The following is a 63,121-nucleotide window of genomic DNA, read 5'->3' as shown; positions in this document are numbered from 1 at the left end:
CTGCCACCTGTTTGTGTAAATAAACTTTTACTGGGACACGGCATGGCCACTCGTTTCTGGACTGTGTATGGCTGTTTTCATGCTATAGGGCAGATGTGAGTAGCTGCAACAGAGACTGAATAGCCTGCAAAGCCTAAAATATTTATTCTCAGGTCCTTTGCATAAAAGTTTGCTGACTTCTGCTCTATTATAGAAAACTCAACAAACAGTGCTCCAGAAGAGCTGTCCCAGATGTTGGCAGGGGTGTGTTGATGTCTGTGGAGTGTGGAATAAGCTGTCCCGTCATGGAATTGTTGGGTGTTAGTTCATGGAAAGAGGGTTGACATGAGCTGAGGGGTATTGGGAGGAAACACTGGGGCCCCCTCCTCCATGGCCTCCAGCATCATACCTGCCTCCACACGGGAGGCCTGACTGAGGAGCACGAGGGCTGGCTGACGAGGGGTGAAGTGAGCTGTGGCCGGGCCACGGCAAATGGGAGTAGAGGAGGAACCCTGACAGCCAGAACGCATTGAGTGTTTATCTGAAGTGCTTGATGGGCATTACCCTTCGAGGCTCCTAACAGCCTGGGGAGAGCTATCATTAGGTCCATTTTATAGAAGAGAAAAATGAAGCCGGGACAGTTAGCAAGGTTACACGGCCTGCAAACAGCATTGCCTGGGCCTGAGCCCAGGCAGCCTGACTCCAGAGCCCAGAACTGAACTGCAGAGCAGGGCTGCCTGGCAGAGCAGGGGCTGGGAGAGCCTGCTCATCCCCGGGTCAGAGGGAGATGCGAGGGCTTCTCGAGTCCTGTTGTGGGCCTGGGACCCCTTTCTTTATCAGCGGGCCTTCCTCAGAAAATGTCATGTTGATGTGAGATAGCTACGAGTTTCTGCAAATTGAATCACCTTCCGAACTGACAGAGCTGAAAGGACTCTTGTGGGTGTTCTTCTGTGAAATGAAAGGTCACAGCCTTTTGTGTGGACCTGGGCTATTTAAGGGGGACACGCCTGCCACTAGCTGGGTTTATTTATGTATTTAATCTATTGCTGTCTCTTTGACAAGTTTTAATTTAATTAAAAATGTTTTTCAATTACAGGTGGCATTAATATTATTTTGTTAGTTTGAGGCGTGCAGCATAGTGGTTAAACAGTCATACACTTTACCAAGTGTCCCCCCCAGTATTTCTAGTACCCACGTGGCACCACATGCATACTTATTATAATATTACTATGTTCCCTATGCTGTACTTTACATCCCCATGACTGTTCTGTAACTGCTAATCTCTACGTCTCAGTCCCTTCACCTTTCTCGCCCAGTCCTGCAGCCACCCTCCCCTCTGGCAACCACCAGTCTGTTCATTGTATCTATGAGTCTGTTTTTGTTTTGCTTGTTCCTATTGCTGTCTCTTTATCTCTCCATCCCCAGGTGCTTTCTTCCATCACCTGGAGGCAGGATGAGCCACAACCCAGAATCCCTGACAGGGAGGCTGCTCAGCTCTCCTTGCCCAAGGACAGCTGTGGCTGCCAGGATGTGGTGGCCCTCTCCTGACCACTGTTGAGTGTGCCCAAGGCTGTTGATGGAGCTCTGCCTGGTCCCTCCTTCCTCACAGTACCAAGTGGGGTGTTACTAGAGTGGGTCAAGGGGTTGGCCCCTACCTGGCTACACCCACCCACAGAGACCTCTTCTCTCATTTCTCTCTCTTGGGAGAATCTTGTGGACCTGCCTGGGCCCTGATGTCTGCAAGGCTTGGGAGGTGCAGACAGGATGGAGAAGGGGCATTTGGTGTGTCATCTGCTGTGGGCATTTTACATTCCACAGCAGACAGACGTGGTGCAGACAGACACTGCTGGCTGAGACTTCTGCTTTGATCTCAGCCTGGAGAATTGGGGACATATAGGGGGGCATACAGGGCCAAGTCTAGGGGCTTCGGGGAGCAGGACTGGGTCGGGAATATGCAGAGGCCGCCCTTTCCCTTTGCAGCCTACATCCCACCCTGGCCCACTGGCCCGTGCTTTTTGTTGTTTTGTTCCACAGGCACAGCTGGTTTGAAAGTTCCCTCCTGGGACTGCACCTTTTTAGGCTCTGCCTGAAAATTCACTGGCAGAGAGGGAGCTGAGGTCACTGGCGAAGGGAGCACACAGCAGGGATCACGGCTGCACCAGGGAACACCAAGGAGCAAGGAGCTCCACTGTGGGGGCAGTTGTTAATCCTCCCAGTCTCCTAGGCATTGGGGTGGCTGTGAGTAACTGCTTAGGGGCATGTGCATGGTGGTGATGGAGGCAGGGTGGGCAAAGCTCAGTTCAGCAGTTCTGCGGGGGGACCAGGCTTGGAAGAAAGAGGCAGGACTCCTGGCTCCACGCTCCTGCTGCTGTGCTGTATGGGCCCCAAACACAGGTCCAGAGTCCCACTGGGAAGCAGCAGCTGGCACTGGCTTTGGTATGAGATGCTGGCTCAGCCCAGCCCATCACTTCCCTTCCCACCTGACCACATGACAATAGTGTCCTCAGCAGGGCCTTGTGCCCCTTGCCTGTGAGACTAGGCCAGCACAGCCCTTTGTGACAGGGGTCTGGGCTGACTCAGTGGCCTGGGGTCACTCAGTGGGCTGCAGCTGGACTCGGCAGAGCGCCTCTGATGCCCCACTGAGTTTTAATGCCACCCAAACGTGTCACCACTCCTTGAATGTCTGGGGTCTCTGGCCTCTGAGTCCCTCTTCTGTGGCTCTCCTGTCCTTCCTCCTTTCAAGTCCAACCCAAATGCTCACCTCCCACCTCCCCATTAGAGGCACTTCCTCCCTCCTTGGTGGCCTGAGTCCTTTTTGTCCTTACAACCTGCCAGGTGGGGGTAGGGTTTCATATTCCTGGAGGAGGAGACCACTGTCTCCATTTCTGAATCTCATGCTGGTCCCTGGCTTCCCTGCCTCGCCTGTCACCCTGGGCTGCCACCGTGTGTTGGATTAAGTGGGCTGGAGCTGTGTTTGCATGTGTGTGGGGTGGGAGTGGAGGACATGGCTCTGAGTCTGTCGGTGATGTGGCCCCTGCTCCCTCCCACAGCAGAGGGGGCTCCCTTACTCCTTGTTGGGTACAGTCCGTTCCCTTTTGGGAGGGAGATGGGGAGGCCTTTTGAACCAGCTCCAGCCTGGCCTTTGAAAAAATGTGCTGACACCAGTCAAAGCATCAACACTGGAATTTGGCAGCAGCCTCACCCCCAGGGCTCTCGGGCAGTGAGAAGCAAGCCAGGAGGGGTGAGGGACTCAGTCGGGAGGGGCAATTAACTGAGTAAGACAGGGAGAACTATGCTTGATCCCAGAATGGGCTTTAATGTGGAATTCCGGGCAGGGATGCAATTTTGAATTGTGTGCGTGGGAGCTTCGGGACCCCCTTGACTTAAATAGTAAGAACAACCCCATACATCAGCCACGCCTGAGGCCTGCTGGCCCCGAAGCCAGGTTTTCTGCTCCTTCCTGGGCACAGGGCCTGCTGTCCCACTGTCAGAAGCTTGACCCTCCTGCTGCCTCTCCCCAGGCCTGGCAGGTTGTGGTGATGAGGAATGAAGAGGCATGTCCCATGGCAGTCAAGGAAGTCCCTGCTGCATCAGTCACTGGCGCTGTCCCTGTCTGCAGAGACTTCCTGCTCCATCCCAGTTCCATCAGGCCTACAGGAGCAGGTGTGTAATTCCCGGGTGACATGGAGACAGGCAGGGCCACACCAGCCTGGCCCTGCCCCTTCACAGCTGTGGCCTGAGTGTAGGGAGGGCAGAGTCTTCCCTGATGCAAGTGCCCAGGGCAGTTGCTGGGAGAATGAATCAGCATGATGAAAACAATAATAGCTAATAGCTGTCTCTATTTATTGAGTACTTTCTGTTCTCTGGGCCTCGTTCTCTGTGTTCTCCCATTTAATCCCCATAGCAACTCGGTAACTTGGAAAAGGGGTTTATGAGGCCCATTTCACAGATGAGGAAACTGAGGTTGGGGAGAATGACTTGGCCAGAGTCATACAGTCAGAAATGGGCGAGGCTATCTGACACCAAGGTCTGTGGCGCATCATTTCTAGTGGGAACATTGACTGGGGACTTCTGTCTCTGAGGGGACCTGATCCCAGGCTCTGAAGGACTGCTATCAAGTCTTGGGGCTGGCCCCTCTGAGGTCACCCAGTTGAGCCTCAGTGGTGGCTTTGCCTCCCAGGGGCCAGAACAGAGCATTTGACTATTCATTAAGCCCTCCCACCAGCAGAACCTCTGACTTCACAGCATCCTTGGGAAGTAGGCATTGATTCCCATTTCTCAGTTGGGAAACTGAGGCTCATGATGTGAATCATCCAATAAAAGAGAGGGAAGATTTGAGACCAGAGCATTGGCCTTGACACCTGCTGCCTCCTCACCTTCTCCTGGGTCAGGGTGAGGCTGCCAGGTGGGCGTGGAGGTGATTCAGGCATGGCACGTGGGCGGGCGGGCAGTGCAGCCAGCTGGTGGGTGTGGCCTGCCTGGTGCCCAGGGCAGGTGGCCCAGCCAGTTCTGCCTCTGAATCCTCATTCCAGCCATCTCTCTCCCTGTGATGAGAGCCTCCTGCTGCCTCAGCCACAGTCCCACCGGCGGGCCTTGGGCCCGGGACATTCGGTGATCTCAGAGCAAGGGCAGCCACTGCCACCTGGACCTCACCAGGTGAGTTGCCACACAGGCAGCCAGTGCCCTTCAAAGCCCCAAGGAAGTCCAGAGAGAGCTCCTTAGGGTTGGGAAGGAGTATGAGGCTCAGCAGGGGAAACAAAGCTGGACATGAGTCCTTGGCCATGGGGAGGGTTCGAGAGCACAGGTTCTGGTGGGCCCAGGAACCCTTCCCTGAGGTTTGGGAGTCTGGCAGAGGGAGAACTCTCACAGCTGCCCAGGCCAGAGGTAAGGCTCCTGTCTTCCTAGCAGGCCCAGGGATGTGCCTCTCTAGAGCACGGGTGTGATGGGACTTCAGGATGGGGTCAGGTGGCTCCAGAGCTTGAGCGGGACTGTGTCCAGGCATTCCGCAGGTGCTGGGCCAGCCGGTGTGGGGGCTCCCTTGTGGCTGTGGGCCTTGTCCATCTCCAAGGAAAGGCTGTTCCAGTCAGTGTTACTGCTTGGGAGGCACGACCTCCTACTTCCCAGGTGGAAGCCTGCTCTGGAGACAGGGATGCCAAGACAGTGAGAGAGTCCAGCTGGTGAGAACACCGAGTTTTCAGGGTGACTCAGGGAGCTAATTACAGCTGCCGCACTCCTAGTCCAGGGTTCTCCTGAACCTCTGTCCCTCACTGCCCACTACTCGCCCACACTCATGGGCCCAGGGAAAAGAGGGTGGAGCAGCCAGCTGGCATGCATAGAGACACAGGGTCCTCGGGGACCATTTAGCCCATTTCTCAGAATAGAAGCCAGAGGCCCAGGGAGGTGTGGGAGATATGCCTTTCATCCTTCTTTACTCTTGGCCTGCATGTCTGTGCATCTGGCTGTTTCAATCCTCTCTCAATGGGCTGCTCTGCCCTTTGGCCTTGAAGCCCCTCCTCAGAGCTCCCTGCCTCCAGGTGCCTGAACTCAGGGCCAAAGGCCTCTGCTGAATGACCCCTCCCCTCCTGAGTCGCTCACTTTTAGCATGTGTAGGGGGGTTGTGACATTTCTAAACCTTACTCTAGTCTGATGACAACCTGCTCCAGATACCTCCTCCAGGAAGCCATCACTGGTGGCCCCAGTTCTACTCCCCCAACTGGTCTCTTCTTACAGAAATCTGTCCCTCACCTCCCTCCCACCCCTGTGACTTGGAGGGAGTTCTCTGAGGGCTGCTCAGGCTGAGAATTGTCCCCATCAACCTCAGAGTCACCCTCTGTCCACACAACCCTTGCCCCTTCACCATCTCTCTCTATATGGTCAGCCCACCCTTCCTCACAGCAGCCTCCCTCTGGAACCCTGGTCTCTGGTGTCCCCACGCCACACACAGCCTGTTCTCTCTAAGGTGGCTGTGTCCTGTGTGCCCCGCTGCCTTGGGATCTGCCACAGCTCCTGCCTGGTGTTCCAGGCCCTTCCAACCTGGCCCATCCTGCTCCCAAGCCTTTAGCTGCCAGGGCTCCCCATGAAGAGCCCAGGCTCTCTGGCCACACCAGCTCCTTGCCACTCACTCAACCTTTTGACTGCTGGTCTTGGCTCAGGCCATCCATTTGCTTGGATTGCTCTTCCTCCCTCCACTGTCTCCTCAGAAGATGTATCAGCCCCTCATTCCAGCATTTCCCTCCCAGCCCAGCACAGGATCCAAATGTACTGAACACCAGTAAAGCAGGTCTGGATGGAGGGGCTGCCCCTCTGTCCCTGGGGAAGGGGGCTCCTTTGCTCTGAGGATCAGTGTGTTAGCTGCACCAAGGTGTGGAGAAATCCAAAAAGCAGAGGGGTTGAAGCTGTGTTAGTAGGAGCATAGTGTCCAGAGCAAAGGAGGTGGTGAGTCCTGTTCTCTTGAGGACAGCTCCGAGCACAAAACCAGAGGCGAGCACTGGGACAGCAGAGTGTCTTCTCAGGAGGCCACCTGAAGGGGGTGAGGCTGGAGATGACGGCCTGAGAGAGGCTCAGGGCATGGTGGTCTGTACTTGGAGGCTCTGCAGGACTCTCCTAGGACCCACAGGTGCAGGGTGCCAGAGCAGGGAACAGGGAAAGCTTCAGGCACGGTCTTCCTGAGAAGAGTTGGTGGCCTGGGAAGGGAGAGAGTGAGTTCCCCTCCTAGGTGGTGTAAGCAGGGGGCACAGGGGGCCTGAAGCCCCCTGAAGCTCCTTCCTGCCCCTTAACCTGAGCATCTGTGCTGTGACTGTGTACTAGACATGGAGGCCCACCCCAAGGAGCTGGTGTCCCTGATGGGAAGAAAAGCCACTGTCGCCGGTGGGAATGCTGTCATCCTGCAGGAGAAGAGGCCAGCAGAGATCACCCCCACTAAGAAGAAGTAAGACTGGCAGGCCTGGGCCTGGGCGCTGTGCTGCGAGGGCTCAGGAGGGTGGGCACCGTGACTGCTGTGCCCACCCTCCTGAGCCCTTGTCTGGGGTGAACCTGAGAGTCTCAGTCTCATCTGCAGTGGTCTGGTGCCCAACCGGGTACATATAACTTGGGCGAGGTGGGGAAACCACACTGCAAACTCAGGAGGCTGAGCTGGGGAGGTCAGTATGGCTGGAATAATCAGGGAGGCCTTCCTGAAGGGGTCATGGTGCACTGAGACAGGAATATTCAGGAAGGCTCCTGGGGGAGGTAAGGGATGGCCGGAGCCATCCTGGAGACAAGGAGCAAAAGGTGGGTGGAGGTTCCAGGTGGTGTGACCCCCCCCACTGGGCACATCCCCTGCATGCCCAACCAGGTTATTCACCCTCTGTAACTCTACCTGTGCAACAGGGACACCAGCAATGGAACCGACTTATAGGATGACAGTTGGTTGGGATTTTGCCATCAAAGTGTTCAGCACTGTGCCTGGCCTGCAGATGGTGCCCAGCATATGTTGGCATTAATACTCTTTTTGTTGCCTTCATCTTCATCTTCATCTTCATCATCATCATTGTCTTCCTCACTCCACAGGGCCCCGGGAACCTAGCCAGGGCTGGGATGGCTATTATTAATTCTTAGTTGGGAACATGGAAGAAGGAAAGTACTTCTCCAGGGTCACACCTGTCTCCTGAGCTGACTCCGCTGTAGTCCCTCCACCTCCTCAGCCTATTTGTTGCCCCTCAATCCTGAATGCCCCTGCCCCCGACCAGTTGTGCTTCCCCTGGCTCTGGGGTGGGCCCCCCTGCTCTAAGCTGGCCCATTTTTCTGCTTCCTCTGCCCCTGTCCCAGGCATACTCTTGGGCCAGAGGTGAGCTTGGTACTTTTCCTTACGTTGGTTTGATTAATAATCCCCAAGGTCTTCTGTGCATCTGGTCTAGGCTTGGGCCCAGGCTGGGGAGTCCAGGACATGGAAATAAGAATGCCTGCCCCTGCTCACTGTCTGGTTGGTGAGAGGGGGCACCAAGGAGAACTGGAAGTGCCCCAGAGAGAGGGTGAACTAGGCAGGCATGACGGTGGGGGGGGGCAAGTAATGCTGATCCTGTGGGGAGTCTCGGGATACTTCCTGGAGGAGGTGATACTAGAGTGGATGATGGCAGGTGGAGAGGAGGAGGAAGGGCATCTTGGGCAGGGGCTGGGGCAGAGACCAGTGAAAAGTCCCATGTGGTTGAAGTGCTGGGTGGGTGGGGGAGTTCGAGGAGATGAGTTCCATTGGGAATGGGTTTGGTGGTCAATTAAGGAGATTGGACAAAACAGAGGGCAGTGGGGAGCCACAGAGGGCTTCATATGAAAGGAAGAGCATGGTGAGATTTGCATTTTGGAAAGGATATTCTGGGTGATCTGGGTGGATGATGGATTGGAGGAGAAGCTGTTGGGAAACCCAGATGGTGAGGTCTGAGCTTGGACAGTTAGGGGTGGAGAAAAGGGGGCCAATCAGAGAGATATTAGGATGATGGGGTCCACAGGGTTAACTATGGGAGGGGAGGGAGAATGGAGAACAAAACATCCTCTTCTTCTGGTTGGGGGATGGAGCTGGAGGGACAATGGTGCCCTCTTCAACACAGACACGTCAGAGGAGAAGGAACAAGGTCAGAAGGAATAAGCCAAGTTCAGGTGTGAAATGTTTGCTAAGAGGTATGTAAGGGACATCCAAAGGGAAGCTCCATCCTGGAGCACAGGAGAGAAAGTTCATAGACCAGACAGGCCCATGGGGCAGTCTGGGTCTGGGTGAGCTTGTCTGAATAAGAGCAGAAAGATTTTTGAGGTAAGCCACCAAACACTACTACACTCTTGCCTCTCTTCCCCTCACCGCCCCCCTCTCATGTTCCCAGGGGAGATTGGAAACTAAGGGAAGGATTGAAGTCAGAGTTTCAGGAAAATCCCAGGTTCTTCCAGCAGTCAGGCTGTGTTTTTTGAGCCCATTCCTGTTCATGAGCTTAGCTCCCAGCTCTGCTCTGCCTATGGCCTTAACCAGTCAAGCGTCTGGGTGTGAGACCCTTTTCTTGGGAAGTGGAGGCCCCTTCTTCTTCCCAAGGGCTCTTTGAGGGGCTTGTGTGCCTACTTCTCCCAAGGTCCTAAAAGTTTGGGCATTTCCCTCAGGACTAGGTATAAGACTCCTCAGGTCTAGAAAGAAAAGGAAAAAAGAAAAGAAAAATTATATGTAAACAAAGAAGGTAATTCTGACCATTAGGGAAATATGCACTCACAGTGGAATTGAAGGCACCAAGAAGTCTAGATTGGGGAGAGGTTTTTAGAGAGATTTTTCCTGAACCATCATAGGCACTCCCGCTAATCCCCATGAGTAGCCATCACTGTGACCATCTTACTGGGCCCTGGGCAAGGTGATACCTAGGGACAGAAACACAGGCTGATAAAGGCTGTGTAAGAGTTAGCCTCAGAGTATGTGGGCATTTCTTGGGACAAAGAAGGTGAGACAGGCTCCTGAGTGAGCTTGTCTGAGTAAGAGCAGAGCTACCCTTGAGCTAGGCCACCACACACCACCCTCCTGCCTTTCTTCTTTGCCTCCAGAGAGACAGAAATGCAGGAGAAATAGTGCAGAGCTGTCTGTTCACCTGAGTTAACAACACCCAAGTGGTGTCCTGGCTGGTGTGGCTCAGTGGATTGAGCACCAGCCTGTGAATCAAGGGGTTGCCGGTTCAATTCCCAGTCAGGGCACATGCCAGGTCCCCAGTAGGGGGTATGTGAGAGTCAACCATATATTGATGTTTCTCTCCCTCTCTTTCTCTTTTCCTTCCCCTCTCTCTAAAAATAAATAAAATCTTTAAAAACAAACAAAATACCCTGACAAACACCCAGGCAGACAAACACCCAGGTGGTGCCCTTTGGTGTGGGCCAAAGGTAGGAATAAATGATGCCAAAGATCAGGAGCCAGATGTCACAAGAACTTGCCATTGGCTCATGATGGAGAGTGAGAGGTGGCAGGTGCAAGTAGGGTAGGACAAGCCCTCGTGGTCCTACAGCTTCCTGCCCCAGGAGTTAGATCCTTGCCCACTGACGGGTCCTCTCCAGCCTGGCTCTCACCACTCTCCTTCCTCCTTTCTCAGACACAGCCCTCACCTTCCTTCTAGATGCTTCTTTCATGCTGCTCTCTCTGCTTCCAGGGCTTTTCCCAAACCACAGGTTCATTTCAAATCCCACCTGACAGAGCACAGAGCCTTCCCCGTCCCTGTCCTCAACTGGGATACCCTTCTCCTCCCCCGAGCTCCTACAGTCTCTCTGAAGAGGTAGCCTAGTTATTAGGACAATGTTAGCTCTGGTTGAGATCTCTGAAGTCAGGGCCTCTGGAAAGATCATGCCTGCCCCCCCTGGCCCCCAGGTTTCCTACACGGAGCACACTCATACTTTTTTGAGTAAGTGGCTGAGTCAGTGAAGGAGCAGGCAAGATGAGAAGAGAAGGAGTGGGTGAGTTGATGAGTAAGCCACCTTGGGGCTCAGCACAACCCCTCAGCATGAGTGAGGTCACTTCACTGTGAGATGCTTCATATGCTTCTTCCCTTCCCTCGGGCCCTCCATCTCCAGGCTTGGAGTGGCTAGATGCTTTCATGATTTGGTTTTCTGGGCCATTCTTATGACCCCTGCAGACTCTGGGAGGAGGCCCTGCAAGGAGGAGTGGAAGAGAGGCAGAGGGCCCCTTCTCAGAGTCCTGTGCAAGGCTGGGGGTGAGAGGTGAGGACTTGGGCAACTGAGAGCCCAGAGGGAGGCACATGAGGGATGCAGCCTCTGAACATTACAGTGTCGGGCTGTGGCTGTCTGTGTGCTCATTGGTCCAGTTCACCAGTCTGTCCATCTATTCACCTACTTATCCACCCAACTACTAATTCCTCAGCCACTCTCCCTTCCTTCTCTTTTCTATTCCTCCCTCCTTCCCTCCCTCCCTCCTTCCTTCCTTCCTTCCTTCCTTCCTTCCTTCCTTCCTTCCTTCCTTCCCTCCTTCCTTTTTTCCCTGTATGAATCCATCCATCCATCTTTCCCTTTATCCATTCATACATCCATCATCTATCCATCTACTCATCCATCCACTCACCACTCATCTGTCTACCTATCCCATCAGCCATTCTTCTCACTCATTTACCTTTCACTCACTATCTATCCATCTCTCTGCTCATCCATTTCGTTAGGTCTTCTGAGTGTGAGGACCAGTGTTGAGTTCTGGTGAATTAGGGATGAAATAATTGTAGTTTCTTCATTGAGGAACTTATAGCTGAAGGGCAGTGTGTGGTCTAAAGTGAATAAAACAAGAGCCTTACTGTGCTATGCCCTGGTCTGATCACTGAGGCCAGTTTGGACCAATGCACCAGAACAGCAACTCTGTGAGGGGAGAGATTTTGCCCACTTGTTCACCTCTATACCACCAGCTCCTAGAACAGTACCTGGAACCTTGCAGGCTCTCAACAAATGGAGTAAAGTACTCTATTTTTTGAGTAAATGTACTACTGAGGAGCCCAGAGAGGTGGCTCTTGTGGGGGCACTGCAGGAGGCAGGGGTGTGGCCAATCAGACCGATCACCTCTGATGCCCATTTACGGTCCATAAATGGGTGACCCCACTGCTTCCCTGCTCCAAAGTCCAAGCCTTGGGGGTCATTTGGCCCAATCATTCTCTGTCTGGGTGAGGATGCTTGGCCCAGAGATGGCAAGAGACCACCTAGGGTCACACAGGAGGCAGAGGCAGAGCCAGACTAGAACCCAAGCCTCAGGCTCCAAGTCAGGGGTTTTTCTCCTCCCTTGTCTTCTATTTTGGAAGAAGGATCTGACTTTAGGTCAGGTCAGAAGGTTCCTCTTGATGCGTAGGAAACAGGAAGAGGGCTGACGTGTCAGCAAATGTTGCCCCCCACCACCCTTCACCCATTTCTGGATTCGTTGAGCCTTCCAGGCTTGTCTGTGCCCAGAGTAGAGGAGAGGGATTCCTCGGGCACCGCCTGGGTCTTCCTCCTGTCCACCCCACCCCAGGAGGTGGCTGCGTTAGGTGGCCTGCCTCTGCAGCTAATTGTTGGAGTTGACTGGTTGAAAGCAGATTCAGAGGGCTGAGGGGAGAACAGAGCAGCATGGATGATGGTATAAGCCAAGAGCCTGGATATTAGGAGTCAGTACTCTGACTAATTTGGCTTTTACCCTCAGGGGTGACTATGGATGGACTGCTTCTTCATACTGGGCCTTAGTTTCCCCATTTGTAGAATGGGGTCACCATTCCTCCCCTGAAGCCCTCCCTTCTGAACTTGATATGGCTGGGACTATACTTTGGGAGCTCTTCTGTGGTCTTGTGCATTGATCCTTCTGGGCCTGTGAAGGAGGCAGGTGGCAGGAGGCCACAGTCCAGGCCAGGTGACAGAGCCAGGTCACAGAACCAACACTTACTCTGCAGCAGCTGTGAGGTGGGGGTGTTGCTGTAACAGAGGTCATCCTCAGCCTGATCCTCACCAGCCTGATCATCTCGAGAAGGTGTGTCTCTGCGTGTGTGGTTGTGGGTTCGGAGAGCATGCATGTTTGCATTTGTGGGTGTGTCCAAAGACAGGCCGAGGCTATGTCTGTCTGGAAAGTTGCCTCTTGGGTGTGTATCTTGCCTCTTATGGGACAGTGAATCTCTCTCCTTCTTCCGGGCTCTAAACTCTCCTCTCTCTTCTCCCAGCCCCAGGTAAGAGCAGCCCTTCATGTGCCCTTCCACTGCTCCTCACCTCTCCGGTCCAAAGCGCTTCCCTGAGTTTTTCTTCCTGACAGGATCCCCAGCATGAGTGATGATAGAAGGCAGTTGAGTGTGGGGGTGGGGACTATATCTGAGCAGCCAATGTAACCCCAGCCTTTCAACTCTCCCTCAAGAGCCAGGAAAGGCTCCTGCGTGTCTCATGGTCTTGGGTTCTGTCTCAGACCTGAGGCAGGAGAGGCCATGGGGGTGGGGATGGAGGGATGAGCTCCCATTGCCATGTGCTCCATCCCTGCAGAGTCCCTGGCCCCTGGGAGCAGCTGCAGACAGGAACCCCCTCAGGTGGTAGGCCACCCCAATAGAGACCCCTGGATTCATCTAGCCAGCATTTCTAGTGAGAAGTCACCCAGCTTTGAATCCAGGCCCCAAAACCTTCCTACTGTGTGACCTTAGGCAAGTTGCTTGACCTCAGAGCCTCCACATGCCTGCCTATGAGATGGGGGTGATAAGGTCAATAGCCCCCCATCCCACCGCTAGGGCTGTTGTGGGGTGAGGCAAGACCACACGGGCACGGAGTCCAGTGTGGAGCTGGCAGAGTGCGTTGGCACCCTTGGCAGCAGGGTCACAGTGCACACAAGCGCACAGGCTCTGCCCCAGTTCTAATGGCCTTGCTTGGTTGTCCCTCCAGTGCACACTTCTTCCTGGAGATAGAAGGGTTTGAGCCCAACCCCACTGTTGCCAAGACCTCCCCGCCCATCTTCTCCAAGCCTATGGATTCCAACATCCGACAGTGGTGAGTACAACCGGCTGCCCCAGCTGGCCTTCTGCTCGAGAGGATGGTGGTGACTGGCCCTGGGCCACTTGGCCAAGCCTGGCTGTGGCATGCTAGCATTGTTCATTTTTAAACTTTTTTCCTCTCTTCTCCCTCTCCTGCAGCCTCTCTGGCAACTGTGATGACATGGACTCACCACAATCTCCTCAGGACGATGTGACAGAGACACCATCCAATCCCAACAGCCCCAGGTGAGCCTGGCCCTTCCCCTCCTCCCACAGCGCCGGACAGGCTGGTTCCAGAAGGACAGGCACTGGGCCCCTGAGTAACAAAGAAAGAAGCCGCCACTCTTGGGGGGTTGGAGCAAATGTCTGGGCCTGTGGCTGTGATGTGTAGAAAATTTACTGGAGGAGGGGAATATTACATTTTATAAACTATAAAAGTAATACTTATCCATTATAGTATGTAGCAAAATGAGATCTTAATGCAATACCATATATGTAAATTTAAAATACATGCATATAAACAATCACACATCAATGTGCATTCTGCAAGAGCACATATAGACAAAGGATACATGTCAACACATTAGCATAGTTGCTATTTGGAGTGGGGGGGAATAGATGAAAAAATTCAAATAACACAAAATATGAAAACGAAATTTCCCTTTCCCTAGTCCCATACTTTCAAGGTAATCACTATTAAGTTAGGCATATATCCTTCTTATTCATGACTCTGTGCATCTGAATATACATTTGATATGATGTGATTGCATTTGGAATAGAAGGGGAGACTGTGTAGGGCACCATGGATCCCAGGGGCCTGGAGCATGAACGGAGGGGGTTTCAGGCATCGCCACAGGCATGCAGAGATGTTGGGGGTGAAGTGTCCTGTAGGCACAGCAACTCTGGTGGGGGGAGAGGAAGAGGGGTGGTGGGGTGGTGCATGTGTGGTGAGATGAAAAATTTTCTAGCCTCAGTGCACACCTGGCCAAAGAAGAGCGGAGGCGACAAAAGAAGCGGCTGAAGAAGCGCATCTTTGCAGCTGTGTCTGAGGGCTTTGTGGAGGAGCTGCTGGGGCTGCTGGTGGAGCTGCAGGAGCTTTGCAAGAGGCGCCGCAGCCTGGATGTGCCTGGTCAGTGCTTGGCTCTGGCAGAAGGTGCAGAGCTGGGGACTTCTGTGGGGCTCCTACTGCTCACCTTCTTTCTCACCAACCTGTGGGGCTGGCGTGTGAGGAGCCCTGAATGCTGGGTTAGGGACTTTGAACCTGACTTTGAGGGCAATGGGGAGCCATGGAGGGGCTCAGACAGGTAAAGGTCACGGTCTGGCTACTGCCTGGAGAATGGGGGTGAAACTGGAGAAGGCCTCTGTCCAGGCAGAGTTGGAGCCCCAGCAGCAGGTCTGAGGGAGGGGGCACAGTGCTCAGGCAGTGGCATTGGCAGGATTCAAGGACATGGGCAGTGAGGGGGAGGGAGGAGTCAGGCGGTACCATCAGTGACTTGATGGGTGGTAGCGTCCCCAAGCTGTCTTGGGACAAGGGGAGTAGCAGGCTAGGGAAGTCTCTATTTGTAGGCTACCAGGAGGGGGCAGGCTGGAGATTTGGGGCTTTAGCACTGAAGCAGATGCTGGGAAGCAATGCAGTCAATGGAGTTGCCCCCTACCAGGGAGAGAACGAAGAAGCCAGAGTGAAAGTCCTTGGATAAGGTTCTCTTGGGCCTCTGTGAAGGAGGAGCCCGCAGAGGAGATGGAGCAGAGTGGGTAGGGGGTGTGGGCTCAGGGAGGCCAGCAGGGGCATACAGTAAGGTCTTGAGGTCTGAGGTGGCAGCTCCCACACCCCGACCTCCCCTCCTCTGGGCTGGGAGGGCCGAGGGCCCCTCCTGTGGCTCCACCCTGTGACCCTGCCTGCAGACTTCCTCATGCACAAGCTGACAGCTTCAGACACAGGGAAGACCTGCCTGATGAAGGCCTTGTTGAACATCAACCCCCACACCAAGGAGATTGTGCGGATCCTGCTGGCCTTTGCTGATGAAAACGACATTCTGGACAGGTTCATCAATGCTGAGTACACTGAGGAAGCCTATGAAGGTACCTGCCTGTGGGAGGGGGCTGTGGACAAGCGGGCACGGCCAGGCCATGCAGAGGTGCTGCTGTCACTGAAAGTCCGAAGCACACAGCGTGGCACTCAGCACATAGCAGGCACTCCTCTCTTCCTTCCTTCATTCTACAAATAATTTTGAGCACTGGCCACCTGCCAGGCATTGCTTTTGGCACCAGGGTGCAGTGGTGAACAAGACAGATGAAGGCCACTGCTCTAAACAAGGTGATTTTAGATGAAAAACGCTTTAAAAACAAAATGAAAAAAGGTAATGTGACCAAAAGTGAGTGGGGATGGGCAGCTTTAGGGTAGATGGTCAGAGAAGTGACCTTTGACCTGACCTGCTGAGAAGGATCCAGAACAGCCTGAGATAGAAATGAACATGGCACATTTGAGTGATGGAAAGAAGGTTGGAGATGAGGTTAGAGAGCTGGGCAGGGCCAACGCATGGCAACTATTAGTATCATCATCATTGTCATCATCATCAACTGTCCCATTGAGTCTCAGTTTAGTGGCTTCTTTCTTAGGTGGTCCAGGGAAGGCGCATGGGACCCCCTGGGATAGTGTTTCCCTGGTCGGGAATAATCAGTTGTAAATAATCAGTGAGGTGGATCTTCATTGGAGTTTTTGGAGTTGCTAAACATCCCATTGGGATCTTATGAGGCGCTTGTGGCAGAAAGAATGGGCTCAAGGATTACTGGGTGCCGTCTGAATGACATGCCGGTGGCACTGAGCATCTCAGCCTTTTGCAGATGGGAGTCAAGCTCCAGCCCTTAACGTTTCTCTCTCACACACAAAGTCAAGGGTTGTGAAAAACTAACAGCCATCAATTGGAAGAGAGGAAACTCTGGGAAGATTGTGGCACCTGAGTGCTGAGCAACACTTTGAGTTCCCTGGTAGCCAAAGTAAAGACAGAAACTGAACGAGCTATATAATATTTTCAGCTTGTCATGAGAGAGTTGATACTAGCCCCGTGGCCAGGGGGGTTTAGGCAGGGCCTCAGACTTCTCTGTCTTGACTCTTCTCCCTTTTTGGCCCCTCTCCCTTCTTTTCTTCTTCAGTATTGCAGGGACTACACACTCCTCTTTCCAGCAGCATGTTCTCCTTGAGGGAAGGGATGGACTTTGCTTTCCCCACAGTGGACTCTCTGGTGCCCTTGGGGTCTCACCTAAGAGGTCCTTAATACATATATTTTAAATGAGTGAATAAATAAAGATTAGTGTCTCTGTTAAGACTTTGCTGTCCTGGCTGGAATTCCTTACCTTTCTCCTTTCTCAGTCTCCCCTTGTCCTTTCCTTCTTTCATGAGTCTGTGTTTTGCTGGTGGGTTGGTGGGGGGCTGTGGGTACCCCAGCCCTCTGCATGGTGGGAGGAACCTTTTATTTCTGTCTTCCCAGACACCTACCCCTACTCTTCCCCCTGATAGCATCTGTTGACACTTTCCCTTCCCTGTTCTAGGCACTCCCTGTAAGAGAAGCATTTTCCCTTACTTTGGGCAATCACCTTGCCTTTCTGAGCCTCAGTTTCCCCATCTTGGCAGAGGCTAACATTTCCTCCCTATACTGCTTAAGAGGCATACAATGACAGCTTTTCAAATATTCTTATTTTTAGCAGATTATCAGAGGCCTTCAGACTTAATTGAATAAATTATTTTTAAAACAATTTAAAGAATGCTTGGTTCTTTTATACACCAGGAATTTATTTTTATGTATTGCAAGGTGGTAGCTCTTTGGAAAACGCTGCTTCTGGTGGGACAATCTGAGACACCCCTCCTCCTTTGTCTTCCCACCTCCTCCATCTGGAGGTTCGGAAGGCTCTGTCCACAGGCTTAAGGTTCCTCTTCTACCTCCCTGCTTGTCCCTGGTTCCATTCCTCAGTCACCAGCACCAGTCACCCAGCACCCAGGCCAGCCACTCGGACGTCACCTGAGACGACTTGTTTTCTTCAAGACTCACAGATCATTTTCTGGACTTTTTCTCTTAATGTTCTTTGGGCTTTATTACCTCTTTCTCTACTGGAGCAACAGTCCCGCCTAAGTCTGGGCTCTTTTTAAAACACCCTCCAATTTTGCAGCCAGACTGACCTGAAAATGCATATGTACAAAACCCCCAAACTTTGGACGTGTCACTTTCCTGCTTCAACATGTGGCGACTTCCCCCGGCCCTTGGGATGAAGTTCTACCCTCTTACCCTGGCTTATCAGGCTCTGAGCTGGCCCCACCCAGCCTTGTCAAATTTCCATGATGGCTGTTTAAGAGGCCATTTCTAGGAGCCCCTCACCCCACTGGCCTGGATTAAGAGCCCAGCGCTGGTACTAGAGCGCCCCCACCTCCCTGTAGGCTAGCACTTAATTTTCAGCGAGACTCTGCTTCTTCAGAACAAGAATCAAAACTGCATCCCGTGTGTACTGTATCCCCAGGTCCACGTTGGGAAGCACGGAGTAGGCGCTCCTTAAATAGTCCTTGCTTTCATGTAAAATTGAAGCAAAGGATGAAGTTGGGACTCTTGGCAGCTGGCGACACCAAGACCAGACAGGCAGCTTATTTCGCCATGGTGGAGGGTAGGGAGACCAGAAAGGGAAAGAGGCCAAATAGGGTTTGTCACCGGGGTCTCAGCCGCTGAACGCCCCCACCCCTCCCACCCTGTCCACAGGGCAGACAGCGCTGAACATCGCCATCGAGCGGCGGCAGGGAGACATCACAGCGCTGCTCATCGCTGCCGGCGCCGACGTCAACGCCCACGCCAAGGGGGTCTTCTTCAACCCCAAGTACCAGCACGAAGGCTTCTATTTCGGTAGGTGCCGCCAGTCCGGCAGGGGCAAGGATTGGGGTCGGGGAGGAGGGCAGAGGGCCCGCCCCGCCCTGCCCGGCAGCCTTTGCCTGGAGGCGCTAGGGGGCTGGGGGCTGGAGAGCCCACTGCGAACTTCTGCCGCCCAGAGTTGTCCTGGAGAGCAGAACCTGGACCAGGGTGGGGGCAGGACAGGTCCGTCTTAATTAGACCAGAGAGGCAGGGGCTGGGGAAGTGGGGAGCCTGCTGTCCCCGAATGTCACCTGGAAATCTAAGAGGGGACACAGGTGATCTAAGAGGAGCAGAGACCAGGGAGGCAGAATGAGGAGACGGCCCTAGTTTACAGGCGAAGCGACGGGTTCTGAGCAAGGAAATGACTCGCCCCTGTGCAGTAGGCAGCTGATGTAAGTGTCCCTGCCGCCAGCTCTGGCCTTTGGCCTCTGTGCTCAGTGCCTCTCAGGACTGCAAACAGGGAGTCAGAAGTGTGAATATGAAAATTCCCTTACCGACAGGCTAAGGAGTCCGAAAGCAATTGGGGTTAGGATGTTTCAGGGCAAGAATATTTTTTTTAAATGTGTAATTTAGATACAGAAAATTCACCCATTTTAATTTAAAGTTCCTTTCATTTCCATAAATGCAAGACCCTGTGACCAGGACAGGAAGCAGACAGCCCTATCACAGCAAAAAGTTCCTGGTCCACCCTGCTTCCCACCCCACTCCGGCCCCGAAGGGCTGTTGCCCCCTGACCTGGTATTTCTTCTGGGCAGTTTCTGAAGCAGCAGGACTAGGTGGGTCTGGGTGGCCTTGAGGACAGGGTCTTGTCCAGCCCACTGCCCAACGCCAGACCTGTTTGGAGCCGGCACTGGGAAGCACTCGCTGGGTGGGATGAAGCAAGGGGACAGATTGAAGTGGGAGCTAAGCTGCAGACCTGCCGTCCGGTCCTGGTTCTGCCTCAGGTTTGCTGTGTGACCAGGTGTGACTCGCCTGCCTTCATGCTTCTTAAATATTTACTGAGCACTTACTATATACACCGGGTGGTGTTCTAGGTATTTGAACTATGTTAGTGAACAAAACAAGGATCCCTGACCTCATGGAACTTCTATTCTATACAGGAAAGAGAACATCAATAATAAACACAATAAATTACACTAAGTCATATGTTAGAAAGTGATAACTACCACTGGGGGGAAAAAAAGTAAAGCATGAGGACTGGAAACAGAGTTCTAGGGCAAGAAAGAGGTGAATTTCAGTTCTAAATAGGGCAGTTAGGGTGACTCACTGAACAGGTGACATTTGTACAAAGACTTGAAGGAGGTGAGGTAGTGAGTGATGTAGGTATCTGAGAAACAGCACTCCAGGTAGAGGGGACAGCCTGCGCAAAGGCTCTGGGGTAGGAAAATGCCTGGTATGTTTAAGAAATAGGGTTATTGCAATAATCTAGCTTCAGTTTCTTCCCATAAAAAGGGAGCTGGGGAGAGGGACCGACAGCCCTAGGGGTCCATCCTACTGAGATGGCCAGGGCATGGGCTTCAGTCCTGGGACTTGGGGAACACAGCTCCAGTCCATGAGAGAACTGAGCCCTACTGCTAACCTCTCCCAGGTGAGACACCCTTGGCCCTGGCAGCGTGTACCAACCAGCCCGAGATTGTGCAGCTGCTTATGGAGAACGAGCAGACGGACATCACCTCGCAGGACTCACGGGGCAACAACATCCTACATGCGCTGGTGACAGTGGCTGAAGACTTCAAGACCCAGAATGACTTTGTTATGCACATGTATGACATGATCTTGCTCAGGAGTGGCAACTGGGAGCTGGAGACCATGCGCAACAAAGATGGCCTCACCCCGCTGCAGCTGGCTGCCAAGCTGGGCAAGGCCGAGGTGAGGTTTGGGGGCAGGTGGGAGGGCAGCAGGCACTCTACCATCTGCCAGCCCTGGGGCCCTACAGGTTACACCTCAGCCAGGGAAAGGTTCGGTTGTGGCTGGAGGTGGGTTGGCTGTCAGTGACCACAGAGAGCTACAGAGGTGCAGTATAAGGGCCCACTCTCTGGGTTTTAGTCCTTGATACTCCATGTTTCTATCTTCTGCCCTGGCACCCCGCTCTCTGGGGCCAGGGTTGGGAGCCTTAAAGCTATAGTGACACAATATTTCAAATTGTGTCTGAGGATTCTTTTGTGGCAGGAGGCTGTGGGGCTTGGGGCCTTCAGCTTCTCGGGAGGACAGGAGTCCCAAAATGGCTGCTCTGGGTCCAGAGCCAATGGGCTGCTATTCCCCAGCTCTGGAGAAACCCCAGCCTGTCCATCAGGTTGAAACTCTGAGCCAAGACCCCAGCAGAGCATGGGGCTGGTTATGGCCTTTTGTGACCACAAGCAGCTTAACCAGGAGTTTTGGTGGAGACTCGAGCTGGGGTGGGCTCCCATCTCTTGGTGGTGGAGCCATGCTTGCTCTGAGATCAAGGTGATGGGTGGGGAGTGGGTGCCCTGAGTGCCTTGGGTCTTGGTTCAATGGTGAGGGCTGGGGCCCACAGGGGACCTTCTCATTCTCTTGTTGGAGGAGGAGAAATGGAGACCAGCTTTGACAAAGGAGGAATCATGTCCTTCCTCTTCCCTTCCCCACCTCCCCTCTTCCATCTCTCTGATGCTTAAGACAGAGACTCTGTCTTTGGGGGCACCTGTCCTTACCCTGGGAGCACTCTGCCTGAAATGAGACAGGAACCCCAATGAGTCACATGAGATCAGGGCTCTGACACCGCCCCTCCTCCTGGGCCTTGGGTTGGTGCCCCAAGAATCTGTGGTCCCCAGGGTACTAGGGTACCTCAGAGCTCAGCTTTTGGGGAGTAGTGAGCTAGAGAGCTTGGCTATCTATCTGGCCTGCCCTTTGGAGCCACCCAGAAGCTTACAAGATATGCCTGGGCTCCCCACCAGAGATTTGGATTGATTTACACAGTGGTGTGGGATTTGTTAATGATCCCTAGTGACCTGATATGCAGCAGTGTTACAGTGGGTCCTCCGGTCTCTCTGCAAGGCTGGTATCTTGCATTACCCTGTGTCTGGCCAGGGCAGTGAGCCTCATCTGGCCGAAGAGACTTGATTGAGGCGGGGAATGGGGAAGCTGGAAGAACTTCTAGCTTCTTCTCAGATCCAGACCAAACAGAAATTCTGTTTCATAATTCTCAGTTCCCAGATTCTTCACTGAACTGGGTCTTAAGAGCCGATTGTATAGCTTTCCCCATGTACAAAGGGCCTTTGCACCTTTGTGTCTGGTATTCACAGTCTTGCCCATTCCACAGAGAAAGCCAGGCCCAGGGGTCACGGCAACCGTGGGATCCAGTCTGTCCTTGATGGGAGCATCTTCCTGGTGCTCTTGGCCCCACGTTCCATTCTGTGGCTGATCATTGTTCCTCTCCCTGTCCCCAGATCCTGAAGTACATCCTCGGTCGTGAGATCAAGGAGAAGCCCCTCCGGAGCCTGTCCAGGAAGTTCACTGACTGGGCGTATGGGCCCATGTCGTCCTCACTCTATGACCTCACCAATGTGGACACCACGACAGACAACTCGGTGCTGGAAATCATTGTCTACAATACCAACATTGATGTGGGTCTCCCAGAGGGCTGGGGAAAGGCAGGGGTGGGGGCTGGGCTCTGGGGATATTGGGAAGACCCCATGCCACTAGCTGGACATGTCTGCAACCCCCATTTCTTTACCTTAGTGGGTGGAGTTGGCACAATATGGGCAGGGCCTGTGTGGAGTTCACTTGTGCCCAGAGGTCCTTGGGTGAGGGTCTCATGGTCCCTGGAATCCTGGGCAGTGTGGGTGTGGAGGAGGAAATGGTTGGTGTTGATCTTCTCCATCTTGTTTCTCCCCCACCGCCCTTCTCTCTCTATGTGACCATGCTTAGAATTCCTTTTGCCCCCAAACCTGGCCCCAGATGAGGGTCAGGGAGTACATAGTTCTAGGAACCAGGGAGGCCTTTCTGGATGAGGCCAGAGGGTCAGTGAAGCTGGAGGGGAAGAGAGAGGATCAGCAGTGAGCAGTGTTTGGCTCTGGGGATAGTGAGGCAGCAGACTGGATCCTCATTCTTTACATTTTACCAAGAATCATGCTTCCTAGAGCCTGACTGGTCTGGGGTCTTCATGGACCCTCAGGGCACCCTGGTGGGTAGGGCATTTGATTGATATCAGTTGTATTGATGAGGAGACAGAAGGTCCAGAGGGGGTCAGGGGCTTTCCTAAGGTTACATAGTGAGGAGGGGCTAAGTTGGAGCTAGAGCCCCAGTCACACTCCTTCTCCCTTCCAGCCCTTGCTCCCCGCTGAACACCAGATGCCCCTGTTGGAAGCCTGGCTCCTGTGGTGTTTGGCTGCTGCCTGGGCCCACTGGCAAGGAGCCTCAGGAGCCAGAAATTACTCTCCTGACATTTCCTGCCAAACCAGTCCCTGGGACATAATGACTGTCTCCCCCTCCCCCCGACCTGCGAGAGACAGTGCTGACTCAGAGCTTCTTTTGAAATGAGGGCCTTTGACAATGGTTCCCCACTCCCCTCCTGTCCATGGTGACTGTGGTGGTCTTCCGCCAGAACCGGCACGAGATGCTGACCCTGGAGCCCCTGCACACACTGCTGCGGATAAAATGGAAGAAGTTTGCCAAGTACATGTTCTTCCTGTCCTTCTGCCTTTATTTCTTCTACAACATCACCCTGACTCTCATCTGTTACTACCGACCCCGGGAGGAGGAGGTAGGTGGGCCCCTTGATGTGGGGGATGGGGAGGTCAGAGCTGGGGAAACCAGGCCCAGAGAGGCAAAGAGATTTTTGTGGGCTTCCCTAATTGTTGTCCTTCATGGTTTCTAGGGAACTGAGTATGTCTGTAGTGCTTAGCTGGGTTAAACCCTGGGTGCTGAGCCCCAGGCTGACCAATACTGGGGGAGAATTAGGAGACCCAGGGCCCAAGCTGTGTCTAAATCTAGGGCTGATCGGGTGTTTCTGATGTGAAGGCCACAGGATACAGAGGGAGGGGAAGGTTGCTTCCGCAAGATTTCCCACCACATTGAGCCCGAGTTTCCATCCATTACTCTGGGCTTTACAGAGTTTCAGCTTTATTGAACTGTGATGAGGCCCTGTGAGTGTCTGAATATGGACAGGTTCTTGTAAAGACAAGTGGCATGAGGTGTGAGTGCTGTCAGCCTGTTCCTCACTGTGGAGATCTGAGTTCCTGATGTGGGTGGGGAAGGCAGGGGCAGGGAGCTGCCATTCCTTCTCTAGCCCCACACAGACATCGGGCTTCCTGCTGGCTTCTGGCCTGGCCTGAGGGCTCGGCGTGTGTACATGCACAGTCTCTCCAGAGCTGGCACTACCCCTGCCCTCGTCATGCCCCACCCCACAGCATTCATTCCCTCCCCTTCTTCCCAGGCTCTCCCACACCCCCTGGCCCTGACGCACAACATGGGGTGGTTGCAGCTCTTAGGAAGGATGTTCGTGCTCATCTGGGCCATGTGCATTGCTGTGAAAGAGGTGAGTGGGCCACCGAACCCTTCCAGGTAGCAATACAGGCAGGTGACAGCAGGCTTGGTTTCGATCCCACCCTGCTCTGCCATTACTGCTGGGGCCTTGGGGAGCCATTTCTGTTCTAAGCCATAGATTCCTTAGTGACAAAATAGGAATGAATAAATAAGCAGGCCTATCTTACCTACTGCATCTCTGCACCCCTCCATCCATCTCTCATTCATCTGCCATTTATCTACCCACCCCAGCCACTCGGTAACCCATCTTCCTCTCCCTTCTGTCCACCCATTGACTCATCTGCTCTCTCTCGTGGACCTAGCCACTCAGTCTTCCGAGTGAATGCCCACTCACCCCCACCCACTGTGCTTCTGTCCTTCCACCTTTTCCTCTGTTTATCCGTCTGTCACTTGATTGATCCATCATCCATCTATCCAACCAATGAGTCAATAAGTGTGTTCTGATCATCACCTAATGAGGGGCCCTGGGGGAGGTGACAGGGAGAGGGGGTTTGTCCTCTGAGGGGATTTCAGAGGGACACGAACATCTAGACTTTGACATAGGCTGTAAAATGACTCTGTGCTGGGTTCAGACCAGTGCTCAGGAAAAGAGATGACTTTTGTCGGGGACATCGCACTCACTCTGGTGGGACTGGGCATGAGGACGTGGGGGACAAGGTCACTACAGGGCGGGCGTGGGGAGCAGCACAAAGGCGCCCAAGGTGGAAAGCTAGGCTATGCAGGGGTGGGCAAAGTGGGTTTACATTTGTGAGTATGTGAAACACAGAGTTTATTCTTGTATTATTATTTATTAATTATAATAATAATATTATTATTAATCTATTTTCCCCCACCCCTGTATTAGGGGCTGGCAGGGAGCTGCATGGCTGCACTGTTTTATAGGTTCTGGGGTGAGGAGGAGGGTGACAGACACACAGAGGTCTAGGGGAGCATGCACTCGCACCCTGGGATGGCCTCTGCTCTCCAGGCACAGTCCCCTCTGTGGCCCTCGCTGGGGCTCTGGCTGCGCCTTCACACACTGAGTCTCTGTCCTGGGGAAAGACCTCCTTCCTTAGAGCCTCTGTTGAAGGCAAGAAGAGACTGAAGCTTTTCTTTCCTTTCTGGCCTCAGGGCATTGCGATCTTTCTGCTGAGACCCTCGGATCTGCAGTCCATCCTCTCAGATGCTTGGTTTCACTTTGTCTTGTAAGTAGGTCTGTTCCCTTTGTCACCATCTCACAGGCAAGGCTAAAGTCCTATATATGGTGGTTGCTGTGTCCCTTTGGGACAGCCATCCTACTGTGTCACCATGCCCCAGTGCCCCAGGCATTCTGCCATACTCACGTGGCCAGCGACCTCCTCTTTCACTTCTGGTAAGAGAGGCACATAGATGGCCATAGAGAGAGGTCCAGCAAACCCTAGCGCAGGACCCTCCATCGGGCTGCAGTGATGGCTGACTCCACCCTGCCACGGAGCCCCAGGTGGCAGGCAGCACAGAGTAGGCATGAAGAAGCTTAGCAGTACTGTTTACTTTTCTACAAAGAGTTCCAACCCAAGTTGCATGGGGTCTAGAAGTTGCCACCTTGGACGCTGGCAGATCAGAGCTGGAAAGTACTTGAGAAATCCCTGAGTCTCATCTGCAGGTATGAAAACTGAGGCCGAGAGCAGGGAAGTGAGTCACTCACAAGTCACTTGGAACTTCAGTGGCAAAGCCAGTCCCGGCCTCTCCGTCATCGTCTCCTCACGCTAGTGCAGGCTTGGCTCCCGCCACAGAGCCCAGCTCAGCCCTGCCTGAATGAGGTCATGTGCAGCTGACACCACAGGCTTACGTGACCTTTGTGTAAATGAGCAGAGGCTAGCTGAATCTGCAGCAGGGGTTGAAGAATGTTGACGTTGTAGCTTGTGGACGCCTCTGAAGTCCCTGTTCTGAGTGTTTGTGAGGCAGAGTCTATAGGACTTTGAATCTTGGCCCGATGTTTTCAATTACCTAGGTGTTTTCTTAAGTATGCACCTGCCTTTCAGAGGCATGAACCGAGCTCTTTATCCTGTGGCCAGATGCAGCAGCCCCATGATGCAAGTCACGTGAGAACCTTTGAGACAGTATGGTGATTCCAGAGAAAAACCCATGTATACAGCCATCAGCTTTGCTGCAGACAAAAGGCACCAATGCATTGTCCTGCTTTTCTTCTTCTGAGCTGTTTTGTTACTGTAGAGAGAGGTGTAGACATACTTCTTCACTTCAGTCTCAAATGCACTGATTAGCCAAATATTTGCTTGTCACTGCATGAGAGAAACTAGGTTGCCTTTGTCCTAACTTTAACTAGTTACATGTTTTCTAATGGTGGAGACAGCCTGATGTTATAGCAAGAGCAGGCTTTATGTAGATGTCCACATAACTGGTGGTGTACACACACACTGTGTAAGAGTAGATTTTGAGCTTGTATATTTGGCATACATTGTACTTAAAAAGTTTTAAGTTGTGGAAAAATACACATAACATTAACATTACTATCTTAACCATTTTTAAGTGTGCAGTTCAGTACCATTCAGTACATTCATGTTGCTGTGCAGCCAGGCTCTTGGTTTCTTTTTCTGGCAAAACTGAAACTGTACCCACTAAACAACAGCTCCCTAGTCCCCTCCCCCAGCCCTTGGTGACCACCATTCTACTTTCTGACTCTGTGCATTTGACCACTCTAAGGGCATCATATAAGTGAAATCATATGGTGTTTGTCTTTTTGTGACACTTATTTCACTTGGCATATATTATACTTTTTTAAAAGGTAAAAAAAAGTAGATTTGAGAGATTTTTGTTATGATTGGCTTATATGTATAAATATTGTCTGCTTTTATCATTTGGGTTAAAAATGCAATCATTCATTGCATCCTCTACTCCAGTGGTTCTGAAATCTATGTGAGAATCAGAAATCATGTGGGTGTTTTTAAAAATGTGCAGCCTCCTGGGCTGCTCTCCAGATGTTCTGAACCAGAATCTCCCAGGGCCCTGGGGATCTGAGTTTTAAATAAGTCGGCTGTTGCCCTGGCCAGTGTGGCTTAGTTGATTGGAGCATTGTCCCGTACACCAAAAGTCTGGGGGTTCAATTCCTGGTCAGGGCGCATATGGGATGCAACTGATCTATATTTCTCTCTCACATCGATGTCTCTCTCTTTGTCTCTCCTCTCTAAACATTAAAAAAAAAAAGGTCAGCTGCAACCAGCCCACTGCTGGCCCCGACCTGCATCTGGTGACATGGTCTGGGTTTTAGACACAGTCTAACAGGTCTGGGGCAGCCTTATCCACTTCAGCACTGGCCACCAGGGTGGTGGTATAGGGTTTAAAGGGTGGCTGGGGTGTGACTATCTGCCCTGATGCTGAGAAGTAAGTAAGGCCCTTGTCTCCTGTGTCTCCTGAACAGTTTTGTCCAAGCTGTGCTTGTGATACTGTCTGTCTTCTTGTACTTGTTTGCCTACAAAGAGTACCTCGCCTGCCTCGTGCTGGCCATGGCCCTGGGCTGGGCGAACATGCTCTACTACACGCGGGGGTTCCAGTCCATGGGCATGTACAGCGTCATGATCCAGAAGGTTCGTTTGGGGGCTGGCAGGGCCCTCAGAGAATGTTCATTTTTTAGATGGGGAAACAGAGGTCTGGAGAGCAAAAGGGGTTTGCCCAAGGGACAGGCCGCTGCTCTTCTGAATGTCACGGTCTCCATCTGCCTTTGGTCAGCTCTATGTGTCCAGACCAAGTGCCTGGGCTTGATGGGCGTTGAGAAGGGACTCACTTTGTGAAGGAGGGTTCTCACCACTAGGCAGTGGTGTGCTGGTATTTAACAACTGGCTCTCTGGGAAATGTGCACACACAGCTACATCAATGTCTATTATAACATTTACTATATAAAGCACATAACACACAATTTCCTTTCTCAATAACAATAAAACATATAATAGTCTTTACTGTAAATTCCACATAGCTTGTTGTCTTGCTGGATAATTTGTTGAACTCCTATATCTTCTGCTAACCTATGGTTGCAACTGACAAATGAGTGTTATTCCAACATAAATGTTGGTTGATATTTTTCTTTAAGGAGTAAAATGAAGGTGAAACAATGAAGGTGCATTGGCACTTCAGTTGGTTGTCTATGATGTGACCAACTTATTTGCTGAATTGCATAATAGTTTTCAAATAATAGAAGACAACTTTGTTAATATTAGTGTGCTGTTCATGGTGTAGCGATTACTGACAGGACACATTTTTAAGTTTAATCCGCTTTAACATTTTCTGCATTGCTGTCTTCACTCTAGATCGAGACAATCAACACAACAACGAGTCAGTCTCTGATTTGTAGCATTTGCCAATTACTATGGTATAAATACTCCCACCCTCACTGATTTCCAGCTACCAACACGACGTCACTGACTGCAGAGCTGGAATGAGATGCGCAGCAACACTATGAATAGTATTTCCACCATAGGGCTATGATAGATATAAATAACTTTAAGATCATAGATAATTGTAAAATGTAGTAAATAGCCAAGAAGTGATGAGTTTTGATGATTCAGTGTCTCTATTTTTAATATAATTTATTTACTTGTAAGTGTATATGATTTAATTTTTATTAATGGCTGCATTTAATAAGCAGCTCACAAAATTCATGAAAATGTAGCAGTCGGCTCCAGTGAGCTGGTAGGAGCTGGCTCCGGCACACCACTGCCCTCAGGAAGTGTGAGGGTTCCAGATGTGAGACAGTGAAGAAAGGTGTCCATGGGCACGGTGAAGCAGCGGGGGCAGAGACAGACTGTGTTCCAGGAGGGAGGAGGGAGGAAGGGAGAGAACAAGGACAAAAGGCCTCTTGGAGAAGGTGGGGTCCAGAGCTGCATTTCAGAGCATTGGCAGATGGGGCTGAGGGGATGGGGAATGGCCTGCAGGAGACCACGGTTAGAGCTAGAGCCTGGGGGTGGGGCCCAGGAAGCAGTGAGATCGGTGTGCAGTGACTATGTGCTTAGACCTTACCCTTGAATTTTGTTTCTTCCTTTGTAGGTCATTTTGCATGATGTTCTGAAGTTCTTGTTTGTGTACATCGTGTTCTTACTTGGGTTCGGAGTAGGTAGGTAGTATTATAAATAATACTAACTCCCACCTTGGTAAAGCACTTTATACCGATGTCAAGAGGATGAAGCACGTAGCAGCCTCAGCAATAACTATATCAGCTACCAGCAGAGCCCGTGCTGAGCTTTGCCTTTTCCAAGCACTATCTTTTTACTTCTCTCGACCTCTCAGTCAAGGGGGAATCATCATCCCTGATCGTAGGTAACTGAGGCTTAGACTCCAGGATTCGAACCAGGCCTGTCACTCCTACCCATCCCGACTGTGGGACACACCTCCCACTTTCACATCTATCTGTGACCCTAGCAACCTGAGATAGGCTCAGCAGGTGTTTTTGTCCCCATTTTACATGGGGAAACTGAAGTTTACAGAAATTTGATTGACGATGTTTGAAAAATAGGAGTAAAGCAGTGCATTGAGGTAGTCTCCTTTGGCCCTGCATATCACGTCACTTCTGCAGTTCTCTCCTGCTAGGCCTGTGAGATCCTCTGGTCTGCTGGGGACCAGGCCAGGGAGCCCCCTCTTAAAGCCTGATTTATCTCTAACCTCTGCATGGGGAGAGATGGTTGTATTTTCCCCCGCAGTGATCATTGGCCTTTGAAGTGAGGCATTCATTTCCATCTGCCTGACACCTTTTCTGTGTCAAGATTTGCATATTTACAAATTAAGGATATTGCATGTCCTTCATTTGTTTATTTGTCCAACTATTTACTCAGTCATTAATTTGACCATCCATCCATCCATCCATCTGCCCATCCATCCATCTGCCCATCCATCCATCCATCCATCCAGCAATGAGCCACTGCTGTAGTGTGTTAGAAAGAAGAGAAGAAAGGGCTTTTGGCCTAGGCCAGGGGATCTCACCACAAAGCATTAGGAGGACACTCAGGACATCACAGTCTTGCAGGAGATGACCTAGGCCACCAGAAGTTGGGAGCCCAAATGCTGGTTGGGGAGCCAGAGACACACATAGATTGTAATTAGCAACTCTGCAAGGCCATGAGTGATCAAGGGCCGGATGGTGGGGTAAAGGAAGGACAGAAGAGTATGGGCTTTGTTAGGCATTAAGGGCTTTCTATAGAAAATCAGCCTGACGAGGCTTCTGGAAGAACTCGGGCTGAATATGGAATTTCAATGGCCAGAAAAGGGGGCAGGAGGCAGGCCTGCAGTGTGCGTGTGGGTGTGTGTGAACGTGCAAGTATGCACATGCTTGCTGGGTAATTAACCAAGCAGAGAGGCTGAGGAGAGCACCCTGTTATATCCTCCCAGCCCTCGCCTCACTGATTGAGAAGTGTCCCGGTGACAAAAAGGACTGCACCTCCTACGGCAGCTTCAGCGACGCTGTGCTGGAACTCTTCAAACTCACCATAGGCCTGGGCGACCTGAACATCCAGCAGAACTCCAAGTACCCCATCCTCTTTCTGTTCCTGCTCATCACCTATGTCATCCTCACCTTCGTCCTCCTCCTCAACATGCTCATCGCCCTCATGGGAGAAACTGTGGAGAATGTCTCCAAGGAGAGCGAGCGCATCTGGCGCCTACAGGTGAGCCTGGTGCAGACGCTGGGATGGGAGCCTTCACCGGACTCAGTTCCCCACACACTATTGGCACCCGTCAGTGCTGGTGGATCTGGGGGGCCTGGGAATCTGCATATGTTCCCTGTGCTTGGCTGGGTTTGAGGAAGCATTCATCTAGGTTCCTTGAGTGTAGGGTCAACAGCATGCATGAGAGGAACTCAGGTTTACGGGGGTGCTCTGCTCAGAGTCAGTGTCTGATATGTGGATGCTGAAGTGTGACCTGAGGTTACATTAAGAGGAGTATAGGGTATAGCACAATGGAGATGACAATTCTGCTCTCTGTCACCCTGGCCTTGATACTCCCCACACACTGTGGGCCTTACAAGCTGAGGATACCACCACAGTAATGACCAAGCTTGGGAGAAGACTGGAAACCACGCCTCGTAAGAAATGGTGTTGAAACTAGGCTCAAAGAAGGTGTCACCCCTTCAGATACCTGAAGAGCTACTTGTGAGAGGGAATGGCTTCCTTCTATGATCCCAGAAGGCAGAACTGAGATACATGGGGCAACTGCAAGGAAACAAGTATTGATTTGACACAAGGAAGTTTCTAGTTATTAGGCCCTTCCTAATTGGCTTATTGATAATATTTAGGAGAGACTGGTAAAACTACCTCCAGGAAAACTGCTGAGGGGATTCCAAGCCTGGGATGGATGTGGGACTACGTGAGGTCTGAACGCTCCTCACTATGGGACCCAGGATCCTAACATTTTCAGTTAGGAAGTGCCTGGACCTTCAGAAACATTGTTTATGTCATGTTTAAAGTAATTTGAGCTTTCCCAAACTTCTGGCTTTTCATTTTTGAATTCTGTAGATTAACTGAACCCTCAGGATCTATACATGAAGCTTCCAGGGAGGACAGAGTGGGCTGTTCAGTGGTGTGTGCAGTGCACGCGTGTGTATGTGTGCATACCCCTGCACACTTGTGCCTTGTGTGTGTTCACTTTGTGTGTGCATGTGTGTGCAGTGGTATGCATACTCACAAGCGGCTGTGCTCCTGGGCTGGCTACTCAGCAATGTGCTTAGGTTGTTTTCTGTCCCCAGAGAGCCAGGACGATCTTGGAGTTTGAGAAAATGTTGCCAGAATGGCTGAGGAGCAGATTCCGGACGGGAGAGCTGTGTAAAGTAGCAGAGGAGGACTTCCGGCTGTGTCTGCGGTAACACAGGCAGGGGGCCCTTTGGTGGTAGTCTCTGGCTGGGTCAAGAGAGCCCCGTCAGGGAGTGTTGGGGAAGCAGTGCCATGGTTGGCTCCAGACTCCTTAGAAGGGAATGTGCTCTTCCGGGGCCGCTGGCCCTGAGACAAGCCTTCCTGAGCTGTGGAAGGGAGAGGAAGCGAGACTCCCACGGCAGGTCCCCTCTCTGCTGGTTCTAAAGGGCCTCCACAGCCTGTCCCTTTCCCATGTCTGGTTTAGAAACACGTCCCAGTCTGGCACCCTTTGTCGTTCTGTCTACCCCATGTGGGCTCAGTGACACCAGGGACCTGAGACACATTTTGTCCCTGGCAATGGAAAGTGAGACAGCTACTTTTGAGAGATATCAAGATTTAAAAAAAATTTTAATCCTTACCCGAAGACATGCTTATTGATTTTAGAAAGAGAGGGAGAGAAACATTGATGTGAGAGAAAAACATCAATCAGTTGCCTCATACGTGCCCTGACCAGAGACTGCATCTGCAACCCAGGCATGGGCCCTGGTGAGGATAGAACCTTTCAGTTTGTGGGACGATGCTCCAACCAGCTGAGCCGCACTGGCCAGGGCGCAAGCTTTTCGATTTTAAAACAGTACCTGCACATGGCCTGACCATCTCTTCCTGCCCCCATCTCACTACCTGACCCTCCAGACTACCTTCCTCCCTCGAGCTGACATTTCTGACCGTATTTGTTACCCCAACAGTGTCTCTAATTCTGACAAGCTCACTCTAGAGCTGGTCTCTGATGTGAACGTTAGCCCAACCATCGTCTCCAGTTGCAACCCAACACCGCAGACACTGCCCACTCTTTGGGTGTTTGCATCCTAACCATCTTTTAGTGCAGCCTGAATCCTCGTTAACCATCTATGAGTTTAGTCCTCACACCCTTGTATCTTCTCAGTGGGGGCTCTTCCTCCCTCCTGCCCTCCCTCTTTCCCCAGGGACTGCCTCTCTCCAGTCAGGCACACTGTTGCTGCCTGAAGACGTCCCTGTTATATGTCTCTGAGTTTTGGGTCCTGCACACTGGGAAGAGACAGCCCTGGAGGCCTGGAAAAATGGGGATGTAGGCAGATTTCAAACTCTGACCTCTGGGACAGATAGAAGAGGAGCTGTCTGGGACACCCCACACCTCGTGATGTCTGTTTTTAATGAGGTGCAGTTGCGAAATGTTGAGAATGATTGTTGTACTCACAGGATCAATGAGGTGAAGTGGACTGAATGGAAAACACATGTCTCCTTCCTCAACGAAGATCCGGGGCCGGTGAGACGGACAGGTATCGTTATTGTCAGGAAGGGTGACAGCTGTTCCTGTCTGACCATGTGGCCCCGGGCAAACTGAGTCTGAGGTCCTCATTTCCCCGTCCACCAGATGGGAGGTTGAGTCAAATTGGTTCTCAGGTCCCTTCCAACTCTGACGTTTTATAACCCTGGTTGGAATAACTTCTCAAAACCGGGTGGTAGAAACTGGGTGGTGCATCAAGACATGGAAGTACTCCTTGCAGATGGCTGTCTTTCTAAAATAGTGTTGTTGTTTTTTTTAAGCAGATTTCAACAAAATCCAAAATTCTTCTAGGAGCAACAGCAAAACCACCCTCAATGCATTTGATGAATTAGAAGACTTTCCGGAAACTTCGGTGTAGAAGCAGAATGCAGAGCTGGTGTTAGCATGGGCCTTTGGGTGCTAAAGGCTGGGTCCTGGGCTGTGTGGAGAGAGCTTTGCAGAGGCTGGAGCCTGCTCTGCCTGCCCAAGAGCAGAGAGCACCCTCCGGCTGAGTGGGTGGCTGAACTGAGAGGCAGATGTCAGTTTTTCTGAGTGAGAAACACTCTGGATGTTGTTACTTGGTGAAGAGTTTGTGTAAACACATGGTCAGCAGTCCTGAGCCTGAGGTCCCTGGAGTCCTAGGTGAAGTCTTTGGATTCACCAACTGGTGAGCAGGTCAGCTTGGCTGGGCGAGGGGCTGTGGAGACGGGCGGGGACCTGAGAAGCAGAGCTTTCTTCCTGGCTACATCCCCTTAGTAGTCTCCAGCTTCAGCTCCCACATTCCATGTCTCCCCTGGGCGTCCTGAATTTCAGGGGCTCTTGATCCCATCCCAGCACATACAGGGGACTGAGCTAAATCCGATATCCTGGGGGCGGAGGGGAGTGAGTCATGGAAATGTCCTTTTGGGAGCTTCAGGGTACAGGAAACTACCCGTGGTATGAGTGCTCCTTGGCATCCCAAGGCTCAAACTGTTGCAAAGTGAGAGACATTTTTAGTAGTGTAATTAACATCAGGTTTTTATTTTCAATAGAGTAAGGACATTTCAATTTTAAATGAAAATTACTTCAAATGAAGTACATGATTTTATAAGTTGAGAAGTAGATTTTAGGATTTGGGACTGGGTATAAGTGTTGTGTCCTAGGCCTCAGGGTGGCCAGAGCAAAAACAAAAAGCTTTTCTTTACACACACAAAAGTCAGCAGGAGCTGTGCCCCACAGGGCCCGTCTGGGTGCCTGTGATCTGGGTGAAAGAGCTTGGCTCCCTTCCTGGTACTGGCTGTGATAGTGCGTGCGCTGGGTCCCCGCCTCCTCTCCAGCAGCGATGGCAGCTGCCCTATTTCTGTGGCCGTCAGCCTCAGAGGCTGCTCTTCGACGTCAGTATTGCTCACTGGAGCAGTAGAACACAGCGCCTGAAATGCTGGTTCCAGCATAATGTGTTTTTAATATTTAAAATATTTAAATATTTTTGTTCACTGTGAATTAGGAAGCTGAGGAAAAAGTGTGTGAGGAAGGAGCATTTGCCAAAACAAGTTGCTTATTTTTAGATCCTCATCCTCTGAGTTTCTCCCCCTGAAATTACACAGAGTTAGTTTGGGGCAGAAGTGAAGTAAAGACGGAAGAAACATTCCCGATTACTCGAGTTGCACAACTAGCAGAACCACTCTGCTTTGGTTATCTGGTAAAAGGATTTGTGTGAGAATTTTTGAGGCGATATTATAGAGATATTAATCATGCATTGTAATTAAAAATAGCACAAACATGAATTTGGTCTTTAGACAACTTGGCAATTGGCTAGTTAGCTTGGCTTGAGGCAAACTGAACAGTGCAAACCCACAGCCGCTCTGGGCCCATTTCTCCGCTATGGGCTGTTCTGTGTGCTGGCTTACCTGGGTGAGTAGAAACTTGGCCTTTGTGCCCCTGATGAGCTGGGTCAGGGAGTGATGGGATGCAGCCCAAGGAATGCACAGTCTGCAGCAGCCCTTGCACTTCCAGCTGACTCAGGAGCCAACCAGTGCTCTAAGCAGCAGTGGTCAGACCAAGCTCAGGTGTGAGTGAAGGTAGCAGGGACCAGGCATGTCCTCTGGAAAAGGGAAGAGCTGGGGGGATTGTCTTGGAGGCAGAAGGAGCAGATCTGTTCTGGATGGGCAGAACTAGTGCCAAAGGTTGGACATTTCAGAAGAAAGATTTTGGTTCAGTTCCATTCAGTCCAGCACCTGCTGTAGATATTGGAGATGTTTAAGCAGAAACTGGTTGAGAAGTTATTAGGGATGTTGTCAAAGATCACGATCAGATGAATGTTAGAATGCTTTTCACCTGCAGATCGGCATCCTGCATCTGGAGTTACCTACTTGCATAGTCTAGAAAAGATGTCTTAGTTTGAAGGGCAGCCTTGTGGATCCATGGCGTCATGCTCTGCACGCTGGTGCTGGGAACCCCAGCACTGCTTTGATTCAGGCATGAGTGGATATAGCCATTTCCATTTCTTGCTTGAACAAAAGCTGGGAGGTCAGGCAAATAGAAATCGGTATTGGGATCTTTGTCTTTTCTCATGTATGGAGAGCTGCGCTCTGTGGATCTGGATGGAATGGGTCAGCAGGACCATTTTCTGCACTGGTTACTCATCCCAAAAAGGCTTTCAGCCTAGATGGTCTGAGTCTACATAGGTCTCCAAGGCAAAGGCAAGCAGTAAGCTAAAGAGCATCAGTTTAAGAGGATGGGTTCCCTTATTTTACACCTAGAGACTGAAGCTCAGAAAGGAAGGTGGACTTGTTCACAGTCATGCGGGAAGTCGCATCAGAGCTGTTGAAGCTGGGGCGCTCTGATTCCTGGACCACTGATATCCCTCCACACCATTTTCTTTTAAAAGCAGGTATTCGGGAAATTTGAGCCTGCCTTTGTGGTTGGCGCATGTCAGGGGTCTGTGGCTTTTTGCTCAGATGATTCATACTGATGGTCTATGCCATCCCTATAATCTCATGACAGGTTTAAAACTCAAGCATGCACACAGATGTGCATACAAAACCACACACATACACGTGTACACACACATCAGTCCACACTAAATCCATGGGCACGTTAAGATATCTTAAAACTTCATGATTTACATTTCAGCAATTTAAGGGGAAGGCATTTTCCAGGGATGGAATCTCCTGGGTTCAGATAATGGTTTTGGCTCAAACTTCTCCTTTAGTTAAACTCTGACACAGGAAGAATCCATTCTTCTAGACGTTATGTGATGGATATATCTGTTTGAAATAAAAATGGTGCTTCCCTTCCCCCCTGAGATGTGAGAGAAGGTGTGAGAGGTTGTACTGTGAAGTCATTAAGCTCTCAGAAGGCTCCTGTCTGAGACAGCCCAGTATTATTGGCGTTCCTTTCCTTCCTCAAGGCCTGGTGAACTGGGTCCTGTTGCTCTGGGTGGGCCCAGGCAGATGGGCCATCATCCCGGCCTGTAAGCCGTACTTGATTGCTGCACTCATTTACATGTTTTTACTGTGATCTTGGCTCCAAATGCAGGATTGCCATCTTGTTCTCACTGAATGTGCCTTGTCCTTGTAAACTCTAATTTACATACTTGTTCTTAGTGTTGTGTGTGTGAGAAACTCTATGTTCAAGAAAGAGGTTGTAAATAGAGTAAGAACATTTTAGTGTCATTGAAGAAATGCTTTTATGATTTCTAATAAATATTTATTTTGCCTAACTATAATTGTGGTTTTTTTTTTTTGTTTTTTTCGATGTCATTATTTTTTTGTCCTCAGTTAAGGACATTTTTTTCCATTGCTTTCAGAGAGAGGGGAAGGGATAGAGGAAGGGAGAGAAACATTGATGTGAGAGAGAAACATCAATTGGTTGCCTCTTGTAATCACCTGGACCAGGGATCATGTATGTTGAGACCGGGGATTAAACCTGCAACCTTTTGGTTACAGGATGATGATCCAACCAACTGAGCCACACCGGCCGGGGCTCAGTCTTGTTTTAAGTGTGTCAAAATAGAGACCTGCTAGAAATCCTAGAGTGTTACTCTAGGATGAATGGGTAAAGGAAAGGCCATTTTTTGGACCTGAAGCATTACTATAGGTTCCAGCTCAGGAACAGAGCCAGCACAATAAAATGTGTCGTCTTTGTACAGTGTTCACCTCTCAGAGTGCATTCACCTCTAGCGCCCCACTGAAACCACTCAACACCTCTGGAAGGAGTCTGAGTAAACTGAGACTCAGGGAGTTGAATGGCATGCCCAAGGAATCACAGCCAAGAAATGTTAGTGTGTCAGGACATATGACCCCCCAAGCTGTGCTCTGTTAATCGTGCCCTGCTGGCTTCCCACTGGCTCTTGTGGATGGCTATAAAACCATGGCTCTACCTGGAGACCAGACAGCATAAATCCCTTCTTCCTACCTCACAGGGCCTTTGTGAGGAGGCAGCGAGGGAATGGATACACGAGAGCTGATGCTATTACCATCATTATTACCTGATTCATCCATACGTGCATCCATACGTGAAGTAACTCATTCTTTTGAGTTACTTCACAGGGGTGACAGTGTAACAGGGTGTAGCCACCCAGGGGTACGCCCAGGGGGCCCCAAATAGGGATTTGTAATGGGGTCCAGAACTCAAGGAGTCCAGGAAATATTAGAAATATAGATATATTATGTCCTCACCCTCACCAGTATGAGCTGGGAGAATGGGACACATGGAGCAGGGCCATTCAGAGCTGTGTTGTATACCAACAGCTTTGCAGCTAACCTCTGGCATGGTCATTTAACATATCTATAACCTTTAACTGGTTTCACAGATATGTTAAATAGCTGTGACCATGCTTTGAGCCAGGGGGATGGAAGTGACTTCCATCCAAGATGTAACTGGGAGGCAACTCCCCCTGGTTACAGAGCTTGTGTGAGAGCTTGGAGATGATTGGCTCTATGCCATGGGGCCACACCTGCCCAGACTCACTATGGCAGCCCAGTAAAGCTGGAAGGATATGGGAGTGCTGGCAGGTGTAACTGGTTGTAGGAGGAGTCAGAAATGGGGCTGCAAAGGAAGATTGGTGTGGGGATTTCAACCCAGGTACGACAGCCATACAAGAAAGGACTACAGGGCTATGGCAGTAGAAGGGAGAATCACACAGCTTTGGGGTGCTCCCTTTTGCCACATGGCTTAGGAAGCAGGAGAGACTTTGCCTGGAAGGAAAGGGATGAAAGGACTTTTGCTGGTGGGCCATGAGAAGGTGCCACATGGTTTTAGATTAACTGGAGATCATGGCAGCGACATAGCTGATGGTGCCAGGAGCCTGAATCACGGACTTCTACTTCTTTTCCTGAGATATGGTATCCCAGACTAGGGCAGAGGGAGAAGGAAGGACTGTGTGCATTTGTGGGTGTTCTAAAGGACTTTAGTATTTTAATGAAGACATTAAGTCACTACTCTAAGTCTGTATAGCTTTTCAATTCCTTCCCTTTCCACCAATCTCTGTCATTGAGAGATGTCTTTCCTCTGGCAGTGGGCATAGTGAACCTAGTGTGGGGGGACCCCCGGAGAAAAAGGGGGGTCCTTTTGGTAATTGTTCACCACCCCCAGGTCTGTTCTGTAACAGCAGTTCTCAAATGCCCAGACACTGCTGTGTCTTGATAGGTTGCAGAACTTCCAAATAATTTATTAATAACTGATATGCTGCATTTTGTGAATTATTTACTTAATTCAAATGATTCCCAGGATAACATCTCTCAATGGGACGTGTCTTCTTTAGTGGCAAGAAATGGGAATTGTACATAATTCACATCCTAGATCTAATAAGCTTTAGCTTATAACCTAGGAATGGAATGTTCCATCTATGGGAACATTCTAGATGGACTGGTAAGAAAAAAGGTAGAAAACCCTGTGACAGGATATATTCTAAAAGTGTGATGCCTAAATCAATGCACATGAACAGTTTTACGGCTCTCACTGTTGTGAAAAATTTCCAAAGCTATCCTGCAGTTGTTTCAGCCTTTGATATTGTATGATTCTCATATGTAAAACTCTTTCATCCATATTGTTACCTTAATAATGCAGTTTTGTATGTTTGATGAGTGTTATATCCCTATTTAGTCAGTGGGGAAACTGAGATTTGGAGAGAGGAAGAATGACAGGTAAAGGTCACAGTGCTTTTTCCTGGGCCAAAGTTCCCAGTTCTGTGAAGTTTCCCAGTAAGTGCTAGTCTCACAGTGTTGGTGAGGTTGTATAACAGAATGGTCTAGCCCAGCCTGAGTCCCATTTAAGAGTAGATGTCATCCAGGTAAAGGACATGTGGCATAGTGTTTCAAGAAGAGGGAACAATGTGGGCAAAGACCCCAGGGTAGGAGGGAGCTAGCTTGGTGAAACTGAGGTGTGGCCAAATCTCTGGGAGCAAAGGGGTAGGTGACACTGAAATTGGGTTGGAGGGGTGGGCAGAGGCCAGAACATATAGGACTTGTCTTGCTGTAGATAGAAAAAAGGACACAAAGCAGACTGGAACAGAGAGGGCCCAAAGGGAGAGGGATCAGAGAGATGGTGGGGGAAGGAGGGGCAGATCATAAAGCGCCTTTTGTGTTAGAACTTTAAACTTGAATCATTTATTATTCTGTGCTGGCACTTACATGCATTAGGCCACTTATTTCTCACAATGATCCCATGAGAGGAGAATTGATATTATGATCATCCGCATTTTATAAATGAGAAAAGGGAGTCTGTAGGCTTAGAAAGAACCAAAATAGAATAAAAATAGAATAAAAGTGACTAAAGCTTTAAAGCAATAGATTATAGTTATTTTGAAAAAAATCACATCTAAGTAGAAACTCTGAAGACTATAAGCATTGAGTCAGAGAAAATTAAACTTTATAGAAATAATACAAAAACTGAAACTACAGTGGCTTACATTAATCTTGTAAATTTTATAAATGACTAAAATTTGATGGAAGAGGAAGATAATCTTGCTGAAATTTACACTGGAAAAAATCAACCCATAAAAATTAAACTTAGGAATAAATCACAAAGGAACATTCATGGTGGCAGAAGGAAGCTTGGTAAAACTCATGTACAAATGCTGATTGATAAATTAAAGCTTTACTAAAGAATTCAAAAGAAAGAGAGTTTACTTCCATGAACGTGATTTTTTTAGAATACAAAAATAAATGCTGAAAAATTAGAAACAGTTTGTGCTGTATAGAACATTAAATATGGAATGGAATTGGCTTAATGGAATTTGCTCTGGAAGAATGAAAAGGTTTACATATATATGTTCCACATAATGTTAGTATGACTTTGGTACATTTGAAACCATAAACATGGGTTCCTTGGGGTTCAACTCATGGTATAAAAATGCTCTTACTTGGCTGCTGTGACTAAGGCAAGAGAGGGGAGGCTCCTGTGGGGGCTGGAGAGGGAGGGAGGAAGCCTTTCAGCTGGAGGACCTTTGAAGAGAAGGATCATGGGAGGTGAGGGATGTGGGCATTTAGGATGTGGACAATTTCTCAAAGAATGCATTTGCGAACCAGAGGCATGGGTCTGGGCACATTTCCTTAGCAGCGACAGCTCTCTGCTATTTCCGCCTTACGCCGTGGAAACCCAAGACTTCCTCATATGATGAGTGCAGATGAGGGCAAGTGCATTCTTTCAGAAGGATGAGTGACAGCTGTGAAGAATATACCTCTTCCAACTTTCCCAAAGTGGGAAGGAACACTAGCTTCTCCAGGGGTGTGTGAGGCATCTGAAAGAGGCTCTCAGCACCCCGAGGTCAGTGCAGAGTGAGTGGCCACGCCACAGCAGCGATGCTTTGTGTGGGCTATTGTCTGTCTGCAGACAAAGGACCATTCAGAGGCTTTTGATTTATTCATGTCACCTTTACAATTAGCCAACATTTCTCGTTCACATTTCATCTTCAAAACAGCATTTAAAAATCTTTTATGGGTATCACAACTCTTGCTAAGGTTCATAGACTGGATACTTAAGAAATTAGCATGCGTTTAAATATAAAAAAATAAAAAATAGTAAGTCTGCACCATTGGTTCCTAGCTGCATTATCCATTATTTGAAAACATGCACTTAATTCTATGCTCAAGTTAATAACTTTTTATATACAGTAACCATTTCAATGTAAAAATTTGAATTTAAAAACCATTTATTAAGAATGTTAAACTATCAAAATATGATGTATAAAAAGCTATACAGAGATAAGAAGTGCACTTCTTTGAAAAAGCTATGTACACAATATGGTACCTCTAAAAGATATTAATTTATTTATTCATTCATTCAGGAAATTTGCCTAAATGCCCACTGTGTGCAAGGCACTAAGCTAGGTGCTATGGATTTGCATAAGGCACATTAAATGAAGCACAATCCTGCCCTTTGAGGGCTTACAGACTAGTAGAGTTTCTCAGGATACTGTATGACAAGTGAACTAGAAGTGATTTCTAATGTAAAGCAGAGCAAATACTTTTTGCATTGAGTGTTAGTTTAGTCGTCTTTGCAAAAGCTTCTTTCTTTTCATAATACGCGGCCTCATTTACAAACACCGGGTACACAGTAGAGTCTCCACCCAATGGAATAGTCTTTCCATCAAGAGTTAAAAACACAGGATCCCCAGGGCGCAATGGTTTCCAGTCTTGGTCCTCTCAGGAAACAATTAAAATACATAAATTACATTCAGTTTTTCTCCTACTTTAAAAGTTAATGCGAGGCTGAAGACAACTAAAACATTGTAACACTGGATCTTTTTAAAAGAGATACTTGAGAGATACGTTGAGAGGCCTATGAGTGAACTGACTAAACTTAGATTGAATAGGAATTTGGCAGTAGCTTTAAGAGTTTCCCTTTTAATATTTATAACTGACATATAAAATTAGAATTTGCTTCAATACTGAGTATGCCTTGAGTGTTGCCAAAAAGATTTGTAATATTAAAGGTGAAACGCAATGCATGCCTTCCCGCGTGCATCTTCTATCTCTCTTTTTTTAAGATTTTATTTATTTATTTTTAGAGAGGGAAGGGAGGGAGAGAGAGAGAGAAACATCAATGTGCGGTTGCTGGGGGTCATGGCCTGCAACCCAGGCATGTACCCTGGCTGGGAATCAAACCTGCGACACTTTGGTTCACAGCCCTCGTTCAATCCACTGAGCTACGCCAGCCAGGGCCCATCTTCTATCTCTTGCTGGCTGAAATTAAATTCTGCTCAGCAAAATGTAGGAACTATTTGCTAAGAGCCTTCTTTGTACGAGGCATTGTACTGTTGGGAACATAAATATGAGAAACATCGCGCCTGCATACGGGGAGGTATCTCCTTATGGGCACTGCTGAGAGACGGTCGGGCGGACTGGGAGGGGTCTGAGGCAAGGCGGAGGTTTTTCGTGGATGGCCCTACATTATGACCACCAATGAGTTACCCAAAGCTCCTACGCCAGCAGTTTGGAACTTTGAGCCCTCACACCGCAGGAAGCCGAGAGCCGATCTTCTCAAACTTTGATGTGATTGAGAATCACGTAGGAATTTTGTTAAAACTCAGAATCTGATCCTGCAGGCCTGGGATAGGGGTCTGAGAGTCTGCATTCCTAACATTTTCCAGCAGCAGCAGCAGTGAAAGTCTGTTATCAAAGCAGAATTTCATTCCCCACTCAGACCCACTGAATCAAGATCTTCAAGGCTAACAAATTCTCAGAGTCACATGTACAACATTGAAGTTTGAGACATGCTGCCTGACAGTGATTGGTTCAAGCCTGCTGTGTGGTATCATCACCTGCGATGTTAAATATAGAGGAGTTGACTTTCAAGAATGGGGCTCGGGCATCATTTTTTAAACTGACATACAGAAAAGTTCATTCATTTTTGTGTATAGTTCTTTGAGTTTTGACAAGTACACAGCTTAAAGTCATATAACCACATAACTGTGTAATCAAGACACATAATTCCATCACAAACTTCCCTCAGTTCCCTCATAATACTCATTCCCTCAGTTCCGTTTTTCTTTTTTTTATATATTTTATTGATTATGCTATTACAGTTGTCCCATTTTCCCCCTTCATTCCCTTCCACCCTGCATACCCCCTCCCAACCACATTCCCCCCCATGTCCATGTGTCATACTTATAAGTTCCTTAGCTTCTACATTTCCCATACTATTCTTACCCTCCCCCTGTCTATTTTCTACCTACCATCTATGCTACTTATTCTCTGTACCTTTTCCCCCTCTCTCCCTCCCACTCCCCTGTTGCTAACCCTCCATGTGATCTCCATTTCTGTGTTTCTGTTCTTGTTCTAGCTGTTTGCTTAGTTCGCTTTTGTTTTTGTTTTAGGTGTGGTTGTTAAGAGCTGTGAGTTTGCTGTCATTTTACTGTTCATATTTTTTTATCTTCCTATTCTTAGACAAATTCTTTTAACACTTCACATAATAAGGGCTTAGTAACAATGAACCCCTTTAACTTGACCTTATCTGGGAAGCACTTTATCTGCCCTTCTATACTGAATGAAAGCTTTGCCGGACAGAGTTATCTTGGATGTAGGGCCTTGCCTTTCATGACTTGGAATACTTCTTTCCAGCCCCTTCTTGCCTGCAAGGTCTCTTTTGAGAAATCAGCCGACAGTCTTATTATATATAGTTCCCTGTGTTTCTTTACTTTTAAAACCCCAGGTGATTCTATAGGACAGTATGGCTGAGAACTACTGCTCTGGACCAGCAGTTTAGGTGGGAGATGTGCCCCCAAATGATTCAAGTGTCTTCTTTAACACACCTGTGGCTAGCTGCCACCCCCCACCCCTGCAGAGATTCCAAACCTGGTTGACTTCCTGTCTCCATCTGGATGAATTAAACCAGAATCTCTGGGGACCTGGGAATCAGGCTTTTTAAAAGCTCCTCAGGTGATTCTCCTGTGGACTGAGTTTGAGAACATTCCCTAGAAAATTCCAGTGAACATCCCTGACTAAGAACCATCATTCTTAGAACAAAATCTGAATTCATAACCAGGTTCCTGCCTATGTGTCTGGCTCCAGGGTCTCCTGTTCTCTATTCATTCAATTTTCTCCATGGAAGAGAGTCTTCTTGCTGTTCCTCAGACACTTCAAGTTCCTTCCAGCCTCCGGGCCTCTGCACCTGTTTCCCCATGGCTGACTTCTCACCTTCCAGGTTCTGGCCTCAATGCCTCCGTCTCTCAGGAGGCTTTTTTGATGACTCCATTGAATACGACCCCTTGGCTAACCTTCACTCTATTATTCTGTTTCATTTTTATAGCATTGATTACAATCAGAAATGATCTAGTTTATGTATTGCTTACTCATTCATGGTCTGTTCTCCCTGTATTAGTATGGATGCTCCATAAGGGACCAGAACAGGCTGGGCCTGAAATATTTCTTTTATTTATTGAAATAATTAACCAATTAATCCCTCCTGTAGGACACTGAGCCATTCCTTATTGTCTTATCAAATCAAAACTGTCTTTTCTGACTTTCATGACCTACCACTAACCTTGTTTGTTGCTGATATTAATCTCACTCCTTTGCCTCTCCAGGGTGATTTTTGTGCTCCTCAAGGACTGTTGATGAATATAAAACTTGAAAGATCAGGCCTTGCAGCCAGTTATGACATCATCGCCTTGGGCTCTGTTTTTCTTGCTCTTTTGTTGTCTGTAGTGCTTCCTTCCTGTCTCCCCACACCCCAATCTTTATCTTTCTTTCTTTTCAAACATTGCCTAAAGCTTCTCCTTCAGGTTGCCACCTGGATCTACTAAGGCCCAAAGTTGGATTTGCTTCATTAGTCTGTATTTTTGGGCGGGCTGCTTTGTTAAGTTTGAAGTCTGGATGACTATTATTAGGGTCATTAAAGAGCAGTTTGAGCTGGATCAGTGGTTTTCCTCCCTGATTACTCAGGCCAAAAGGTCAGACCATGTCACAGTGCCATCTTGCCGCTGTTACTTTTTCAAAGCTCTCTAGGTGATGTGCAGCCAGGGCTGAAAGCCCCAGGTGAGGGTAGTCCACCGGGTCCATCTCTGGGGTCTGAGGGTGTGTAGGGTGCTCACAGTGGGAATGGATGGTTCAGCTTTTTGGAATATACGCCTCTTGCTTTTACCTTTGCCTTTTCTAGACTCCAACCTCCTCCACTCTCCTAAGGGCCTTTTTCCCTCTTTCACTATGCCATTAATTATCAAACCAGACAAGCGGCAGATATTGGGAGCCCGAGGAAAGTCAGGAAATGGTGGCAGAAAACATTCCAAAGAAAGAGGTTTTGATTGTTTTGCTCTCACTCACTAGGTGGTGATCACAGGGAGGTGACAGCAATGTGAACTGCAGAGAACAGTAGCTCTGGGTCTGCCATCGGTGGCTATGTGGCCATGGGAAAGATCTAACAGCTGAGCTTCTGTTTGCTCATGTTAAGTAATACTTTTTTAAAAAAGGTTTATTTACTTATTTTTAGAGAGAGGGGAAAGGAGGAAGAAAGAGGGGGAGAGAAACATCAGTGTGAGAGAGAAACATTAATCGGTTGCCACCTGACTGAGGACCAGGCCCAGCAATCCAGGCGTGTGTCCTGATGGGGAATCAAACCGGTGGCCCCTCGCTCTGTGGAATGACACCCAACCAACTGAGCCACACTGGCCAGGGCTGTTTTCTAACGTTATAATAAATATTATAATTCCTACCCTTTGCTCTTGGGCAGGAATTTTACCTTCTCTGAGAGCCCTTGTCTGACCACTCCTCCCTGCCTCATTATCATTTTTAAACTACACTTTAGACTGTGGTGTGTCTAGACTATGACTCCCACAGGAATACAGACCATGTTCAGTGATGGATTTCTAGGGCCAGTACAGGACTCACTAAATAAATTTCATGTATTGAGTCAAGGTCTGTACACCTTACCTACACTGCAGTGTGTCTGAGAATACAACAAATGAGCCAATGTATGTAAAGTGCTTTATAAACTGTAAAGTTCTACTCAAAGGTGGGGCCTTATTACTTTGAATATTTTAAAGAAACAGCATATATTACCTGCAGATTAGGGTGGATGATAGCAGCAATTTCTCCATTTTCATTCCTGGGATAATCAACTTTCTCCATTATTTTATAGACTTCAATAGCACAAGGAGGAAATTCTTTTCCTACGGTCAAAAAAAGTAAGTATAAATAGCAACTGAAAAAAGGAAATTGATGCTTTAAGGGGAGAACAACAACTGAAAAGTGAAGACATACAGTTGCGCATTGCATGTCAACTATAATTGAAAAAAAGAAAAAAGAAGACAGTCACAGGGAAAATACACTATTTCTGTTAAGGATGTTCATAAACAATGCTAAGCCAAAAGATGTTCTAGAAGTATTCCTATCAACACACTGCTCACAAGCACACTGACAGTCAGCAGAAGAAAACGGAACTTTAAAAGGCCAGCGTGAGAGAAAAAGAGCCTGGGACCGGGAGTCAGGACACCCAGGCTGCAATCTCCCAGCTGCGTGATCTCAAGCAAGAGGCTTCACTTCTGGAGGCTCACTTTCTTTATGTGTCAACGAAGGTTTTGAATCAGCTGACCTTGGAGCTCCCTTCCAGCTCTGACATGCTGTGATTGCATATCCTCCAGAGGCCTTCCAGCAGGTTAGGGGACTTCACCATTGCACTCCTTCTCCTCACTAAGTACATTAAACCCTTGGACAGATCTTGGGATGCAGGTAGACGGCCAACAGTGGAGTCCAACTTTCAAAAATGCAGCAACATTAAAAGACCCAGTGCCCAGAAACTTGACAAAGGAGTAGTTTACATGCATACCAGGCAATCTCTGAGCAAACAAAATGAACTTTCATTAAAGGTAGGGCCTGTAGTGTGCTATGACTGCAACTCAAAGGAAAATCTTCTTTGCCCTTGGAGCAGTATGTACAGCTGGGTCAGAATGTGGATATTCTGCAGTCATTTCTGTATGAGCTAGCTTTGGCTGAAAAACACACTACCCTAGAATTCAGTGGCACAGAGCCATGACCCTTTATCTCATGATTCTCTGGGTTAGTTGGGCACTTCCTGTGGTTTAAGCTGTCTTGGCTGATTTCTAATTGGCTTGCTCATGCATTTGTGGTGAGCTGGCAGGTCTGCTGGAGGCTAGATGATTTAAGATGACCTTACTGTCATGTCTGGCACTTGACAGGCTATCAACTGGAGCTGCAGAAGAAACACTGGCCAGGCTGTTGAAGTCCTCCACCTCATAGTTTTCTATTAATCAGAAGGATAGGGTAGGCTGATTAACATAATGGCAGTAGAGGGTACCCAAGGTCAGTAAGAGAACAATCCTCAAGGTATAAGTACTTTACAGGCCTCTTATGTGACACAAAGCAAGTCATGTGACCAAGCCACGTTCAAGGGAGTAGAGAAATAGACTCCATCTCTTGGTAGAAGGATTTAAATATCACATTGCAGGGACATGGGTGCGGGGAAGGAAAGAATTTGTGGCCATTTTTACAATCTACCAAACCTTCCAAGGTGAAGATGAAATTTAACAGATGTCATCTTTTTTAAACTAGAAGGTCCATTGGGAGGAAAGGAAAAAGTCATAGGGCACAAAGGAGCATGTTTTTGGAACTTAGAATCTCCGAGTTGGAAGGAGCCTTGAATGCCTCAGGTCATCGATGCTTGAGTATTCTCCACAACTTTTTGGCCATGTGGCCATCTCTCTCGTGCTCAAGCAGCCTCATGAAGTGTGGTCCATTCCATTACTGGTCAACTTTGTTCATTGGAAATTTATGTCACAAGTTAACTTTATCCCGCCACTTCTATTCTGCTCTTGAGTCACAGAAAACATGTCTAATTGCTTTCCAATATAAAATTTCAAATTCTTCAACATTCTCAGTTCTCTCCTTGGGTAACCTCTACTTTACAGATGTTCTTCTTGAAATACAGATTCAGAATTTATTCAGAGTTCTCCAGGTGTTGTTTATCCAAGGCAGGAAACAAACCATAACCTCCCTCATTCTGGGATTATCTTAAAACATTAAGTCAAAACTTTGTTCCCGATTTATTTAACCTAAAACATTTGGTTTAGATGATCATTAAAGATTGTCAGGACTTTTTGGATCCACCTTCTGAACCAGATATTTTCCTGCCACATATCCCTTATATAAAAGCATGTCACTTCTGTCCTCACACAAGACACTAACACTAACTTGGAGTAGCACAGAGTCAAGGATGGAGCTCTTCTACACATTTCCAGAGACTTTGTTTCTAGGTGGTCATGATCAACATTCTTTGGATAATGGTGCTCTTTCCATAGTAGGTAAAAATCTACTAAGCTGGATAGTCTAAATTAACAGTGGTTTAAAATGTTTGAATTACAGTATCCTTTGCTTGAAAGAAATGTTAGGTGGAAGAGTAACAAAATAGATAGAAAAACCTCTCTGGTTAAAGCAGGGGGCAACGTAGGGGTGGGGGAGGTTGACTGACCTGGAGCTACTAGGACAACTTCTAGATCCCCGCCCCCGTGGGAGAAATCTAAAGGCTATAATTTGAAAACCATGTTTTTTTCACTCAGGTTTGCAGCCTTATACTCAGGTGCATCATTTCTTAACACATGGCAGTCCCACACTTAACTACTTGAAGGGTTTCTTGTGAATAAGTTGCGACCTTCTCAAGACCAGACTCATTAGACAGTATAGAACCTGTCCTCACACAAAGGTGGTGGGAAGCTGATTTTTAGTCTTTATGACTTGGGAGTCAAAGGATTCCCAGAAAAATTTCCTCTGATTGTGGCCAGACTCACTCTCTGAGGTTAAGGAGTTACACACTCCCCATGGACACTGAACTACTTGTCAGCTTTGTCACCATAATGACACATTCCTCAAGGACAATTTGAATTCAGCCTGTTGGAACAATTATTTACATAGGATGTCTTTCTAAATTTTATTCTTATTATAATTATAAAATAATTTAAAGTAAACTTAATTCTTAAATAATTAATAGACATTTTTGCTGCTGTTTTAGATTTACCAAATAAATGAGCAGATAATACATAAAGTTTCATGTATCTACTAATTAAATTATGTCTTTTTTTTAAAGATTTTTATTTATTTATTTTTAGAGAGGGAAGGGAGGGAGAAAGAGAGAGAGAGAAACATGAATGTGCGGTTGCTGGGGGCCGTGGCCTGCAACCCAGGCATGTGCCCTGACTGGGAATCGAACCTGCGACACTTTGGTTCGCAGCCCGCGCTCAATCCACTGAGCTACGCCAGCCAGGAAATTATGTCTTAATTATACACAAAACATGAACACATCATTCTTCTTGAAAACAATGAAAACAAATTTAACCTGTTTTTTCTCTCCCCTCTCCAATAATCACTGCTATCAGTTTGGTGTGTTGTCCTGTACACTAACGTATATATCGAGGTATGTATATGCATTCTAGCAAAGAGTTTGTTATTACCATTATATTTAATATTGTTTTGAGGAAATTGGTATACTGCATACTTTGGTCTGCACCTTGCTTTCTTTAATTAGCAATGCACTATATTTTGAAGATCTTTCCGTGTTAGTTTAATTGTCCATGGATGGACATTCAGGTTGTTTCTACTGCTTGTTGTCACAGGCGATGCTGCACGATGTGGAGCCGCAGGGTCACAGGACTGGTGCATCACCGAAGGTGGGTGCCGCAGAACTCTTCTCTAACGTGTCCTTGCCATCCCCTCTTTCGACACCCTCACCAACACAATATTACCAGATTTTAATATTTTCCTACTCTAATGGAGTAAAATGGCTTCTCATTTTAATCTCCTTTTCTCTAGTTACTAATGATATTGGACATCTTTTCAAATGTCTATTGGACATTTGTACTTCTTAGTATATCTGTTTTTTAAAAAATGGAAATTAATAGGAAAATGAGGACTTTATTTGGAGAGCTTTAATTGGTCACTACTTTTCTTTTTCTTCTTCTTCTTTTTTTTTGAATGTATCAGTCTGGTCATTGAGGAGTGGCTGAAGTGAATGAAAATTTTAAAAAACACCTAATATCCTGAGCATGAGAATCTGACCCAGGTGACAGATGCTGTTTCAGTGTGTAGTTGTTCAATTACCATGTGTGCTCGCATCCCCTCCCTTTTCTGGTATATTTGCATGCACGCACACATGTACACACACACTAACAATTAAGATAACAGTTCTCACCTACTACTTACCTTCATTGAAATTATGTATAAAATCAAGAGCATATTTAATCATTTTTCTCATTTGATCCAAAATATCAGCTCTCAGAACCCCTTGAGGCTGGGGACCAACTTCGATACCTAGGTACAGAATGAGAGATAGTCATATTTACATAAGCCTTAGAATATATTATAAAATTGAGCATTTTAATATATCAAGTCTGGAATCCCATCATTAAAAATTGGTAAGAAGTTAGACTACCTAGGCCTGGCTGGCGTAGCTCAGTGGATTGAGCACGGGCTGTGAACCAAAGTGTTGCAGGTTTGATTCCCAGTCAGGGTACATGCCTGGGTTGCAGGCCATGACCCCCAGCAACTGCACATAGATGTTTCTCTCTGTCTTTCTCCCTCCCTTCTCTCTCTAAAAATAAATAAATAAAATCTTAAAAAAGGAAGTTAGACTATTTAACATCATGAAAAATATTTGAGACATAATGTTGGATAAAAATAAAGCAGGACATTTACATGTTCAAGTTATATGGACAGTGAATGGAGGCTGGGAGAGCACAAGATAAAAATCAAAGAGTTGTGTTAAGAGTTGCAAATCGAGAGGGGGGTGGGGGGCAAAAAAAAAAGAAAAAAAAGAGTTGCAAATCTTGGGGTCTTTTTTCCTTTACATTTCATTCAATATTGTCAAAAATTAAAAATGCATAATATTGTAAAAGGGGCAGATAAACATACACTGTAACATAAAAGCTGCTAAACATATCAGTGGGTAGGTATTCAGCTAAGAGACACATTGCTCCATGAACATCATAGACCAAGACTGCTCTTTCAAAAAATGAAAGAAAATACAATGGAAGGAAAGAAAAAAATCCCTTTACAAATGATAAGTTTTAATGAAAGAAAAAAAAGATTGCTCTTTCAAAGTCTGGGAATCATACCCTTCATTTGGTGTCCCAGAGAAATAGGATCTCTCTCCATCCCTTACTGTTAAGCACCTGGACTGGGATACTTAGCTCCCTCCAACTGATCCCCTGAATACGCACCAAAAGTATCAACAATTGAGTAAGCAAGGTCATTTGAAGTTTGCTTACATTGTTTGACAACTTGTTTTTAAATTCAAAGGCTCTTGGTGAAACTGACATCTAACGAAAAAGATTTTAAGTTGTGACAGCAATTGTAATGATTGTAGTGGAGTCTGCCAACAGTTAGGCTACTAGGTCACTCAGGACAGAGAACAGAATATAGAAAAAAGAAACTATCTGTGTCAAAGGGTGTATGAGAGCATGTGCACGCATGTGGGAAATTCTAGAAAGTAAAGTGAGTTCACAGCCCAGAAACTTACAGGGCAAGCAAGTGAATGGATGATCATTTATGGGAAACTCTGCTGCAGAGAAGGGCTGAGCAGGATGTTGGGAGAAGATTTGCTATGATTTTTTTGTGTTTCTGCACATCTCTCCAGCAAGCCACTGAATGCCTTGGTTCCACATTATTTTTCAAGAATAATGTCTTCCATGGAGCAAAAGTCAGGTATGTTTATTGTAGATAAAAGATTCAAGTTCCCTCAGCTCATTGTTTCTCTCATGGAATGCAGAGAAACTGCTCAATGAAATTGAGGAAATTTTACATAGTTTGAGTCTGTCTGGAGTTAGTTTACTTATTACTTGACAATTATAAGCCAAAGTGATGAGCAAGGCAACTATAAATATTCTTTAAAAAAGATTTTATTTATTTATTTTTAGAGAAAAGGGAAGGGAGGGAGAAAGAGAGGGAGAGAAACACCAATGTGTGGTTGCTTCTCATGAGCCCCCTACTAGGGACCTGTCTCACAACCCAGCCATGTGCCCTGACTGGGAATCGAACCAGCGGCCCTTTGGTTCTCAGGCCCATGCTTAATCCAGTGAACTACACCAGCCAAGGCTAAATATTCTTAAAAACATTTTTTTCTCAACGTTTCATTTAGGACACATTTTGTTTAGTTGTGACAATGGGAAGTATGACTTACCAACAGGATATGTGGCTATAGAGCGAGTGGTTGCATATTTGAGGGATGGATGCTCAATAAGATACACGTAGCAGGGCAATGGAGACAAAGAAGTCTGAAATGAATTGAAAACATCTTTCTCATTATGTCAAAACCATATGCTTTGCTCTTTCTCCTGCTACAGAGTCAATAATGCCTTCAAGATGTTTTACTATATCTACTAAGATTAGTAAGAGCTCTATGAGACAAACTCTAAAACCCAGTGTTGTTACTGAAGCTTTGAAAACATAAACATAAATTACATATAAAATTGAATTGTGCATAGCTTTCTGGGTAAAATATAAATTAAATTCAGAAGAACTATTATTAAAGAACATGACATAAGTTTTCCTTCTGAATGAATTTGGTTATTTCTTTTTTCATCACTGGTCACACTTACTATTTAGCTTAGTATTGCTCTTAAAGAACTCTGTACCTATCCCTGCGATCCAGGTCTCTGCAGATGCTGGGTAATTCCTGCTACCTCCACTGATCTGAATGAGAGTTCAAGACAGGCCTCCCAGTTTTGATAGCATTGTCAGCCATGCTGCTTCCATGCCTGGCAACCAAAGCATTCAGCTCTCCTTCAATGAGCAATAAAGAATAGCTTTATTATGATCTCCTACAGAACTATCTAGTTGTTGTCAAAAACTCAAAGGAAACAAAATAATGGCCAATCTTTACTGTCTGCGAGGTATTAGGCTAAATGCTTTAAGTACTTTCTTATTTAAGGCTTTTAACAGCCTTATAAATAAATGTTGTTATTATGTAAACTTTATGAAATGAGGAAAGCAAGATTTTTGGGAGTTATCTTATCTAAGGTAGTAAATGAGGAAGTCAGAATTTGAACTTAGGTTCTCCTGGCTACATGGGTCAAATTCTTTCCTCTAAATCATACCGGCTCTCTGGAAGGAAGGACATTTATTATACAATAATAAGCATACAGATTATTATTTGTGTTTTTGCTGAGTTGTTATTTTCCAGTAATTTTTCTCTAGCTGTAAGCACTGGATTGCTGAATTTTTTGCCCTGTAGACTTCTGAGCCTTGACATGGTTAGCTATGTGAAGCACTGACAGACCAGATGTGTGCTGGGGTATCTGAATCAAAGGCAGAGAAGGGCAGGCCTAAAGAGAGTCAATCTTTTCATCATTGGTCTATAGTCAACATTAAACGACTGTTTTTGAGCTTCTTAAAACTGTAATTGAACTATTTCAACCATATCATTTTAACTTTTGGTATTAATTTTACCAAATAGCCTATGATTTGGTAGCTGTCTGGATAAAAGATTTATAATTTTATAGATATAAGAATCTACAAATGTTTTATTCTTTTACTCATTTCCCTTCATTTCCCCCCCTCCCACTTCTCCATCTCTCTCAGACACTCCCTCCTGATCCCTTTTCTGGTTGTTTTATGTCTGAAATTGACTTCAAAGTACAGGTCTTATTGTAAGTTACAAATTAATAACATTGACATTACCTTAATATAATGGAACATCTGAATTAAAAAGTCATTCCTGGAGTCTTCAAGAATTAGGGTGCACCCCATGTTAGAGGTAGTATTGTGAAGGTCAAAAATAATGTCATAAGAATCTTCACTGTCTTTTGGACCAAATAAATTATTTATTTCTTGAGCCCTTCTTACTTCATATGGCAAATCCTCTGAATTTTTTTTGCTGTCATTAGCAGAAAGAAAAAGATTAACAATATCTGTGGCTAATATAACACAAATATAAAATAATAACACAGTGTGTAAGGAACCAGTTGCCAATCTTTTAAAAACCTGTGAGGGAAATGGAAACTTATTTGAAAACATTACAAATGAAAAATTACATTTGTTTCCTTCATTTGATCCTATGTAATGTTGTATTGGCATGCTCTCAAATAATATCTCATTTACGTGGCTGTCAAAGGAAGGACATTTCAAACAGAATTTACCATTTGACTTCAACCTTGAACAAAATTTGTCCATTGATTAAGTCAAGTTTCTTAGTAGCTATGTGGACTGGGCTACTATGGGGTTAGAAAATCAAATGCAATTTTTTTGCCCTCCAGCTAACTGCAGTGCATAAAGATAGTTAAACTTAGACAATGTTCACATTGTCTAATTAAGGATTCTTAACTGAGGCTCAGGCACCACTAGGGATCCAGGGACAAGCTTCACAGACAAGTCTGTAAACACTGAGAAAATGCAACACTTTTGCAGATATATGCAACTTTTTCCTGGGATAAAGGTTAATAGTTTTTATTGAATTCTGAAATGAGCCTCTACCTGCCCCCTCACTATTTCCTGTGATGGTTAGGATAAATTCTTTTCTTACTATACATGATGATGATTTAAGTTTATCTTTCTCATTAAACCATTCAACCATTTCTTTATAATTCCATCTATGTATTTCTGTTTCCTGATTATTTTTGCTAGTATCTTCAAGGGACCTACAGTTTGCTCCTGGGTAATTTCTGCCTGGGCTGCAATCAGGAAGGTAGAGCAGCTGGTTTTTGACCAGGAAGCAAAAACTATGACGTCAAATGCTGCATGCTAAGGACAGCATAGTGGGAAGATGAAAGGAACCTGTGGCATTCATGGTATCATTGAGCCACTGAGTGCCTGGACTTATTATTTGTGAAAAAGAAATCCTTATTTGTTTAAGCCACTGTCTTCCAGTTTCTATTATTTTTAACTAAACATAGTTTCTAATAGATATATTAGTATAAGCATTTTCAAAGTTAATTCATGAAACAGCTCAATTAGGTTCTCCCACTCCCAAATGATTAGCTTCTAATTCTCCTGTATGAGTTAACCACTAGCCATCCAGTTGCTCAGACTCAAGGCTTGAAGCCTTAAAGGATAATGGATACTTTGAGTTCTCATACCTGGAGTCCAGGTCATAAGGAAGAGTCCCAAAGGATGAAGCTAAAAGAGTGGGCAGAGGAAGACCCTAAAGAGTGCATCAGCTGTGCTAAGTTACTTAAATCTATTCTGGATAAAAGATTTTTGAAGAATTTTCAGCAGGGGAGAGACATGATAAGATTTGCATGCATGTTAGCTATGGCCTTATAGTATACTTTGATATTAGGTAACTAACATGCACATCTAACATGCAAAGGAACTTTTGCACTGTTGGTGGGAACACAGACTGGTGCAGCTATTGTGGAAAACAGTATGGAAATACCTCAAAAAATTAAAAATGGAACTGCCGTATGACCCAACAATCCCACTTCTGAGAATTGTTGGAGCTGAAGAAACCCAAAACACTAATATGAAAGAACATAAGTACCCCTATGTTCAGTGCAGCATTATTTACAACTGCCAAGATATGGAAGCAGCCCAGGTGTCCACCAGTAGATGAGTGTATAAAATGACTATGGGACATTTACACAATGGAGTACTACTTGTCCATAAAAAAAGAAAATTTTAACCTTTGCGATGGCATGGATGGACATGGAGAACATTATGCTAAGTGAAATAAGCCAGTCAGAGAAAGACAAGAACCACATAATTTAACTTATATATAGACTCTAATGAAAAAACTGAATGAACAAGCTAAATATAGACAGACTCTTAGATAGAGCTATTGAGTGGGGAGGTTAGGGGGTGGAGGAATTGAGCAAAAAGGAAAAAGGGCTCATGGACATGGACAACAGTGTGGTGATTGCAGGGTGGAAGAGTATATAAGGAGGTTATATGGTAATGGAACAAATACAATAAAAAATTAAAAAAAAGATTTGCATGTTAAGATGATCCTTATGGCTGCTACCAGAGAGAGACTCCATGGCAGGAAGGACTGGACTAAGGCAGGATGCAGAAGGATTCTTCAGGAGGCTACTCTGACTGCCTCCAGAAGAAATAAACTAATGTAGTGAAAATGGAAAGGAAGATTGGATTTGCAGAATATTTGCAATTATTCAATACTTGACTATTTAGGAAGACTTAGTGACCTACTAGATGAGGGGGATGAAGGATGAGGAAGGTTCCAAGATGATTTTCACAGAGGATTTGGTGGCTAATGCTGATATTGCTGAGATGGAGAACACAGGAGAAGTCACTAACTGGGGAGAAGGAGGACAGGAGGAGGCAATTAATTTATCTGCCTCATGAGTTTCCATGCCATCCTGAGAGGGGACTGCCTAGCCTCTGAATTGCATTTAAATGTAAAAAGTACAATAGAAGGTGGATTTACTTTAAAAGACTGCTCTCATTGAAATGCATAATATTGAGTGGTCATATGAGAAAACTCACCCTAGTCCATTTAAGAGTTACTTGGGAAGTTAACATGTCATCTGTAAGAGTTATTCTTCAACAAATTCTTACTCGTAATATGAGTTAGTTAATAGCCATTTTGAGTGAATAGATAAATTTTAATTGTGTTGACATAACCTCAATCATGAAGACAAAGCATTATTGAAATTAAAATTTATGCTAGTAAAAATATGATTTGATACACAAAGTATGACTAATGTGTAATTGCCTGGGAAAAAAATCTATTCCATAAAGTGAGTCATATTTGTACTAAAAGTAGTAACCATCTTTTGATCTGTGGTGGGATTATATTTAAGTAACTCTTTAAACTCAAATTAGCTTTTACTAGAAAATGAGTACATACAACAGCACCGTGTTAGTTGTTCCTGTCCCTGTCTTATATCCTAGCTACTAGTCTGATGACTTTTTAAGGGTAGAAACTACTTTGCACATAGCTTTGTACTCACATTGTACCTGGAACAGAAGAGTAGGTGTATAGTAATGTTTTTCGACAGGTGAAAGAAGTGGTAAAAAGAAAATAATTAGAGACCTACATATGTACAGTAGTAGCTATAATGATGTAAACAGAGGCAAAAATAATTAATCAGAACATACCTAGAGTGTTATGGTTGGATACTTTCATTGACCAAATATTAATCAAGACATTACACTTTTCTTAACTAGAACTTTATGCAGTACCATAAACATAGTTGCATAAAAACATAGTAGTGAATAACCTAGAAACCTAACTCATGCATACATACCCAAGTATCATGACCAAACACTAATAATTCAAAAGACTATTAAATCTATTTCTTTAAAGATAGATTTAAAAGTAAAAACTTTTGTTATTTATCTCTGTAGAGAATACATTTAAGAAGAAAATCAGTTGAGAATAGTCTGATGCTTAAAAAAGGTTTATAAAACAGCATGTGAATGCCCAGTTTAGAGAACTGAGCAATTCATAATAGGGTGTGATTGAAAGCGAAAGTGATTTTATTCACAATAGTGACCACAGGAATAGCACATAAATATACATATACATGTTCTCTCCCACACCCACACACACCACTTTTCTCTCTCTCTCTCTCTCTCTTTCTCTCTTTCACACACACCCCCCAAAATGTAGCCTTACCCAAGATTTTCAGGGTTAAAAACTCGATTCAGGTCACAGTCAATGTATCTGGTACACTTCTTCACTGCTCTTGGGTTGGTGATAAATGGTTTCACCTCCAGCCCTGTCCTCTGAATCTCGGTGCCATTCTCTAGCCAGTGCTTAACTAGAAATACTCCTGTTAGCTCATTGCCGTGAGTTCCTCCAAAGATAGCAACTTTTTTAATGGAATCTTTAACAACATGGCATGAAGTCATTTTATCAAAAAATTTTATCTGATTCCTGCAATTTACAAGAGAGGAGATCAAAGAAAACTTAATTTCTTTAGAAAAGTTCAGAAATTTAAATCTAAATGAGACTTTAACCAAAGTGCAAAGTACAGAGTTCTCTTGAGTGGAGTGTACTTTAATTCTCTGTTACGAGTTTGCAGCCTTGTTTATTATAGGGGCACTCCCTTCTGCAGCCCTGCCCTTTACCATATTTGGATCAAAATATGCAGAGATCAACTAGAGTTACAGCTGTTCACTTTGACTTCTGACTCCCTCAAATGGTGGGTAGATCTAAATGCAGTAATAAATTAGCATTTTATTCTAACACAAAAATTGTGTTTTCATTTCAGCTAGACCATATAATGGTGCTTTCATGCCCATTTGTGGTAATACAAAAATTTTTACATTTCTAATCCTCAAAAATAAAAAATGACATAAAATGCATATTATTGTTCAATATTTATAATTTCCACTTGTATTTAAAAACATTTCTTCTTTAAAATGAGTTCAGGTGCTTTTCTTCATCTGAGGGCATTTGAATTTCATCTGTACAAACAGCCAAGGGCAGACCTTCAGAATGCTTTAAACAATTTATTTTAACTGATTTTTAGAGAGAGAGAGAGAGAGAGAGAGATTGATTTGTTGTTCCACTAACTTATGCATTCATTGGTTGCTTCTTGTATGTGTCCTGACTGGGGATCAAACCTGCAACCTTGGCATATGGAGATGATGCTCTAACCAACTGAGCTAGCTGACCAGCGCTCAGAATGCTTTTTTTGTGGTCAGAGACACAAAAGCCCCAAGCAATAATCACTGGGACTTAAAAAGCTACTTGGAAACAAGCCTTTAATTTCTTTCTCGTGAAGTTTTTGGTAATTCTGTATCAACGTCCTTAAGAATCTTTCTCACTTTCTTGACTCAATGCTAAAGAAAAAGCAATTGTTAGTAATTTTCAAGGCTTTGTAATGCCTGAAAATGTCTAGGGGCATGCTGTATATACCAACCAGATTATATAAGTTTATGCAGACACAGTACACCTAACTTACTGCCAGCACAGACTCTCCACTGGAATGTGTTACTCAAGAGGGGGTCTTATTAGGGGAAGCTAGCCAGAACATTAAGATGATTATATTCCCTTGGAGAAATGATTCTGAACCAAATTTGATTTGATTTCATGCACAATTGCCCAGAAAGTTAAATATGTGCCAGTGCTGGAAACATTGTATGTACTAGTCATGAAAGATTTTTTGATAGAGGTACAACAAGAATAATTAATGATAACTGCAAAGTAGTTTTATCTACAATGTTTTTCTGCCCATGTTATCTCAGTTTATTCACATATCCACTTTATAAGATAGGGCATGTCAGGTATTGACATTCCCATTGGAGGGGTAAAGGAAAGAGAAGTTAAGTAACTTGATTAAGGTTTCTCAGCTATCAGGAGAAAAACTCTGCCCGGGACCCAGGTTTTCCAATTTTAAGTTCAGTGTTTTTCACAGAACAATAGGGTGATCTGTTAATTTTTGCCTTCCCCAAAGTTCTAATTTTGCTCATTTAGAATTCACATAAACAGTCACTACACATGTGACCAAGAAACAAACAAGTATACAAACAAAATGCATGATAGAAATAGAAAATGTAAATACTTCAAAACATTTAATAAACCCATTCCTATGTTCTTCCTTTAAAAGATTATAATGTATAGATAGAGAAAGCAATCTAATAAAATATAAATTTACATAATAAAGTGACTGTCCTAAATAAAAGCCCCAGTAGCCTTTGATTTTCTACCCACATGATGTACACTTGAACACTTCGGTGTAGAGATGCTGAAAACAAGTATAAATACAAACAGACAGTAGTTACATCATTTAGTTCCTTTGGTTTTAAGAGCAGTAACTATGGTGAATTATTAATACTTGATTATATTTTGTCTGTTGTTTTCTGCCGATTTGTGGTTAGTCCCGTCCTTTGCCCCAGTCTTTCTGGAAGTGCTGTTTCAGTTATTTACTCATAGCTGGCACAGATGACTCGGATTTCGAGGCTCGTTTTATGGAATTTTCACAGATCAGCACTTTGAAGCACATTTAACATTTGTAAGTAAAGTTTCCCTTACATGCAAAGTAACTTTTTTGAGAGCTAATAAATTCCAGTAAATCTGTCCCATACTTACCTTTTTAAAATTGTGTACAGAGTTTGTCTTCTGTTGGAAAGCTTTATTAGAAAAAAGTAGAGCATTTCCTTAGAAGTAGGGCAACAGAGTCTTTTCATACTCTTATACCAAGTTAACTTCCAAAAGATTTTTAACTCCCTGTTTCCCAAAGCACACTAAATTTAGGAGCCCCACAAAACCACATTTTTAAATTAATTTAGTTATGTTTTGAAAGTTCAGAGAACTAGTAATATACAAAGGGGACTCCTTTCTAGTTGTCACAGTCTCACTATTAGGTTGAGTTTTAGTATTTTGAAGTACTTGAAAGAATAAGCCTAGTAACTTCCAGCACTACAAATGTAGTTTTGGAAGGTGGTGTCTGATTTACTGGTAAAGTAATGGGGATGGTGGTGTCTGATTTACTGGTAAAGTAATGTGTTTTAAAACAAAGGGACAGTATAAATTTCATAGCCATGGCTGTTTAATAGATCAATGTCAGAGAGTTATGGGAGACAAATGTCAGTGGGTTTACTTTTAAAATAGTATGATTGAGGGATAAGGAGGGTCTTCTCTCCAATATTGTACGTAAGGTGTCTCTTACATAGTGTGGTGGTCCTGCAGTCAGGTAATCAAACTATTCTCACTCTTTTAATTTTCTTCTCCTCCTATGTCCCCATTGCTGTCGCCATCCTGACCAGCTTTCTAGGTGGACACAAATGATAACTAGAACAGGATAGGTATAGGACAGGTATGTTTGTAAACTGCTAGCAAATATTCCACATTGCTCATGTCTGTATTCCTTACAGATATAGCACAGGATATTATTCATAGTGGGTTTATAGTTTTCTTTTTAGTGAAAAATCTATTTTTGGAGAGTTGGTGGGTATTGTGTGTATATATATGTATGCATCTGGTTGAAATTGGCTTCCTTGAAGCTTCTACTCATTAATTTTTTAAAGTCTCCTATCTGGAACCATGATGAATAACAAGTCTTTTCAGACATTTTGTTTAAAATCCTCTCCAGATTAAATAAAAACTATATTTCTTCAAACTTATTCTGAAGTTTACTATACAATGTTCCATATTATCTATTCTCAGTCTACCTCTAATCTTATCTCCTAACACTTTCCTTTGACCTAATCTTCAAAGAAAGTACTCTTATGTCTCACGGTGTCACAGTCCTAGACCTTTCCTAACAGCCTTCCCTCTCCCTCTGCGCCCTCTGCACCTCTGCCCTTCACCTAGCCCAGTCTTCAAGTGGTCGAAGGTGTGGTAACGACAAAACATGGTCTTTGAACCCAAGCCTATAGTAAGTATTCAATAAATGGCAGCTACTGTTATTCAATAAGGGCTGACGTTTATACAGCATTTACTGTGTGCCAGAACTGTTCATTTTCTCTTTCAATACTTTCAGGGCAACGATGTAAACGCTGTATCACTCCTTTTCTGAGCAGGAAAAGTAGGTCTGGAGGGGGCAAAACACTTGCTCAAGATCAAAGGGGCCAGCAAGCAGCAACGTAGTGGGGCACGGGCCAGAGTTAAGGGTCACTGCACCCACCCACTTCCTTCCTGGGACCCAGGTGTGTGAGGCGTGTGTGCTTTGTTCCTCTCCTGCACTGGTGCAGCACTGGGCCTGACTCTCTGGCTGCTCTCTGCCTTGCAGGGCTGCCATCTAAACCCGGATCCCAGCTCCCACCAGCCTTCTGGGGACGAATTCCCCGATTGTGGTGACTCAGAAGCACAGCCAGACCAAGCGAGACCCTGTGACCTGGTTTGTGAGGCCTATGACCTCTTCTAGGCACACTTTGGTTGCCATCAGCATCTTACAGACTGTTTAGAACCTAAGAAATGACCTCGGGGTGTAGATGGGGTGACCATCGCTGATACCCTTTTCTAACAAATCTGGGGCAGAAACCGGCTGGACAGATCTGTCATCGCCTTAGCGAGGACGAGAACAGGATCTTCCTTCTCTGTGCAGAACTCTAAGGAGGTAGATCCATCCCTGTGCCTTGTATACACCGTGTGAGGACACAAGAGGGAGGTGTGTTAACGTTAGGGGTCTTCAGAGAAGGGGCATGGGTGGTTCCCTTGTAAGCAGCAGAACGAACAACGTCATTGCGCCCATTTTACAAATGGTGGCCTCTGCGCCTGCGCACCAGTTGGGGTGTTGGGGGAGTGGTTTGGTCGCACAGTCTGGGACGCTGGGGTGCGCCTGCGCACAACTTGACTTCCTGTGCTTTTTGTGAGGTCCGCCATAGCTGACGGGCAGTCTCCTCGACCGTTGACCGAGGCTGACCGTTGACTGAGGCGACAGAATCTGAGGGTAAAAGTAGCGTATGGGGTTGGTAGGAGAGCCAAGAAAAGAAAGACTATGCTGTTGTCGCTAGTTCCCAAACTGCCCCATTCCCTGGGTGAGGAGAGAATGTTGTAAGAGCGTGAGCCCCAACTGGAACCCCCAACTCTCCAAAAGTGGGCAAAATAGCCCCTCTAGGCCTCCCTCTGAAGAAGTTGTGTTTGGGGGCGCTGTGTGTGTGTCTGTGTGTGTGTGTGCACACGTGCGAGTGCTTGGGTTTGTAAACTGAGCAAACTTTTGGCTTATTGATGTCGCCAACCACGCTGATGCCATTCATTGATGCCATTCGGGCCCAGAAACAGGGGAGTGGGTAACTCAGACAGTGGTGCAGGGGGTGGATGTTGAACTTTCCTGTGTTTATTTTATTTGCATGATACACAGAAACTTAATAGCCCTTGTAAGCACCCTCTGGGTTTAGGATGTGAGTTGCATTGGTATTTCAAAGTGCGGAGAGAAAGTATGAACCTCTGTTTTGGTTCCTAGAATGGCACGAAGAGTATTTTCTAACGGGCCTGCTAGATGCAGCTTAAAGCACACGGTATGAGACTAAACAGAGGCAGTCGCGGCCCTGTGTTTTCCAAGTCGTATTTCTATCAAAAATATTTGAAAATCAGTATTTACCTCAGTATGATTTGCATTGTTACTTAGGTGTATTCACGTGTGTTGTAAAAGAAAAAAACACACACAGGAAAACTTGTTTCACTTGTTGAAGTTGTAGACACTGAGTGGAAACATCGTTTCAGTTATTGTGGGTGTTAGGCGAGGCCGTGGTCTTTGGCATTGCACGACCCAGCGATCTCAGACTGAGGGCCCGAACGGACGGCGCGCGCAGTGTCTACAAGGGGGAGGCCGCGTGCTCTCGCGTGCTAGTCAGCGGCGCACACGGCACCTCCCAGCCTTCCGAGCATGCGCGTTTGCCAGTGCTGTGGTGCTTCGCCCTCTGCCTCCGCCTG

At 46.7% G+C, this 63,121-nt stretch overlaps 2 protein-coding genes across 3 annotated transcripts; one reads left to right on the top strand and one right to left on the bottom strand.

The window, feature by feature from the left end:
- The first annotated feature begins 4,519 nt into the window (after positions 1 to 4,519).
- TRPV3 (transient receptor potential cation channel subfamily V member 3) lies at positions 4,520 to 36,610 on the top strand. The gene is made up of 18 exons (XM_045824276.1): positions 4,520 to 4,635; positions 6,787 to 6,907; positions 13,339 to 13,443; positions 13,587 to 13,673; positions 14,396 to 14,556; positions 15,330 to 15,506; positions 18,167 to 18,307; positions 19,902 to 20,182; positions 21,718 to 21,894; positions 22,875 to 23,033; positions 23,706 to 23,807; positions 24,926 to 24,999; positions 27,210 to 27,375; positions 28,829 to 28,895; positions 30,164 to 30,438; positions 31,515 to 31,627; positions 32,854 to 32,933; positions 33,205 to 36,610. Exons 2-18 carry the CDS (start codon positions 6,789 to 6,791, stop codon positions 33,297 to 33,299), a joined length of 2,379 nt encoding a protein of 792 aa, XP_045680232.1. The 5' UTR covers positions 4,520 to 4,635; positions 6,787 to 6,788; the 3' UTR covers positions 33,300 to 36,610.
- Positions 36,611 to 40,743: 4,133 nt separating this feature from the next.
- On the bottom strand, positions 40,744 to 57,800 carry ASPA (aspartoacylase). 2 transcript variants are annotated; one of them, XM_045824648.1, is made up of 6 exons: positions 57,416 to 57,800; positions 53,521 to 53,716; positions 52,022 to 52,115; positions 50,047 to 50,154; positions 45,898 to 46,007; positions 40,744 to 41,541 (listed from the first exon to the last, which is right to left on the bottom strand). In XM_045824648.1, exons 1-6 carry the CDS (start codon positions 57,649 to 57,651, stop codon positions 41,344 to 41,346), a joined length of 942 nt encoding a protein of 313 aa, XP_045680604.1. In that variant the 5' UTR covers positions 57,652 to 57,800; the 3' UTR covers positions 40,744 to 41,343. The 2 variants fall into 2 exon arrangements, with proteins under 2 accessions (XP_045680604.1, XP_045680603.1); XM_045824647.1 differs by having other exon boundaries at positions 45,898 to 46,011; positions 50,048 to 50,154.
- Between the last annotated feature and the right edge of the window lie 5,321 nt (positions 57,801 to 63,121).

This window comes from Phyllostomus hastatus, unplaced genomic scaffold (assembly GCF_019186645.2).
Source record: "Phyllostomus hastatus isolate PE091 unplaced genomic scaffold, TTU_PhHast_1.1 phas_scaffold_55, whole genome shotgun sequence".
Lineage (NCBI taxonomy): Eukaryota > Metazoa > Chordata > Mammalia > Chiroptera > Phyllostomidae > Phyllostomus > Phyllostomus hastatus.
Note: the sequence above shows the minus strand (reverse complement) of the source record. Positions and strands in the feature narration are given on the sequence as shown.

Excerpts from the sequence above, each read along its gene's own strand:
- TRPV3 (XM_045824276.1), top strand. The coding sequence starts at position 6,789 with ATGGAGGCCCACCCCAAGGAGCTGGTGTCCCTGATGGGAAGAAAAGCC. Across the intron at positions 6,908-13,338 it reads ATCACCCCCACTAAGAAGAA|TGCACACTTCTTCCTGGAGA; the intron begins GTAAGACTGGCA and ends TTGTCCCTCCAG. Across the intron at positions 23,808-24,925 it reads TGTGCATTGCTGTGAAAGAG|GGCATTGCGATCTTTCTGCT; the intron begins GTGAGTGGGCCA and ends TTCTGGCCTCAG.
- ASPA (XM_045824647.1), bottom strand. The coding sequence starts at position 57,651 with ATGACTTCATGCCATGTTGTTAAAGATTCCATTAAAAAAGTTGCTATC. Across the intron at positions 53,717-57,415 it reads TTTAACCCTGAAAATCTTGG|CAAAAAAAATTCAGAGGATT; the intron begins GTAAGGCTACAT and ends TGCTAATGACAG. Across the intron at positions 46,012-50,047 it reads TTATACATAATTTCAATGAA|GTAGGAAAAGAATTTCCTCC; the intron begins GGTAAGTAGTAG and ends CTTTTTTTGACC.